We start from the raw sequence: 72,089 nt of genomic DNA on the forward strand, positions 1-72,089 counted from the left end.
TTATCCATCCAGGGCAGTTCTTCTATGCGTATATGTGCATTTACTGATACAAAGTTATTTTCTTATATAGAGTATGATATGAAATGAAAGTATTTATTTTAAAATATAGTTACATATATGTGTTGATACAATTTTACATGATTTCACAGTGAAAGAAAAGGTAAATAATGGTTGTATATTTGGAATACTAAAACTCATATTGCTACACACTGATAATAATTTATTCCCACTTACTTAGAGGTGTCTCACCCTAAGAATTCAAACATTTCAGGAGATCCAGACAGACAGGTAGAGTGAACTCCAAGGTAGAGGAGGTTGTGGTACTGCCCTAACTTCAGGCTAAGTGTTTGAGTTAGGAGATATGCTTTTGTATAATCCTGAGGATATTTTATGGATTTTGGGGATGTACATGTATAATTATGGAGATAGTAAAATTCTGGTTTATAACATTACGTTTTCCGCTGCATAGATAATATGTATTTATGGACACGTATATCTCCGATACCCCCACTTTGGGTCTAGGTTGACTTTGTTGATATTTTGTGGTATCAAAGTTTATTATGTTGAATATATATATAGCAGAATTTTTCGAGTCGTGACATATAATGTTGGAGCATGTTTGACCAAAAAAAGAGAGAAAGAAACAACGTATTTAAAACACAGAAAAATTAATTAAGTAATAAGAATGAAAAATGGATAAAATTTTACGAAATTAAATAATTAATTCTATAAAATAAAAATACCCTATATCCCAATAAACGGATAGTATACATTAATAAGATAGCATATGCTATATATATATATATATATATATATATTATTTATTTATTTTTCCTTATTCACACAACGTATATTTTATGAATTATATTGTACTATCTAAAAATATGTTTATTAAACAAAAACAAAATAATTTTTATTTATTCATAAAATTTAATGCATTTTAAACATAGTGAGTATAAATGATATTTGAAAGTACACAACAATTATAGAAGTCTTGCAATTATTTGATTGTTGTTGTCAAAAATTTACTATCTAATTATATGGAGTGAAATTAAAATAAAAAAATATATAAAATCATTTTTATTATTTTACCTAATGATTGATAACTCCATCGTTCCTTGATAATTTAGGGGCATACGTACTACTTTGAAAAGTTTAAGAAAACATTTGCAATGGATGACATAGTTTATGGGGTATAAGTGCATTTTTTTTTCTATTTTACTTTTTTATTTTCTCTTTCCTTAATAATCAAACATGAAAAATAAAATACTTCATTTTTCTTTCCACTCACTATTTTTCAAGTTCCAAAAGACCATACTCTTCTCCAAAACTACTCTTCTGATATATATATATATATCTAAGAAAATATCTTCATTTTGGTAGATATCCATTAGGAGCAAAAATTTCACTTAACAGATCATTAACAAATATAAACTCAAATCATAACAACTAAACATCCAAGCAATATCCATTCTCCCTCCAAATTCAAGCCCCCAAAATGGTTGTCTCAAGCTTTGACGATCCAAATGTCTCCTAAGAGGCAATTCCAACCATAACTACCATACTTCTATTAATTTCACACTTACTATTATTATTCATAACCACCAAAAATTGAGAAGCAACAGCATGACTAAAGCGTGCGCATTACACAAGTTCGTGTTGCGTATTTCTCAGCTTTCAATGATAATGAATGTGTCATGCAAAATATATGTTTATGTATACGGATATCAAGTCAGGGCAGATCTATTTCATGAGCCCCGTAGAGAAAAATGGGAAAGAAGGAACTCAGAGTGGCATAACAGGAACTCTCCCAAACGTGATTCTGTCAGAAACATGCCCAACCAAATTCAATTTCAATGTCAGTTCCAAGTCATCTCCCTCCCCACCCCCCCCGCTTTTTTTTTTTCTTTCCTAAGAGAAATGAAAAACAACGAGCCACAAAAAGGGAAAAAAAATAAAATAAAATTTGAGGTCACTTTCAATTCTGCAGGTCCCTCTGCAAGCAAAGAAAGACTGATAATAGAATCAGCATGGTAGCACTAGCAGGAAGTCAGTCATCATGGGTGGCAAATGTTTCCCACGGCCACTCTGGAAATCAAGGGGTTTGAATATCACATTCGCAGAACTTCCAGGAACCATCATCTTGCCTTCTCAGGATGTAACATATTTTATAGGAGCTGTAATAATAGTTAAAAAAAAACAAATAAATAAATATTCAAGAATTGAAATTGATCAATGACAAAAAAAAAATAGTTTCTGAATGTGGAAATTAATTATTGAAGGAAAAATTACAGGGAGAAAGTTAGGGAGGGCGCACTCGCAGCAAAATCAAAAAATGTGCAAGTCCTAGACAGGAGGGCCATAATTTGAAGTAGTGAAAATTTAAATTGAAATTCATGATCTGTAAATGCATGAAGTTATTCTTTTTCCCTGCACTATGAAATTAAACCAGATGAATTTTATGTGCACAATTATGAATTAATTGTTAACCATCTTGTGTTTGCCACACGCTTAATATCAAACTAGCAAACACGCACTGAGATTGGTTCTGGGATGGTCTTGAGAATCTTGGCATAGTAAGCTCAAATCAGGGTTTGTTAAGGGGACTCCCGGCCTCCTTTAGCATTTTCCCTAGGCCACTTGAGCATCTGCAATGTCCTTTCCCTTTCCTCGCATCGTTACTTCTTCTTCTCTCCCACCTTGACCATGTGTCGCTACTCTATTGGACCAAGGAATAGGTTGAGACCTAACAGGGCATTGCGTTATTGGAGAGGATGATGAGAACACATGCATATGCCAGTTCCCTATAAATACTCCTAACCTTTCTTCAATGGGGGGTCTTTTAAGACATTGAAGATCTGTGTGTGTGCGTGTGTGCGCGCGCATGTGAAATCTCACAAGCACAAGCTTGTTGGCTCGAGAAGTCCCTCCAACCATTAGAGCCCTTCTCCCACCACCATACACACTTGAGCTTCTTAAAAGCTGCCTGGTTCTCATCTTTTAACCCTCTCTCGTACGTCCATTACATGTATACAATGCAAGCTATAATGGAGGACCCCTCCTTATGTAATCAATATTATATGATCCTGGCCACCAAGCTCTAATGGCTCCAGTTTTTTTCTAAACAAGATTGTGGTTACTTTAAAAATCCTTGACAAGTATGATTTGGCTAATCCAGTAAACACAGGTGAAGCTTTATCCAGATGTATCCATTAATTATGGTGCCTGTGTATATTTTTGCGCTGCTTACCTGTAATATGTTGGGTTCCTATCCTGAGATTCACTAACAAGTTCCGCTGCTTCCTGTAGGAAAGCCTCAATTTCCGCCAATTCAGCACCAGCCTTATCCGATAAAATGTCCGCTCTCAGAACAGACAGTTGAAGCAAAACAAATCTCCAGAAGCAAGACCTTGCTTTCGCTGCATCTGCCAATGCTTCAAACTGCAAACCAAACATGTGTAGCAAAACTTTAGCACTAGCACCATCCAGAAAGCAATTTTGAAAAGTGCGAATATTCCTACATCCCCACTTCACACAGTTTAAAGTAGGTTGATGCCTCGTAAAGGCTACGATTTTCAAAGGAACCATGAAAAGTTCAGGGCCATTGGTTTCTTATTCAAAAACAGAAATCTGAAAATTGCTGTTTTTTTTATAAAAAATTTAAAGTGCCAAACATAAGAATGCAGCATACTTCATAGTTCTCAATTGTTTATTGGTTGCATTCCCTTGTAACACAACATTTTATTATTTACTGAAAAAGCTCTGTTTTTCATGAAAATTCTTGCAGAAAAATTATCAAAAATGCTTGCAAAACATAATTTCTTCATCATTTTAATTTTTTTTCCCCATTTTATAGAACAGAAAGTACTTTCTGAAAATGATAACACCATGCCTCAAGCCTCTCATTTAGATTTTCAGCAATTTTTGACAAGTTTCAAAACTCATATTTTGACCTCTACACAGCACACCGAGCATTTTCACAAAGTTTCTTTTAATTTCAGATCCATGTTATCATTTTTTTTTTTTTTTGGAAGAAGCATGTATCATTTCACTTTGGACTCAAGCTAAAATCAGTGATGGAATAGCTATTATGTAGAAACATAATAGTTTACAAAATAAAATTATGTTGTTCTAGAGGAAATGGATACAACAAAGTTGCTGCGGTTCCAACCAATATGGAATACTATGAAATAACAACTCCCTAGTTTCACCATTGGAATATCAACTCCTATGCTGTTCTATGTTAAAACGAAACCAACTTTTACATAGTCATTTGCCTTAGAATGGCATCGTTTTTTTTTTCCTTTTTTGGTAAACTACTATATTCATACACAAATAGCCATTCCACTTTTATCATATTCCATTCCATGAAGACTAGTCATAATACAAGCCTGCAATATGCTACAAACATGCCAGTCACATTAATGGCATCAGCAGTTAATCTACTGAGGTGGATGCCGGAGGAATATGACAGATTAATTGCTTCTTCATCTACTAAAAAATTTCAAGATTATGAGATGCATAGCCTGACTGAGCGCACATGTACATATAATGATTATATTTATGCGTATCAGACTTACCTCTCAGCACACAAACTTAAAGGCATACAGATGACAAAGCGTGAAATTGTGTCGAAAACAATATTTTACCTGAACAAGCATTGATTCATCAAGAACTTCAGAGAGGCTATGAATTTGATGGCTTGGCCCAAGAGCTTCAGCTTTAATGGATTGCCATAGCTTAACAAGAGCTTCTGCTTCTTCAATAGGCATCGGCCTCCTGTATAATGCTGCCATAGAGGATGTTGGACTAGAAGCACGACAGGAACTTTGCAGATTGCCAGCAGTGAAGCGGTTCCTGAGATGTGCTTTAACTACTGCCAACAGCTTCTTAAGTTGGCCGGGAATACTACTTCCATCAATGCAAGCAGGCCTCAGACTGTGGTCTGCTGAAGAAACTGGCATTGAGGAGGTTAGGGAGCTTGCATACATGTTGGGCTTGGAATCCCATCTAGATACCCTCATCCACCCAATTTTCATGCTCGAAAAATTAAAGGTAGCAAACACAATACACCCCAGTACTGCACCAACGATTATCCTTCCAATCATATCTCTAGAGGCTAACCAGCTTTCCCAAACTCTGTTATGGTGAGCACCAAGATTTCTTTTCAGTTGAACAGCTGATATGCTAATATTGCCTCTACTTGCATCCTTGTCCAGCATCAATGGGTTTTGTAAGTCAGCCAGAGCCAAAGGCTTCACAGCAGCCCCAAGATGCAGAGATGAATTTCTATAGCGAAAAGGTTCTTCAATATCTCTTTGATTAGATGCAAGACTAGCGCACAGTGGTCTGTGAGAAACAGCAGGCATTGTCTGTGGAGCTCTTCTACTTTGCCTCTTCCTAAGATTTTGCTTTTCAACACTGAAAAAGTTAACCTGAAGATACAAATATATGACAGTTTCATGCTGATTTATACAGCTATTATTTATTTTTTGTAATCATTAATAAAAATCTTACCAAAGAAGGAGCAGAATCCTGTGTATCTGGAAACACACCAAGCACAGCATTCTTAAGCCATATTTCCTAGTCAATCCAAGCAGGCAATTTGGCATGAGAAAGTGGAAAACTTCAAAGCCTAAAGTTCGTAGTGAAAATAGAGGTAGGATGAAATGGAAAACAGTTCATTTGGAAACATGACCACATCCCTAAACCCATTGGACTCACCAGCCCAATCATATTAATTTCCCTGATTTTTTTTTTATTTTTTAAAAACATATATCAATTGCCCTGAAGAATTAAAAAACTATAAAACAAAAACAGAAAAGGAAGAAAAGAACAAGATTATGAAAAGGGGAAAAGGAGGGGGAAAATTATAACACAATGGATCAGTAGGATTTTCATTTTTTCAACAGACTGACCAATAGAATTGTTCTTGAATGGGCATCCTAATTTAGTAGCTGATTCAATAAGCCCAATTCATTGTTTAAGAAAGCAAAAAATGGGCAATAAGATCTACCATCTATAGATCTATAGTTAGATACCTTCCTGTATAGTGCACCAGCATTTAAAGAGGTGAGGATGCAAAAAGAACCATAATTCACATTGGGGTACCTCCCCATTTTAAGAATTTGTTATCCTTTGAAATATATTAATAGAGAAAAGAGAATACAGAGAGTGAAGAATGAGGCATCCACCATCGTCAAAGGGAAAAACAAGTACACAGGCTAAAAAGAAAGAACAGTAAAGCTAAAAGTGCAGCTTGGCAATCCTATGCAAGTCCGTAAAAGAATTTTTTCCAAAAACAATCATTTTCTATATTCCAAAGCAGTGGTAAAAACACAATCCTACTCTGCAAATGTTCAGCAGAAATAAGGTACCCCTTGAAATATGAGCTTTATGCTCCTATCAAATTCAACATATTGTTGCAAAGAGAGCACTTCTCCATGGTGCCCCTCTCCTTCTCTTAACCAAAAGTGCACTCCAAAGAAGGTCAAACCCCTATGCAGACACCTCATTTTGTTCCCCTACCTGAATTCACACCTTTTTCAGACCCCTAAATGCAAATTGGCCATAACTGAAGGACTAGATTGCAAAGTGGCACATTCATAACTTACATGGATCCCAAGGGCTTTCTTAAAGCTCGAAATGGGACAATTAATGACCTACCCTCACCATAACTTGCCAAGGCCTTAAATAAGCAAAGGAGGGGAAGAGGAGGCAACAAAGAAAAGGGATCAACTTGTGGGGCCAGCTGGGCAAGCAGAGCCACCAGTGCACTGAAGGCAGTACCTCTAACTTGGCCTCTCATATTCATTTCTCAAGGCTAATTTAATCTACCCCCATTTTTCACCCATGAAGGCATATAAATAAGAACTTTGGGGGCTCCATTGGCAGCATGGAGTATCATTAACAAGGGCTATGAAAGACTAAAATAGAGACAGAGGGAGGGAAACTATGCCATTGCAACATATAGTAGAATAGAGCATTCTTGATAGATGGAAGAACGACTTTGACATTGGAGGTTGATTGTCAAGGAATTCCCAAGAAGAGATCATCCATCTTTAAAATTTGATTTGCATAACTATACCGAAAACAATGTAGGCGTTAAGGTTTCATATACATTGTTGACCAACAACCTAACAACTTAAATCTTTTAGGTGAACTGGTAATTTAACATGGTATCATAGCTGGTTACCAGGCTGTACTGGGTTCTGGTCTTGTTGCCCACATTTATTTTGAGTGGTTAAAAAATTAATGTATTCCCTGTAATGGGTGTTATTTATCATCTATTTGATATGCATTGTTGGCCCACAACCTAATAGTTTAAGCTTTTAGGTAAAGTGGTAATCTAACAGTAGGCATTCTTCCCTAATTCAATTCTTGCACAATTGTAGTCATTCGTATGATAATTAAAACTTCTATTGGTAATGACTAAATGAGGATGTTGTGATGGCATCATTTAAAATATGTGATCAGTTCTTGCATTACTATGTGCTCAAACTATATGATGTTACATGCCCATTTAATGTGCATGTGCATGCAAAAAAGACTGTTTTGATCATTTTTCGAACCACTTCAAATTTGATTTCTGATTCAAAGCAGGATAAGTAGGCATCTGGGTTATTAAATGCCAGGTCTAAATCCATGATCATGGTAATAACAGCTGTTATGCAGCATAACAGCTATAAAGTAACAGAAAATCAAGGTTCCGATACCGTTTCAGACCGCTATAGCAGTGTGGAGAAAATTCATGGCCATAACGGCCATTACACTTCCATAACGGGCCATAACGGGTGTTACACATCCATTATGGGCTGTCACGGACCGTTATGCCCTGTTACGCCAGATGCACATTCTGACAGCCTTTAACTTGAAAATACCTCATTTCTTCCCAAATTTTCTGCCTTCTGCTGCTTTCTCCTAGCTCATCCAGCTTAATAGCGATCTACAGCTGCAAAAACAGAAGTTTGTACTTGAAATTGTCGTCTGAAGGTTGTGTGTTTTATCCATTTGAGGGGAAATTTATTGTTGTTTGGAGGTGATTTGGGTAGATCTGAGTGGGAAATCAAGTTGGAAGCTTGATTTTTGGGTAGATCTAAATGGGAAATCAAGTTGGAAGGTTGGGATTTGGGTCGATCCAAAGTGGGTTTGAAGGCGTGGCTGAAATCCTCCTTTTTTGGCTGCTGCGACCACTGCTGCTGCTCTTCGTCAGTTCGTGCGTTTGTCCAGTTGACTCCAGTGTCCACAGTCAGAATGTATAATTTATTTAACCCAACATCCTCAACCCACTCATCCCCCCCCCCTCCTTTTTTTTTTTTCTTTTTTTTTTTCCTGCTTGTGAAAGCTGAAGCTTAATACCAAAGATTAATTTGATTTATTTTAGATAATTACATTCGTAAGATAATTAATATAAAATTCTAGTTAACTAGTTTTTCAAATTTACTTATTTAACTTAGCTATATATTTTTTATTTTTTAAATATCCTAATTTCTTAATATTTGGTGCTTAATTGCTAATTTACTATGATTGATATTACTTATAGCTTAACCAATTAATTTGTGTAATGGGAAATTTCGTAATGAAAATTGCTATGCTTAGTTATTGTTATTTTGAATATTACAATTTTAAAATTAAATTTGCTAAAAAATACAAAATAATATATATGTAACTATTAAAAACAATAATTACAATGTGTGAAGGCTATTATCTATCTAGTATTAATTTACTTAATGAGCCTAAATTGCCTACTTGTATCATAATATTATATTGAAATTAATAAATCATGTGTGTGTATATGCATATATTCATTTTATGTCTCTATTGTCAATTTCAATTTCATTTTTAAAATTTTTAGTCATTAAAGTAGTGAATAGTAAAAAGAATATGCTTTTTTCATGTAAACAGCACAATGAAATTAATATAAAAATCATGTTACCTATTAAAAAGTGTTTGTAGGTTGAATAAAAGCAGTCAAAATTCATTAAAAATCATGTTTTAAAGGATTCCATCAATATTCTTCAATTTTGACATAGTTGTGCATGCATGAAAAAAAATTCACGACCGCTACGACCGCTTCCCATTACATAACATCCGCTTCTCCTACATCCCGTGACACCCGCGACTGTCACGCGATGTTACCCGCAACGGCGATTTAAAACCATGTCCATGATTAAGAGTCTCTAGAGTGTCTCCTTAACCAGATAGCTCTTTTGGTTATTTTAATTCATTCATTCCCCCATGACTAGCTCAACTTGAGCCTTCTACATAGGTCCAAGCATCGAATCATGGTTCAAACTGTACACGTTCTCACTTATTTTGAGTGATGATTGGCATTTTGCTTTGATATATATTGAGCTAATGTTTCTTATCTTGAATTGCTCATTTTAATTAAGGATTCCCTTTATTGCCAAATTTCCAAAAAGAAGAGCAAAAGGCCAAACTGAGGAGCTTAATGGTTCACTCGCGAGACCCATAAACCTTCTAATTCGTAACCTAATTCTTGTCCCTTGTCTTCCTTAGGATGCATTTCCAAGTTATAGTCATAGAGTGTTTACAGCTTTCTGCTTATTTTTCCAAAAATTAGTAAGATGATGATTCCTTATCTGATAAATGGATTCCTATTGTATAAGGATTATTCATCTAGGGCGGTGGCCTTGCAAGGTCCCTGCCACAAAGATAAGCAGCCAAGGGACAATTACCCATGATAAAGGTTTGCTCCAATCTAAATTGAGGCAGTGATTCTTACAATAAGGTATGAAAGCTCCTACTGTTTAAGGTTGTCAAGACTAGAGATAGTGGCTAAGGCCCATGGCTGGAGATTCCAATTGCCTAGCTTGAATGATTTTCCCTTGAAATAGATAATTTTTATATTAGTTCTTTCAAGAGTTGAAGTCCAAATTGAACACTTGATTTTGGTTTTCAAACACATGAATACAAACATATTATTCCAAACACACTAAATAACTTACTCTAAACCTCCCATGAAAGGCAGCAATGGGAGAACAAATGACTGCCTCACACAACCGGAAAAAAAAAAAAGGGAAAAGCAAACATACATTAGCAGACAGCCTTATTTGGTCTTCTCTTCTGAAGCAGATCATTTTTGTTTATTATTTCAAGTTCTGCAGTCCATATAAAAGCCTTTACTTTGGAATGAATCTCAGGTTTCCAAATCCACAGACATGTAAATGCACAAATACACATATAAATGTAACATATATATACTGTTCAGCACACATTTACTATAATAAACTGCTCTGCAACAAAGAAATATAGACAATTAAACCGACAGTAGTAAGAAGAAACGGACTAAATTATTCTAAGCAAAATAAATAAAATTTCCCACCACAAAAGGTTCTATCTAAAACTATAAGATTGTATATCTGTAACAGTTTCAAATGCATGCCTCACAAAGCAACAAGGACTAAAATTTCAGGCAGACATACCAATATTGGGTTGGTACCAGAAACATCCTTGTTTTCCTTTTCTGGAACAGAATGTTGAGAAGTTGAGTTTGAATTCAATTCGAGCTGTCGCAGCTTTTCAATGGCATCTGCCTCCTCCCCCTGAAAAACCAAGATTTGAATTTCCAAATGTTCTAATGCAGTTATATGAATTCTAAGATCTCAAAAAATAAGAATAAAAAAATAATGTGAAAATTATACCTCTCCAAGAAGGAATAAGCAAAAGGCTTCCTCAAATTTTAGATCAATACCTTCTGATGCTATTAAACATTCACTTATAGTTTTTGCTTTGCTAATCTACAAGAGAATAATAGAACCACCAATAAAAATAAGATAAAATACATGAGAATGACTTCCACATCTCTCTCTCTCTCTCTCTCTCTCACACACACACACACACACACACTATTGCACATGAAATTCTCAGATTTTAGAGTAGAAGCTAGCTATACTACAAAAAGAAAACCTGATAATTAATGCTTAAAGTATTAAAATAAATTTAAATCTATTAAAATAAGAAGATTAGATATTTATTGGAATTTCAACAGTTGTTGAGATATTTTAAAATTGCTCAGAAAAGTAAACAAGTGGCTATGTCCAGGCTGTAGAGAAGAATTACCAAATCTGTCTGCTTTCGCAAAAATCCAAGAGCAATATGAGCTAATAACACCGTGTAGAAACAACTAAAATCAATAACGACCCTTTGATTCTGTGATTCGAGTAATTTTTTATTCTTCCGAGTAACAGCTAAACTATCCCATGGTAAAAGATCAACTATTTCTGTAGCCATGAGCCTATTAAGTGCTTGGCTCAAGAAGCACGGCCAATCCTGGACTTTACATGAAGTTTGGCAATCAAGACCTTGTCTGAGCAATTCATGCAAGGCTGCAATAGCTCCTCTTCTCCGTTCAGCATTCTCTGGTGTGCAAGGCATACCCAATATTTCCAATGTGCAAGCAGGCGCAAGTTCCTCCAGGGATTCTTCTATCTACAAGAAATAATAAGGCAAGTAGAAAATTCTGCATAGATTGTCAAGAACATTTTTATCCACATTACAAGTTTGTTTTTTTTTTTTTTTAGGGGGGGGGGGGGGGGGTGGGGTTTGCAATTTCAGTCAGATAAGAAAGAATTAACCATTTCATCCATCAATATTTTAAAATACAATTTGCTTTTTGACAGGAATGATGGAAGTATGGAACAAACACAGCCATCCCCATTGGCACAGCAAAGCAGTAAATCTCTATGATAGACTAAATCAGCAAAATAACAGAGAGATTCTTGAAAAAATATGGCTAACTCAAAATTGAAAGCAAAATAAATGAACTTTACCTGAGACAACAATGTCATTTTACCAAGAGATACTCTGCTCCTGAGAAGACATTGAGCACGAGCAAGAGCTTCAAATCCTGGGGACACGTCGTTCTTCTCGAAACCAATCTTTGCAATTGCACACTTCAAGAAAGCACCTATGATAAGAAAAGGAAGGATAACAAAGCTTCTACCAAACACTAATTACAAGCTGCTGCCTCTTAGCTGGCTTGTTCCTACCTCTGCCAGTGCCATAGATAGAAGCAAATCATGAACATATGGTTTAACATCTGGATGCTGGAGAGCTTTACGGCCAATCTCTAGGACAAGCTTCAATTCTCCAACCTGAATCAAAGGATTCCAGATCCCATAATATCCATCATCCACAATCAACGGCTTTATTGTAATTCGCAAACTACGACGCTATAATTAGAAGACAAAATTCCAATTTTTGTATCAGGACAAAAAATGAAGATTAACTAGTATTTGAAATAATGAAACTGAAAAAAAATTAAAAAATTAAACAAATAAAAAGAAAAAGAAGCCTCAATCAAAAATGAAAAACAAGAAGCCAAATAAGGCCTACCTAGTAGCTTCACAAGGTTGGTGTACTTTTCAGGTTGAAATACATCTCACCAAGAAAAACGTAACAAACTTTAATATAATACTATTATTGTTTATAAAGAAATAAGTTGGATGCAACAGAGCTGCACCTCTTGAAGGAGGCAAAGGGCACCAGACAACCAAGTCCACGGAATTCGAAGAGAAGCTTTAGGTGGGATTTTTTCCTTCATATTACCAGCGTATTCTGGTTCAAAGAGAAGCTTATCCCGTACATCCATTAGAAGATCCTGCAAAGTAGAAACTAAAATCAAATAAATACAAAAAATATAAAAAAGGGCAGCCTGGTGCACAAAGCTCCCATATATGCGGTGTCCGGGGGAAGGGGCGGACCACAATGGGTCATAGTACGCAGCCTTACCTTGCATTTTTGCAAGAGGCTGTTTCCACACCTCGAACCCGTGACTTCACATAGTGACAACTTTACCATTGCGCCTAGGCTCCCCCTCAAATAAATAGAAAAAGTATAAAATAAAATCATACGTTCATGACAATAACATATGCAAACATTCACAGCATGAATCAAGCAAAGTTACAGCATAATTAAATAACTAGCAGCTACCTGCCGAGATACAACAGCATCCATGGTATAACCTTCTTCGACCTCCGCAGTTTTCAGTTCCATCACAGACCTAACAATCTCATCTTTCTCAGCTTGATCAGGAACACCAACAAGCTGCAAGTTTATTTAGCTAATTAAGGGTTAATAAATGTGTACAAAGAACAAAATAGACAATAAAAAATGAGAAAAGGTTCAAGTTATTGCTAAATATTTCAATAAATAAGAGGAGTCTATAAGACATCAGCAAAACGAACTAACAGTGACTTCTAAAATAAGAGAAAACTTCTCACTTCGTCCATGTGACCACGCTAATAACCTCAGCAAAGCTCTAGTTTAATGGCATAGAAGCCGTATAGCATCACACACAAACTGACAATGCTAAATGAATTTAAACTATGGGGAAAAAAAGTGTTCTCATAAAACCAAACTTCACCCAAATTGATAAAATCTGAATGAGAATTGAGGAAAGCATGCCCGGTCAGAGTATGCTACAGGTTATAGCCTAATAGCCCCATGTTGGTGGATTATTCCAACTATTATGATGTAGGATGAGAAGTTGGTATTTGGATGGATCATTTTGACCCAATTTGGAGGCAATTGTTGAATAACAGGGTCAGTGGATTATTAGGTCCTAAACCCAAATGTGCTTAGTTAATTAGTTGTCTATTACGTGTGCTTAGTTTTCTTGCAGTACAATTATGTATTTTGGGGGCTTGTTTGCAATACTTACGTATTTTAGGAGCATGCTTGCAGTTTCATGTAATTTAAGGGCTATACTTTCTTATAAATAGTGTGTGAAAGCCATGTAGAAGTTGGTTGTTGAATCTGAATTGATAAATGGATGTGGGATTTCCCCTTGTATCTCCTCTCTTCCCTCTTCCTTTTTCTTCTTCTGCCCTTCTCCCCTCCCACATTCTCTCATGGTGGCAGGTCCTTGATGCTGCCCTGCATCATTTGGTATAGAGCCCAAGATTGATCTCTGTTCTTCCACTTCATTCCCTCATTTTCCCCTTTGTATTTTTCAGATTCTTCATTCTCTATACCTCTCCATTTATGATCTTCTGATCCTCTCTCTCTTCTTTTCTATTTCTCTGTTCTTTCTTCCTCAGCCCTTCTTCCATCTTTTTTATCTCTTCTTCATCCTCTGCTTTTCTTTCACTCCTAGATCTCTATAATTCTGACTTCTTTATTATCGTCTACAAAAAGGAAGAAGAAAGCCGAACAGCAGTTTTGTACTTCTTCAAAAATCCTAGTTGTGTCCTCATTTTTTGAACATCCTTTCCCTGGAAGATTTCACAACACCTCCACCACCATAACCCCACAAAATCCCACATCCTGCAACTTCATTACTGTTCACTCACCAGTGAAAGTGTGAAACCCCACGTGCTGGCCAAACATCTCCTAGCTGACAGCCCTTCGAAATCCCTAACTTCTTGCAGCACTTCTCTCATCACACTGCCACCACCTGTGCCCCATTCTCTGATCTCCCTTCACCCCAAATTTCATCACCGGAAAGTTGCTGCCCACAATGTGCATGAGAAAATTAAACGAGCAAGTGCGATAATTTGATATGAAAGGCTAAAAATTTGATTGCCAATATCAAGAATCAGACCAAATTGCTGCCATTTGCTAACACTTGTAAGTTGTTTATAAGGGTTTGTTTTTCTTGAAGATTGTTCTTAAGAAATTGAGAGTGAAGTTAGTGGTTTGCATGAACAGATTGATGATTGTTAGCAAATTGTTTAAGCATCCTTGGTGATATATAATTACAACATGATGACCAATGTTGAAGTGTCTGCAAAGATGGAATTATTGTCCAATAGGGTACGAGACATAGAAATTGCTTCAGAGATTATTAACAATGCTTTGAATAGGTTAACAACCGAAAAGTTGCTGCCTTAGGTAAAAGCCACATGGATTTTCCTACCAAACAGGAAGGTGGAATAGCAGATGCCCCTCACACTTTGAGTAGCGTGAAGGCCAAAATGATCATTTGAGTAAGGGAATTAAACCAAAAGTCTCAGGTTTTAATGGTGATGGCTCTCCTGATGAATTGATTGGCGGTATTCTTTGGAGTGCTGTTTCTAATAGTATGACATGAATGAGGCTAGAAAATCATATTTGACTAAATCGAAATTGAAGGCAGCTGCTCGAATTTGGTAGATCAAACAATAGGAGATCTTTAGAAGCAGAATATTTGGTCAGATTACAGCAAGGGAAGAGATGAAGCAAGTCGTGCAGGAGCAATTTGTACCTCCCAATTACCAACAACGTGTTCACCTCCAACTCTTTGATTTGAAGCAAGATGACAAGATATTGATAGAGTTAAGACTAATACCCCTTGGAAGACTCCTGAAAATTCTGGAACAACTTTTAAAGGCCAACCATCACTCAAATGTTTTAAATGTCAAGGTTTTGGGTATTAAGGTGCACAACATTTACAATTCATGGATGTTATAGAAAAAGAAGATGACCATGATGAGAATCGTGGCACTCAAGTAGTTGAAGTTGAAATAGAAATCCCAAGTGACTTAGATGGTGAAGGCAATGTAAAAAATTTGTTTAGCACTTCAACATAAGCTCTCTTAACACAAAGGTTGAAGAAAAAGATGATTGGAGGTGAACCAACATCTTTCAAAATCAGCATGATTTCCCAAAAGTAGCTTCGTATTATAGATCCTAGTAGTTGTGCAAATGTAGTTTCTGAGGTTAGATTTTAGAAGTTGAACCTCATCTTGATCCATACAAAATTGCTTGGGTGAACAATAACAACTTGAAGGTCCATTATCATTGCTTACTTATCTTCAAGATTCCATTGTGGAAACAATGAATGTGATATCTGGTAGTTTTTGATGAAGCTGCAAGGAAGTTAAATTTGGATGGTGAACCTCATCCTGATCCCTACAAAATTGCTTGGGCGAACAATACCAACTAGAAGGTCCATAAGTGTTGCTTACTTACCTTCAAGATTAGGTCAATTGTGGAGACAGTGCAATGACCCTCTCAAAATTTATCATATCTTTTTGGTGGACAGCGGTCATTTAATAGAAAGGTTAAGCATTATAGATATAAGAATTCTTATTCCCTCTACATCAACAAGAAGTATAAGTTGATGCCATCTCAAGCTCTTCCAATCACCAAGTTGAAGCGTACCTCCGGTTCCTTTCTTATGAAGCGAGATGATCCTATTCATGGTGATGGACTCCTTGGTACTTTCCCCAACTCAACAGAATCGAGCTCTTTTCAAAAGGATGGAATTGATGTAGGTTTTAGGATGAGAAGCAGGTATTTGGATAAATTATTTTGACCCTGTTTGGATGCCTATGTCTAAGAATAGGGTCAATGAATTATTGGGTCCTAAACCCAAATGTGCTTAGTTAATTAGTTGTCTATCATATGTGTTTAGTTTGCTTGTTGTAGGATAATGTATTTCAGGGGCTTGTTTGCAATGTTCGTGTATTTTACGAGTATGCTTGTAGTTTCACGTAATTTAACGGGTATATGTGTGATTTCTTGTGTTATTGTCTTTCTTATTAATAGTGTGTGAAAGCCATGTAGAAGTTGGTTATTGAATTTGAATTGGTAAGGGAACAGGTGATTCCCCCTTGTATCTCCTCTCTTCCCTCTTCCTTTTTTTTTTTTATTCCTTTCTCCTCTCCCACATTCTCTCATGGCTCCAGATCCTTGATGCTGCCCTGCATCACATTATTATTCATAAGAGAGTGAAAAAAGAGTATTTCGCTAAAATGCATGTGTACGCCTTGAATCCAACCCCTCTTGGAAAACCAAATGATGCTACTAGTAAGTTAAATTTTAGGGTATAAGGGCTTCTTTTTTTTGGAGATCTATCAAGATTTATAATTAAAAAAAAATTGAACAAGGCACACTTGGACAAATCAGCTCTGATGATTCCATTCACCCGTAGTTCAAACATAAGTGGTCAGATTAACATAGATTAACTGTGTCCAAATTATAAGCTTGTGGAAGAGCAAATTTAAGGAATTTTGTTACTCTACATCACGCTGTGGATGCCATGAGGATAGACTATAGAGGACAAGTAATTGATCCCATGTTTTTAATTATTTATGGAAGAGAGAAAAACAATTATTTTACATTTTACATTTTTACTAAGCTTACAACAATCACTCTACATTTTTTACTGGATAGAATAGATTCTCCCTTGTTTCTTAAAATTTCAGAAACCAAGTAAAAACAAAGAAAATTGAATATTGCGGTTTTTCTCAATTTCTTCCTGTTATGAAAAAAAAAAAACCTATGAATTCGGGATTGCACAGCGGAATAGAAATGCAGCAAACAATGAAGAACCAAAATATAATTCACAAAGACGCAGTATATCTAAAAGCAATAAGAATCCACACAAATATTTACGTGGTTCGGCAAAGCCTACATCCACGGGAGCAATCGGCAAAGGTTTCACTATGAAATTCTCGAAGTACACAATACAATGGTATTACAATGATCTTCTATCTTTCAATACACTAAGACAAGTGTATTTTGAATTCAGCCCCGCAGCCTAGAACAAAACCGTCAACGATTTTCCTAAAACCGTCGACGAAATAAAAAACCGAGAGTAGATTTATGAGATTTCTGAAATTTCAGTGAAACCATCGATAGTTTCAGAAAACCGTCGACGGATTTCCCCAGAATGCTGATATTAACTATGTCTTTCTCCTTGTGTATGTTAGCCATTCCAAGAAATGAGCCACCAAACATAACAATCTCCACCTTGGAGAATTTCTACCCCTTAGGAGAACTCGAAAAACATAGCCCGATGCTCCACCTTGACCTTAGAACGTTAAGTTGTGTCTGTCTTCCTTCTAGCACTTGGAGACATGAAGTTAGTTCAAGTAATGCTTGAATTTTTCAGTAGTAACCAGTTTTGTCAAAGTATCCGCTGCATTTTCAGATGTATGAACCTTCTCCAATACAAGTTCACCTGAAGTAATCAATTCCCGGACCCTGTGGAACCTCACATCAATATGCTTGGTTCTAGCATGGTACACTTGATTCTTTGCCCAGTAAATGACACTCTAACTGTCACAATGCAGCACAACTCCACCTTACTGTATACTCAACTCTTTGACCAAACCAGTAGACCATAAAGCTTCCTTTGCCGCTTCAGAAATTGCCATATATTCAGATTCAGTTGTGGACAATGTCACCAAAGATTGTATCATGGATCTCCAACATATAGGTCATCCTACAAGGGTAAAGACACAACCCGTTGTAGACCTTCTGTCATCTATATCCCTTACATAATCAGCATCTACAAACCTTACAATTGATGGACTATCCTGTTGCTTGCCGAACATGATGTCAAAACCTGATGTACCCCGTAAGTATCTGAAAATCTATTTTACAGCTTCCCAATACTGTCTACCCGAATTAGAAAGAAACTTATTCATCATACGCACTGCATGTGCTAAGTCTGGCCTTGTTCACATCATGACATACATTAAACTCCCCACGACGCTAGCATAGGGGACGTTTGACATGTCTCGGATATCATCATCCGTACTTGGGCAATCTACAGTAGACAATTTAAAATGACTCGCTGGAGCCTAGAGGTGTACATACCAGTTTTGCATCAACCATGCTAAACCTCTCCAACACCTTCACCACATAACTGCCCTGAGATAACCACAACTTCCCTATAGTTCTATCCCGGCGAATCTCCATCCCAAATATCTTTTTGGCTAGACCAAGATCTTTCATGTCAAACTCTTTATGCAATAGTTCCTTTAACTGATTTACCTTAGTTAAATCTTTAGCAACTATTAACATGTCATCGACATACGACAACAAGAAAATAAAAGAATCATCATCAAGTCTGTTCACATACACGAAACAATCATACTCACATATCTTGTAGCCAATTTTGATCATATAGGAATCAAATCTCTTGTACCATTGCCTTGGAGACAGCTTCAACCCGCAGAGAGATTTCTTCAACTTGCAAACTAAGTTTTCTTTCCCTGGTTCACTGAATCCCTCCGGCTGTACCATATAAATTTGTTCCTCTAAGTTACCATGAAGAAATGTCGTCTTCCATTCATTTGTTCCAAATGCAGATCATAATGAGCTACCAACCCCAACACCATCCTGATAGAAGTATGCCGAACCACAGGTGAAAAAAATTTCATCATAATCTATCACCTTTTTCTATGAGTACTCTTTTGTCACTAACCGTGCCTTGAATTTTTTTCTTTCGTTTTCTGAAATTGGCTCCTTCTTCATATATGCCCATGGGCAACCTATCGCCCTCTTCCCATCTGAAAGCTCCACCAACTCCCAAGTTTGATTCTTATGCAGCGATTTCATTTCTTCAATCATTGCACCTATCTACCTACTTTTCTCCTGGTCGTGCATTGCCTCTTGAAATGTACTTGGATCATTGCAACTGGTAAGAAAAGCATAAGATACTAACTCATCAAATCCATACCTTGGTGGTGGTTTGATAGTGCGTCTGGATCTCTGTATAGGAACATTGTCAACTTGCTGGTTTCTCGAGCTAGAACTCCCTGCAACTAAAGGACCAAGATCATTGTCGTTGTCTTGAACTTCCAACTCTACCTACAAAACATATTCATCTCTGCCCCAGTTTTCTGGCTCCTATTTCTATTCATCATAATCTTGAGTACGCTTCACCATAGTCTTCTCATCGAAAACTACGTTTCTACTGATCGTCTAATCACTACCTTGTTTTCCACTGGATCCCACAGCTTGAACCCCTCCAGACTCTTTTGATATCACAAAAAGATGCAACGTCTAGACTTTGTGTCAAGTTTCGATCTCTCCTCACTAGACATGTGAACATAGGTTGGACAACCAAATACCTTCAATTCGGAATAGTCTACTGCATTTCCCATCCATACCTCTTCTGCCACTTTCCCCTCTGGTAATGCCCTTGGTGGTTTATCAAGATACAAGACATACTAACTGCCTCAGCCCAAAAGTTCTTTGGTAGCCCTACATTAAGCCTAAGACACCGAACCCTTTCAGCTAGAGTTTGGTTCATCCTTTCAGCCACACCATTTTGCTGAGAGTTCCGGTGAACAATGAAGTGTCTCTAAATGCCCTGCTGCTCACAAAACTCCATGAACCTAGATTTAGCGTACTCGGTCCCATTGTCTGACCTTAGACATTTGATTCTCCTCCCCGTCTGGTATTCCACTTTAGCTTTCCACAACTTAAACCTGGCAAACGTATCAGACTTATGTCACATGAAGTACACCTAGACTTTCCGTGAATAATCATCAACAAAACTCACATAATAAACATGTCCACCTCTTGTTGCTACTCTAACCGAGCCCCAAACATCAGAATGTACATAATCAAGAATACCTTCCGTTTTGTAAATCGTTGATTTGAATTTTGCCCTATTTTGTTTCCCAAGAATACAAATCTTGTAAAAATCCAACTTACATGTTTTCATACCTTTCAAGAGTTTCCTCTTGTGTAGTTCCTTCATACCATGTTCCCCTATATGCCTGAGATGCATATGCCACAAGATGGTTTCATCAGATTCAGTATTTACGGCTACAGCTCTACCTACAACAGTAGTTCCCTGCAGCGTGTAAATATTTCCATCTAACTTTTGCCCTTTCATCACTGTCAGATTACCTTTCCATAATTTCATAACCCCATCTTCGGAATTGTAATTGAATCCATTACAATCCAAAGTGTCAAGTGAAATTAGACTCTTCCGTAACTCCGGTATGTGTCTTACATTACTCAAGATTTTCACAGCACCATCAAACATTTTAATTTTAACATTTCCAATGCCAATGATCTTACAAGAAACATTATTACTCATAAGAATTGAACCTGAATTTACCAACCTGTAAGTGCTGAACCATTCCTTCTTTGGAGTCATATGGTAAGAACATGTCGAGTCTAGAATCCATGAGTCCGTAAGGTGATCCGACCCCGATGAAACTGAAAGTACATCACCATCACTGCAAACTGAATTTTTTTCTTGAACCACATTCACTGATTTTAAAGTCCCTTCATGCTTTTCGGCTTTTCCTTTCTTCCAATCCGGGCACTCCGGTTTAACGTGCCTATTTTTACCACACTTATAACACCAGATATCCTTTTTCTTCTTGGATTGAGTACGTGATTTTTGACTTGATCCACTTTTGAATTTTCCTTTCCCACGCTCATAGTTACCTTTCACCACAAGTCCTTCTCCATGTGAGTTTTCATCATAGATTTTTAGCCTTTAATGAAAATTCAACAAGACACTTGTCACCTCTTCTAAATTAAGAGTCTCTTTTCCCTATGTGAGAGTGGTAACCAAATTTTCATAAGTATGACTATGAGTTGATGGCAAGGAATTTAGTAACATCAAAGTCTTATCATCTTCTTCAAACTTAACATCAACACGCATTAAATCACTTATGATTTAATTAAATGCATTGATGTGTTGATTTAAGTTCGAACCTTCAACCATCTTAAGCCAATAAAGACACTACTTAAGAAATAGTTTATTAGAAAGTGATTTGGACATGTACCAGCTTTCAAACTTTTGCCACACAGCCGCTGGAGAATCCTCCTCCATCACATGACAGAGTATTTCGTCGGCCAAACACAAAGGTATTGTGGAAACGACCTTTGCCTCCAATTCTCTCCAATTTAGCTCATCCATATCTTCCGATTGAACACCATACAAAGCCTTCACCATCCCTTACTGCACAAGAAAATCCTTCACTCTCCTCTGCCACAAACTGAAGTTTCCAGTTCCATCAAATTTGACAACATCAAACCTTTCAGAAGAAGTACCTAATGCCACGACAACAACACTCTGATACCAATTGTTGTAAAAAAAACTATGAATTCAGGATTGCACAGCGAAATATAAACGCAACAAACAATGAAGAACCAAAATATAATTCACACACATGCAGTATATCTAAAAGCAATAAGAATGCACACAATTATTTACGTAGTTCGGCAAAGCCTACATCCACGGGAGCAATCGGCAAAAGTTTCACTATGAAATTCTCAAAGTTCACAATACAATGGTATTACAATGATCTTCTATATTTCAATACTCAAACAAGTGTATATATAAAGTTCCCTTTGGAGGTTTCCCCACAAAACCCAACCGACTTAACATTCAAATTCAAATTTTGAATTCACCCCCGCAGCCCAAAACAAAACCGTCAACGGAATAAAATATTGGGAGCAGATTTTTGAGATTTCTGAAATTTTAGTGAAACGGTCAATGGTTTTGAAACCGTCGACGGATTTCCCCAGAATGTTGATATTAACTATGTCCTTCTCCTTGTGTATGTCAATCATTCCAAGAAATGAACCACCAAACACAACACTTCCCATCCAAACAAAATTAAGGCATAGAAATATGATTTTACCATTCTCAGCAAGGCTGAGAGATAAGACTGATCAGGCAACTTAAATAGAACAATAATCACATTGTACGAATTGCCTTTTAAAAAAATCTTATTGCACAAATATTAACTAGATTACCACATACCACGACATGCGCACTTCTAACAACCATTACATCATAAGCTAATTAATTAACACATTAAAAAAAAAAACCTGGTAACAAGTAATAGGAATTTCAATGGCAGAGCAAGCGTTGCCATTCTCAACACTGCAATGCAAATCAGCAACAGGACGGGCTCCTCGTCGGTCCACAGAAGCTATTTCGATGGCTCTCGAATGCGACGCAATTGAAACCCCAGGGTTGCATCTTCTATGGACTGTTTCCGAGAGATGATGAACCCCAACACTGCCCAAACCCCAGGAATTGTGCTCCACATTGTGAGCATAACCCGCGGGAGGAATAATCCGCTGCAAATGAGCAATTATCAATGCCATATACGACAAATAAACTCTAAGCTTCACGTCATTCCCTCCATTCTATCACACGGAAGCTTCGCCACGTTCACCCAACAACGAACATGCAAGAAGCACACAGATCATAGGTTTCGCTACAAACAGAGGATTTCAAATGCTGAAATTAGGGTTTCTAACAGCAAGAGATCGAACCCGAATCGAACATGTATAAAAACTACAAAGCACTCAGCTACTCCTTGGGTGTTTGTAGGGGAATGCCGTGAATCTTCGATAGTTAAGTTTCAGCACCGTTGCTTTTCGTCAGCATAAAAGCAACTAGCCATGATAAATAATTAAATAATATAAAATTATTTTGAGATAATTTTATAAGAATATTTTGAAATTATTATAAGTATTTAAAATAATAAATTTAATATAATTATAAGGATATTTTAAAATAATTGTAGATAGTGAAAGGAGTATTTTGAAATAATCATTGGAAGTTATAAGAGATAGATTTGATATTTTTTAAAGAAGACACTAAAAGGGAGATTTCCTTTATATATTAGAGAAAATAATAAATAATTAAATAATATAAAGTTATTTTGGAATAATTGTAAATAGCTATAAGGGTATTTTGAGATAATTATGAATAGTTGTAGGGATAAATTTGTCATTATAATAAGGATATTTTAAGATAATTGTGGATAGTTAAAAGAGTATTTTGGAATAATCATTGGTAGTTATAAAAATAAATTTGACATTTTTGAAAGAGGACATCAAATAGAGAATCCCCTTATACTGAAGTACTAGTTTTATTTGTTAAAAGCTTTGCCTAAAAGAAAAAAGAGTTATCTTCTATTTCTAAGGGTAAAAAACTTTTACCTCCTCTTAGGTTTGGTAAAAAGATAAAACATTCACTGGCACTTCAAAAAAATTTCATGAATATTTCTTAAATTTCAACAATCTCACAGACTTCCTTTGAAATATTTTAAGGGTGCAAGTGTCTCAAAATAAAACATTGAGGGAGCTTCATGGGACTTTTAAAATAACAAAAAAAGTCTTTGAATTTTTTGAAATCTCAAGGAAGATTCTTGTTTTTTTTTTTTCAAACCTCTGAGGAGATTATGTCTTTTGCCCTACTTTTAATTATAACCCAAATTTTTGAGTTTTTTCCTAAGTTAATATTATTTTATTGGAACTAAATCACATGCATTGAATCCTTTTTTTTTTTTTTTTCAAATTGATGTGTTACTAAAACTCACTAGATGGTGTTTTGTATGACGTATGTGTTGGAGCGTGAGACAATTTGATGACATGGCAACCAAAACTCACTACTTGGTCCATCGATTTTTCAAAAGCCAATTCTCGTTGCTTCATCTAGCGAGTTTTGACCAACTTATCTTCGTCCTCCTCCCCATCAGTAGATGCACACATGAAAGAGAGGCAAAGCAGCAGCAGCAGCGAGAAAAACAATGCAGGTAACCATTGGTGAATAATTTGAACACTATTATTTAAGCAGTACAAATGAGGTATTTTTCTTGACTAATTCCTTCTCAAATCTTAATTTCTTTCCTAATTTCTTGTTGCATTTACAAATTTGAGTTAAAATTCTTGTTAGTTGGAGGTGCTATTTGTATACTTGTGCTTTTGTATTTGGTGATTTGAAGCATATTTGGTGATTTGAAAGTTATATCCATGGAACCCTAAATTTTTTAGGTTAGGACTTTCATTCAATTTCGTGTATATTTCAATGTTTAATTGATGAATTATTTGTGTAAATTTCATTATCCATGTTTTAATTTGTATTCAATTTCATGTATTTTTCAAAAAATTAGCTGTGAGATTACTATCATTTCAGGTTCTCCAAAATTTCTAACTTTAACAAACCACCTTTGTTTTGAAAATGACATTGCACCCTTATATGTTTAAAAATACAAGAGATCTTTAATTAGAGAATTTTCCCATTAGTTGGTATTAATATCTTAATTTATTTGACTAAACATTGTATTTTTCTATTTTATTCACGTTTGATAAATTTGTTATTTTTCACTTGAAATATTGTATTTTATAATTTATTTTTCATATGGCCACTTAACCTAGGTAGAAGCATACAACAGTGAGACGTGCAAGCGCTCATGTCATGCATGACCATTCAAATATCAAATCTTGCAAATATACATGAGCACTTGCACATCTCACTGTTATATGCTTCTACCTAGGTTAAGTGGCATGACATGAGCACTTATATATATTTGCAATATTTGATATTTGAATGGTCATGCATGACATGAGCACTTGCACGTCTCACTATTTAACTTAGGTATTATGCTAGCCTAAGTAGATTTTTACTCGTCTCTACATTAAATTTCTGTATTAGACAAGATAAGGTTGAGTATATGCTAGGCAATGTCTATGTTGGGCTAGAGTATGTTCAACCAAATCAACCAATATAAACATAAAATTATTTCAAACTTCCTTTCCATTAAAAATGTGAAACAATAGTTACAAAATATATGCAACAAGTTATAAAAGTTTTGTTGTGAATGAACTCGAAATTGCACAACAGAAATTAAATGCAGCAATAATGAAGAACAAATATGGAACACACATGCAATATATATGAAAGTAAGAACAACAACGCAAATATTTATGTGGTTCGGCAATGCTTACTTCCATGAGAGCAATCGACAAAGGTTTTCACTATGAGAATGTCAAAGAACACAATACAATACAATTCACAATGATCTTCCACTCTCAGAATATACCTAGAATGGTACATTTACAAACACTTCAGTGGTTTCCTTCTAAACACCCAACCAACTTAACGTTCACATTTAAATTTTGAAATCAACCTCGTTGCCCCAAGTCAAACTGTCGATTGTTTCAGACATAATGTAAATTGTCTAAATTCTAGAGCAAATCGTCGATTGTTTCAGCCAAATAGTTGATTGTTTGCTGCTGCTCCTCAGCCCAAGTGAATTTCAACCATGTGTTCTTCCTTGTTTATGCAGTTCATCAAGTATATGAGTCACAAAAACACAACAATGTCCACCTTGGCGAGTATACGCCCCTTAGAAGAACCCGAAAAAATAGCTCGTTGTTCCACCTTGACCTTGGAACATTAGGTTTGGGTCCGTCTTTCTTCTAGCACTTGGAGACATGAAGTAAGTTCAAGCAATGCTTGAACTTTTTAGAAATAACCGGTATTGTCAAAATGTCCGCTGCGTTTTCAGATGTGTAAACCTTCTCCAATACAAGTTCACCTGAAGTAATCAATTCCCAGACCCTATGGAACCTTACATCAATATATTTGGTTCTAGCATGGTATACTTAATTCTTCGCTATGTAGATAGCGCTTTGACTATCACAACGTAGCATAACTCCACTTTGTTGTATACCCAACTTTTTCACCAAACCAATAAGCCATAAAGCTTCCTTTGTAACTTCGGCAACTACCATGTATTCAGATTCAGCTGTAGACAATGCCACCAAGGATTGTACCATGGACCTTCAACACTATGGTACATGGAAAAGGCCAAGCTTCTTGCTTCTCAATTTGAAAGGGGAGGTGAAGAGGCATGAAAGGGATGAAAAGAGTGATACAGAAACACTGTAAAAGGAGACAAATGTAAATGAATGATGCTATGTATGTTGGTGTATATATGTGCAATGCCTACCTCCCATGAGTTAATTGGTGCACTTACCTAACGTATGGTTTAGATAAGGTCAAAGCAATAGACCACAATGGTACTACGAAGACAGAAGACGTTCCCTTCCAAGACACGGGGGTCCGAGAGCAGTGCCCCCGGTGGGGGGTACAGGGGCAACACCCCTTTGAGACGGTATGGCCTATCCAGTGTGAACGGTGGGCATGGTATGTCAAAGACGGCCACTAATGTCAAATACGACCACTAATGTCAAAGACAGCCACTAATGTCAAAGTCAGCCACTAATGTCAAAGATGACCACTAATGTCAAATTCGACCATGGTAGGTGAGCTACCACCACCTACCATGGTAGGTGAGCCACCCATGTGCTTCTTCCATGGACCAGGGGCTATAAATAAGATCCCCCCCCCCCCCAATCGGAGCACTACACACATCTCAACTACAAGATTGTGTCATCTTTTATTTTTCTATTTGTTGTCCTTTCGCCATTGAAGCTCATTTAGTGAGTGCATGGTTGGATATATTTTTGTAATTTGATTGTTGTAATAAAACTTTGTGTAATCTCTTCAATCGTTTCTTCAAAACAGATCTTGGTGTTGTTATTCTACATGGTATCAGAGCTGAAGGCTACTAAGAAGGAAACAACTATAATTGTTGAGACGTTGGAATGGCGGGAACTTCATCTTCAGCTACTGCATCTCTACCAGCACTTTAGATACATCCACTAGCATTCCAGAAGGAAAGCTAGATGACATGAACTACACTTTGTGGAAGTTCAAGATGAGTTCTATTCTAGATTCATATGAACTACTTGATACAACTCAAGGTATGGATCCATAACTAATTGGCACGCTTGATCCCACCAATCTTAAGGTTATCATCCTTCCATATGTTGCCCTCGTCAAAGCATGGAAGAGTAGGAATGCAAATGCACTTTGTGCTATTGTCACAAGTGTATCCGATTCTGTACATACGTTGATCCAGCATACATCCAAGGCTATAGATTCTTGGAATGGTTTGAAGAATTAATATGAAAATAATTAACTAGACACGCATTCAGAACTTGGAGAATCAACTTGCTGCAGAAAGCTACATGACGGAGAATTGGTAGAAGTATTCATCACCGGAATAAAAAATTTGTGTGATTAGATGGTGGCAGTGGGCATAGCAAAGACCAGTGAGGAGTTAGCTCAAAGATGTATTCGAGTGCTGCCATCAAAATATGACAGTCTGGTAACTGCTCTTAACACACAGATTAGAACTCCTGCACTAACCTTTGAGGAATTCTGTGCTTTACTGCTAAAGGAGGAGATGAAGCTGAGAACTAGAGAAAATGAAAGCAGTAGTGTTTTCACCGTGCAGGTCAAAGGCAAGGACAATAATGTTGAAAAGAAGAAAGGAAAGAACAATAAGAGATTTTCTGGTACATGCTACTACTACAGCAAAAAGGGGTATGCAACCAAGGATTGTAGAAAGCATATCCACGATGAAAATAACGACACGTTGAAGCCTACGTGGAGTGTTAGACAGGTAGCAAATTGTGTTGAACTAGAATTAGATCTTTTCAGGGTTACAGAAGAAATGTGCTCAACTACTCAAATAGTTCTAGGAGATTGCTCATGGGTACTTGATAATGGAGCTTCCCGACACATAACCAGAAAAAAGGACTGGCATGGTTCCCTTAAGTCTCTACATGAACCTATGAATGTGATTGTCGAAAATAATGCAAAGTGTCCAGTAGAGGGCACTTGATCCATTTTCTTAAAAACCATGAATGGCCAAGGTAAAACTCTTTCAGATGTCCTTTATTTTCCTCACATTAAGAGGAATATTTTATTTGTAGTTGCTATTACTAACTGTGACTATGAAGTACGATTTATGAAAAAAAAAAGAGCTGAGATCATTGATAGAAATGGCAACATTGTGGGCGAAGGTATTCGAAAGAATAACCTGTATGAGTTTGTGGCACTTGCCGCAACAACTAGAGATACAACAAGCAGATTTTGGCATGAAAGGTTTGGACACATCTCCTATGCAGTTTTGAAGGAGATGCAGAGAAAGGAAATGGTGGTTGATTTGCTTATAGTAGTTGATGTTGCAGAGCCTTGTGAAGCTTGCATGCTGGGCAAGCAACATCATATGTCATTTCCACAAGAGAGCAACAACAAATCAAAGCTTCCACTAGAGTTGGTACATGCAGATCTCTGTGATAAAATGACTACTCCTGCACTAGGAGGATCTTTCTATTTTATGCTGTCAGTCAACGGATATAGTAGAAAGATATGGGTGTACTTTCTTTGTGATAAGGCTGAAGCTTTTGTAAAATTTGAATTCTGGCATAAACTTTTTGAAAATGAGACAAGTTTGTAGTTTAAGAAACTTTGAACAGATCGAGGAGGCGAGTTCACATTAGGGGAGTTCAAAAATTATTGCAATGCATTTGACATCAAGCGCCAATTGTGGACACCAAAAACTCCACAACATAATGACATTGTGGAATGGTGAAATCGCATTGTGATGGAGATGGCCAGAGCAATGATGAAGGCACAAGACCTTCCAAAATCGTTTTGGGAAGAAGCTGTTAATACAATTGTGTATATCCTCAACCGATGCTTCACTAAAGCTTTAGGGAACAAAACACCTCATGAGACTTACTCTCGTAAGAAACCCTCTGTTTCTCATCTTAGAACATTTGGTTGCAGATGTTTTGTTCATGTCCCAGATGATAGTTGAAGGAAGTTAGATGACAAGAGTCGAAAGTGCATCTTCTTAGGATACAGTACAGAATCAAAGGCATATCGTCTATATGATGTAGAGGAAAAAAAGATCATCACAAGCTGAGTGTGGTATTTGATGAAGGACCACACTTAGTGGGAGATAGAGATCAGCCCACTTTATCATCAACCGATAAAGTAACCCCCATGTGCCTCACTCAGAGTAGTAGATTGAGGTGAATGATGAAGAAATTCAAAACCAGCCTGTTGTACCAATAGCACCTATTCAAAACCACACCCCAGGTGGGTACAATAGCTTTTTGACGAAGGCAATCCAGAACCTATGAATCAAAGTTCACAACCTGATGGACCTGGATGATCGAAGAGAATAGAGGAACAACAACGATCAGCAGAACACTAGGTAAATATGGCCTTAATGGCTAATATAATCAGTACAATTAAGGAACCAAGTAGCCTAGATGAAGCATTGGCTGATCTGAAACGGAGAACGACTAATATGAAAGTATCATGAAAAATGATACTTAGGAGATTGCGGATCGTCCCCCTCATAGGAAGGTAATCAGCACGAAGTGGATATGGAAGGTAAAATATAAAGCTGATGGTACTTTAGAGAAGTACAAAGCACGCCTTGTTGTATAAGGATTTTCTTAGGTGGAAGGTTTTGATGTTAGTGAAATCTTTGCACCAATAGCTCGCATGGAAACAATCCGTCTGGTTTTGGCTACTACTGCACACAAAAGCTAGGTGCTATTTCAAATGGAGGTGAAGTCTGCATTCCTCAATGGTCATCTTAAAGATGAGGTTTATGTGATGCAACCACCTAGATTTGAATTACCAAATTCAGACAACAAAGTGTGCAAGTTGAAGAAAGCCTTGTATGGGCTGAAACAAGCCCCCAGAGCTTGGTAACAAAGGATTGATTCTTTCTTCACCAATTATGGATTTTGTAGAAGTACCTCTGATGCAAATTTATATGTAATGAAGGAGAATGTGATGTATGTAATAATTGTACCATATGTAGATGATCTTGTGCTTACAGTTGACCACAAGGAGAAGATCAACAACATCCGTGAAGGCCTATGCTCAGAATTCGAGATGATAGACTGGGGGCTACTCTACTTCTTCTTAGGCATTGAAGTGTAGTACCATCTAGGAGAAATCTTTATTTCTCAGCAACAATATGCTCAAGAGTTTTTGAAGGCATTTGGGATGGCAGAATGCACTCCAGTGGTTACTCCAATGAAAGTAAACATTAAGCTCTTCGTTGAAGACCCCTCTCCACTTGTTGATACAAAGAGGTACAGAAGCCTAATTGAGAGTTTGGTGTACCTGTGCAACACAAGGCACAATATCGGTTTTGCAGTTGGTATTCTGAGTAGATTTGCAAATAAGCCACGAGAGATTCACTGGAAGGCTGGAATGAGGGTCCTCAAGTATATAAAACGGTACTTATTATGGTATTTTTAGTATTTTAGTATATATATGGTATTACTTATTATGGTATATATTTTTTGTTATTATTATTATTATTATTATTATTATTATTATTATTATTATGTATTGTGGTATTTTTAATATTTTAGTTTATATTATATGTTTATATTTAGTATTATGTATTGTGGTATTCTTAATATTTTAATATATATTATTATGTGTAATATTTTAGTTATTATTATTATTATTATTATATGATTAGTATTTTGTATTTATTATTATGTTTATATTATTATTACGTTTATTATCATGTTTATATTATAGTATTATGTATTTTTGTGTGGGTATATCCCTACAATTATAAAAATGGCAATGGGCATTTCAAGCCTCACCTGTATTAGCTTTGAGGGGGGTTTTTCTAACGACATCTCCTCTTTTAGGGGTCTTATTAGACATTCCTAAATCACACCTTGTTTTGATTATATTCTATTAATTGTGTATATTTTTTAATTTATTTGTTTATTTGAAAAGTGAGTAAATTTAAAGGTCATTAAAATTCAATTTAGGGATAATTTTTAGTTAATTAGCTAGCGTTCGTAGAACGGGTATGTAGGGGTTGCAAATACATTCTCCTAGCATAACCGAACTCTCGATCACAATTTCGGTATATGCAGACCGATACTATTTTTAATTGAGTAGTAATCATGTGTTTTAATCGCACCAAGAAAAATAGGTTAGTGGTGACTTCAAATCCAAATTTTTCCAAAAATAAATCACATTTTTATCACCCTCGCCTCCTCGAGGCACCTCCACTCTCACAAGTCGAGACGTCGCGACAATAATTGCATATGTTATCTAAATTAGATTTAACAATATTCAAGAAACTTATTAAGTTGTACACAAAATGGCAATAGAATATTATCTTATTATATTATTGGCTATCGTAAGTCTAGCCTTTAGAGATAAAAAAGTTGTCCTTATCGTGAAATTATTAGGGTTTCTTATTCAACAGTCTTATTTTTCCATTGATAGTTTTTGTATGGAGATATTTTAAGTGAATCAATAAATCATAATAAACCAAAAACTATTTCAAACACTATAGCAAACGACTGTCAACTTGTTTTGGATGACAATAACTTTATTAAATAAAAATTCATAAATATAGCAAATGAACTCAAGAATATCATCAACCTCCTATCTCAAGGTTGTGAGCTTCTTCTATTAAGAAGCAATTTGATTCTCAAGATCCCTATTCCCCAAACTTCTCCTCATAGCTGTCCACTATGATCGAGTGTTTAGACATTATCTTCTCTTACAATTCCCTTTCCTTGGTGACCAACTCCACCTATTATCACTACAGAAATAACTAAAATATTTGAGCAATTTTGGAAATCTGAGAAAGAAGAGAGGGGGGGTGGGGGGAGAGAGTGAAAGACAGCAACCTTGGGCAATATGTGTGGTAAGTGTGTACATGCTAGAAACATTTTCATATTTAGATAAAACATTTATTTCATATTACGTCTAAAATTTAGGGTTATGTGTTTCTTGTAGGTATTTATTTATTTATTTCTAGAGTGCGCTTCTAAATGATAGGAAGCTCAAACGGTGTTCTCATATGGGTAGGTAAATGATCATAGGAGTGAAGTGGGTAGATTACAATACTCAAAAAATGAGAGCAATTTGAATTGGAAGAAGTGGAAGTTAAGAAAATTATACAATAATATAAACAAAATTTTGCATATTAATGCGAACCAATATACATTGCAGGTTATTGCGAGGTATCCTATGAGGGGGTAGAAGACATAGTTATTTTTAGGTCTGTTACCATTAATGATGATTATGGTATCCACATTGCCTTGGATCCATAGAGTTCATGCCTTAATATATACATGGTCAAATTTTAGAATCTCCTCATCCACATGCATATTGTGGACTATCGCAAATTACAAATGCTCTATATTTGAACAAATTTAGGGGGATGTTGTTTCAGCCATACATTGGAATGATAGATTACGATGTGGATGACCAGTACAGGGGAGCTAATGGAACACAAATGATTGAAAAGGAAAGTGTCCTCCTTAATTCCCATGAGTCCTTTAATTTATTTAATTCTAAACAAAAACAAATTAAATAAAAAATCTAATAAATAATAAAATTAATCATAAACTAGCATAAAAATAAAAGTGAAAGTATGACAAAACTAGTATAGAAATTCAATACATCAAGCTTGTTTTCTAAAATGAGCTTGTTTTTCAAGTCTTAAGATTCCTCTTTCTCCTGCTACCAATTCAATTATGTTAAAAGGGGTTTCTTACGGTCATTTTGCGTTTATTTATTAGCGTTAAATAACATATTCCCAACCGGAATGACCACATTGTCAACTTTCTTGAATGCATCTACAAACATTGAAGGCGTCTCTAATGGTTGTTCTCTTTATTTATTAAGTGTTTCTTTGACAAGTTTTCCTTTCCTTTGATCATTATTGATTCCTATATGTTTAACTCTTGGTCTAAAGTAAGTAAGGACGTTGTCAACTTTCTTGAAGGCATCACCAATGCTTGTTGTCTTAATTTTTTTTTTTTTTTTTTAAGAAAAGAGGGTGGCACATCCATTTATTTACTAATATACTCTTATTTTTGGTGAAAGAATATCGTGGTTATAAGATAAAATAAAAGTGAAATTACAAAAAAACCAACACCAGCAACCAACCAAATTAGGACAACATTAATTTATTAAGTGCTTCTTTCGCATAAGCATTGATAGATATAAATTAGTTGACAAAATCTCTTTATTTTTCAAAAAATATTATGGTGCAATAGCAATATGCGAACCATAGACATGCACACCTGCAACCAATAGTGACAACGAATAGTGGAGTGTTGCATGAGACTTCTTCACAATTGATGAGTTTTGGAGCAAAACTAAGCATAAATTTATATAAATGGATTACGTAGACCCAACACTTTCTACACAAACCTCACGACACATGGTCATTTTTTTAATCTTAATAAATATTATGTACAATTTAATGATTTAATTCACAAAGTTTTTTTTCTAGATACTAAAGTATTATAACAATAGATTGCCAAAATAGTTGAAAACATTAATTCTAGATATTAAAGTATGCTACCGGCAAATTTCCAAAAATAGCCGAAAAATATAAAATTTAGTTTTCATTTTTCTCCAGAACATGTGACAACCAACAATAGAAAATTGGTGAAGTAAACAAGCACCCGTCATAATATGCTTTTTTAATGTCAATGTCCAAAAACAAAGTTGGAAAACAAAAAATTAAAATAATGCTAAACAAACTCCTAATTATTTATCGTTGTTTGTGTTTCTTTTATTTTTTGAAAAACTTAAAAGAACTTGTTTTCTAATGCACTATAATATACAATGTTCATCCTTCTCTCACTTTACTTGATCTACTTTTTCTACCGCTATATTTGGTTTGGGTTAGGTTGAGTGGATCGCGCCCTTAATCTGTTATCTGCCTCACATATTCAGTTTATATGGGATTAAATTCAACCAAATACTTTTGAAACCATTTTTCATAAGCAGTGTGAATTGGGTCAGATCAAATTGGCCAGACCTATAAACACTCCCTACAGCCAACCAATTGGGCTGATGCATGCCTGCCGATTATACAATAAATAAGATTATCTAAATATTGGCCTATATCCATTAGAGACCACCACTTTTTTTCCAAAAAAGAAAAATAAAAAAGAGCAAAGAATTTATAAGATAGAAAGAAATCAGTAACACCTTTTTGCACTTTCTTATGGAGCTCTGTTCTGTGTGCGTGGATACAATCTTCATATACTTGAAAAGAATGATGGATCACGTCTTCCTTTATATTTTCTTTTCCAGTTGTTCTTTCCTTGGAATCAAATATATATTACGGCATTTGCTTGTGTAGTGTCAGTTGACAAATCCATGGAAATGAAGGTGAAGAAACGAATTGAATTGTGTGAATAAGCAAAGGGAACCTAATTAAGCTAATCACGAGCAGCTTTATTCCAGCGACCAGGCTTTGGCAACCCATCAAAGATTATGGCTGCACTGGAAAGCGCTTGCAGGTCTGGTTTCAAGTTCCATTTGGACGTTGGCCAAACAGAAGATGAACTATTGGGATCCTGCTCTTGCAGGCTTGACGTGCTTGATGATTTGCGTACCCCATCATGTCCATTGGCCATTGTAGAAGCTCCCATGTCTGCCAAAATCAAACTTCCCGCCTCAATGTCAGCAACCGATGCTGCTCGGCTGGCCAATTTCGGTCTTAAGGCCAAACCCTTTCCAGTTATTGCTGAAAAACCACTACGCACCCCACCATTCTCTACTTTCAACAGTCTTTCTGGTGTGCCTGCCAGAGAATCAGCTTCGGCTTTCTGCCGTCTACGGATGGACTTCTCGTTGGATCTTTCACCCTCTCCATCTCCAGCTTCTGCAATAGGCAAATTCTCAGCCACTGCACCGTTCTCCAGCAATATACCATTAGTTTTGTTCCCATAATTGTGAGGGCGGGGTAGAAGTGGGTAAGAAATGGGCGAAGGTTTGGGTAGCAATCCATCATCAGAGAAATGTGAAGTCTCCAACCTGTAAACTGCCATCTCTGTGCCTTCAGGCACACCGTTCTTTTTCGGGGTTTCAAGACCATAATAATTCTGCAATGTGCTCATGGCCGGAGAAACCTTCCCTTTGGGTGACTTTGACCTCGACGACTGAAATAAATCAACCACATTGGAGCGGCTTGTGCGAGGTGGCAGTTTTCCAGTGCTGCATCCCCTGACAACATTTTCAGCATGATAAGACTACCACAAATTTGGAAGTAGCTACCATTTCGTACCAATATCACTCCAAGATCCAGCAATCACAATTTGAAAAAGAAAAAACATAAAAGAACCAATCAACATAAAAGAAAATTTATTAGACTACTTTGAATCTAAACGTGACACTTCAACTTCTGCTCTTGTACATATGGTAATAATACTAAAAAATCAGAAGAATTCTAATTATTTATTTTAAATGAGGGTCAAAGAAACTCAAATAAAGAGTTTTGAGTAATGATAATTAAGACATGACAGTCATGGAGATTGGCCTAGTAAACATATGAATGGAAACACTGACAAAGGACCTGGTTTGAATGTTTTATCTGTTTATATAAATGAAGAGGCACACGTTTGCTAATGATGTAAAACACTAAACAGTGGTTTTCAACAAAGACCAGCAGAAAACAAAAAGGAGGCTGATTCATTCTGAGCTGACCTGAGCTTTTGGATGTTCAAATTCCGTTTGATCAAAAAGAACTTGGGCTTTATTGTCTTCTTGAGCTCAAGCTTGATTCGAGGCTGACAAATTTGAACTCTTGCTTAATCGTATATATAGGTCCGATAAACCCATAGAGCGGGAATTTTAATTTGTTCGAGCTCAGGCATGTTAAGCCTAAGAAGCCCAAAATCAAGCTTGAGCTTGGTTCAAGCCTACTATAATTTGAGCTTGAGCCATTCACACTTCATTTGCGAACCTAGTCAAATTGTTCAACCATCCAAATCATGGTCAACAAATATATATATATATATATATATATATATGAATAAACAAATGAATAATGTGAGAATAGTCTATTATTTTCTGTAGATTACATCCTCACTGATTTGCAAGAGGTTCAAATGGTTTTTTGGTGGCTAAAAAAATTGTTTCCTTTCTCTTGGGTTTCATAGTTTTTCAACACAAACCAACAGGGATGAGCTTTTGTGTTCTACAATTTTTCTTTTTCCCAATTCTTATTTTAGAAAAACAAAATCAGTTGTAACTCTAAAAGAATTTGAGTTTTAACATCCTACAAAATCAGTTGTAACTCTAAAAGAATCTAAGTTTTAACATCCTCATGAAATTTATATTCTACAGAAATAATAAATAAAGGAATGATTTATTGCTACAATTATGAAAAATTATCTTGTAAAGGCAAATACAGGTCACAAAAATCCATGCACAGAATCCAGCACCTCCCCTCTTTCCCCTCCCAACCCCCCTCCCAAAAAAAATAAAAGAAAAAAGAAAAAGAAAAAGGAAGAGATGGAATACAGGTATGCTCAGGATTCTAACTCTAAAATCCAGAATCCAGACTACTAGGAAACTTCAATCAGTCAAAGTCTGGTATTGGCTTCTAAAAATCAGAAAAGGAAAATATTAAATAAAACGACATTAGTTCTCAACCATTTATGTGAACTTGATGAGCCTATCTCACTTTAAAAATTGGGGTTTTGTTCACTGAAGACGGGACATGGAGCACTAAACTCCTTAGGTGTACATTGTTGGGTACTATACTCAAGTACAACAACAACAAGCACTAAGTCCCACTATGTGGGGGTTGGCTACATGAATCCTTTTCTGCCAATTCATGCAATCAAGAGTATTTTCTTTGATTAACTTAAGAGCTATTAAATGCTTCCTCACTATCTCATTCCAAGCTATTTTAGTTCTACCCCTTTCTTTTCTAGTACCATGTTCAATGACTAGCTCACACTTCCTCACTGATGCACTATTTGATCTACGTTTCAAACACCCAGGCCATCTAAACCGACCCTCCCTTATCTTCTATTGGTGCTATGCCTAACTTATTGTGAATATGTTCATTTCTTGATTTATCCTTTAATGTCATACCACTTATCCACCTTAGCATGCACATTTCAGCCACTCATCCACACAAACACACATTCAAGCATAGATTAAGAAGTTGGTAAAGCAAACAGAAGAATAAAGGGATGATTTTGGATTAATGCACTTCAAGCATATTTAGCGGGTGTGAAAATTGAGTAAAGATCATCGCACAACAATTTCCAACATAAGCACACCGATGAGGGTAAAAATTATGTAAATTCCATTTTAGAACTCAAAATGACTGTTTCTCGATTTTAGACTGATATTTTTAACATGCCTCAGCTTGACTTCGAAAGATTTGGGATTTCTTCCTTACCTTTCCTCTTTTCTTTTTTGAATGGCAAGATTTAAACCTGAATCTCCCTTATTCCATCCCAACCCTTTACAACTGAGCCAAGCCACAAGGGTGGACTTGTGATTTCATTATTGGAGCTCTTGAACAATAGTATATGAAGAGAGAAAAAGTAAAGGAGAAATAGTTAAACTTGAATGCCTTTAATCAAAAGCATTTACGGGAGACAAGAGTTCGTGGGAGGGCATTCCATCATGACTTTTTTGCACTAAATCATTTTTCTACATCTTCTCAAATCTAATACAACCATTTTTTTTTTCCTTGAAACCACATTGTTTGGATGGCTAGAGTTTCATTAAGATTCGGCCCTTTATTTGGACTATGACTTTGAACATTAACACATGCATGATTCGCTTCAGATAAGACCTTATGAGAGTCTTAACCCTCATATGTACGTGATGTGTTGCCATAGTGCAGTGTTAGCTATTTTGTAGATCTTATGAGTCAAAAGGAATACAAGAATCTTCAATAATCACATAGCTTCTCCTGTTTTGTGGTGGAATGGAGAAGTCCTTTCGGCCTGTCTATGGGTCCCTTCTTACAGGTTCTTTAGGGGCTTGCCGCTGCCTGATCTTGTTAGGATTGGCTGGAAGATTTTATGTAATTATTTCCAGTTGTATTTCATTTTCTTCTTGGGAGGACATCTTGATCTTCTCTCACTGTACTTTTTGGTTCGTTGTTAATATAATTCTTCTCTCTTATTTAGAAAAATAAAACTGCACTTAGTTTAGTAAAACAGAAACCTTATATATAAAACATCTTTGTTTTTTAATTTAAAAAAAAAAAAAAATTTAAAACTAAAAATTTGAATGTCCTTTAAGGCTCCCTTAAGGTAATCAACCATAGAAAAAACTGGCCTTGGGTGAACATACTATTTAACCTTCATGAATGTATGACTTAACTTTTTTGGGAACTGTTATAAGTACATAATGTTGGATGTCTTTTTGTGCTATTTACATTGAATTCAACAGTCAAGCCATTATTCAATGAGCTGCACACACAGCTTAGGATAAGATTAAAATAATATATAATTATGAAAATGAACCTCTAAAAATTAAAAGGAAAAGAGCATGGCCATACCCTAAAGAAACAGAGCCATCAGACAAACTGGGGGATGGCAGATGCCTTCCTGGCAATGGTATCTGCAATGACTTCAACGCAAACATTTGAAGATCTGTGGCCAAGCCATTCATCCTTTTAATGTCAGCCACCTGATATGGTACAAAACAATCTTCATTACATGAAAGAAAGGCCAAACAAATTCCATCACCACACAGCAAGGTATGCATCTACTGTCAGATAGCAGCAGGATGGCTCTCTCCTTTTGTCACATAAAAAATAAAATTGCACACTGCTAACTGGTGTAGTTGTTTGCTTTTCAATTTCATCTAATGATCATAACATACCCAAGATTCATTATAGTTGTAAAAACCAGTGGCAGTCTGCATAATGGTAACGGTCGCAGTTGTTTCAGATGTTAACAACATATGCATGATGCATTAGTGAATTCATTTACTGCACCAGAAAACACTATAAAACTTGTAGAGTCATATGATTTAAGTCCAAAATTTTACATTCTGATGTCTTAAATGATTTTTATCAAATTTTTACCAATCTATGCATACACTGAATATGTTGAATGTTATTATTATATTGGTTTTGTTAAAAAAACACCTTGTATTTGTTATTATTCACTATTTCATGGAGTATGGATGTAATCTATGTTAAGAAGCCATTAAAATGAAATCATTAAAATAGGGAAGTATAAACAACTGAAAGCATGACCATTGAATAATTTATAGCATAATGAGTAAACCTACAATCAAGGGATAAGTATATCCGAGCGAAGACTAGGGCTGACCTGACTTCAAATTTAAGTTTTTGTCTGATTTTTCTACCAATGGAAGGAAGTAGATTTATTTTTTACAAAATTGAAAAATATGGCTTCAATATTTCGACATACAGACAGCTTTTTAACCCTTAATCAATTAATCTTAATTTAGAATTCCATTCTTAGATCTTGACTATTTGATAGAAAATAAGATGGATATAACCTAGAAATTCTGCTATAAAATTTTAATAGGTTGAAATTAAAAAGAACTACTCAAAAAATAGTGTGGAAAAACTGTTTCTTAAAGTAATTTGCAGCCAGTTTGAGGGTATAATGGGTTGCAGGGGAGCATAACCACTTGTAAGAGAGTATAATGGCCATTATAGAGCTTTTGCTAACCTTAGGACAATGTGAATATGAATTGAGGCACTTGTAAGATATAATCTTGTTTTGGTTTCACAAGGCATTCATACTATTTACACAATGGCATTACATAATGGTAATGACCGAACCACATAATAAGCTGGCCATCATTTCCAGCACACAGACATATTCTTTTATGCTTATCTTCAATTAAAAAGCTAGGATAAAGGTAAAACTCTCCTAATTCTGTGTTGACTCACTTAGACACAGCATTTTCAGAAAAACTACAGTTTACAAGGCTAACATGGCACAATTCAATCCATCCATCTAACTGTACATTTTATCGATTGTTCATACAAACCTATAAGCTTTACATTTCCAAGAATTAGGCAAAAACTAACAAATAATTTAGCAAATACAACAGAAATAACTAATCAATCCAAAATGAAAAATTGGAGGCAACCCAAATTCAAAAATTAAAAGAAAAAAAAATGCACAATAGAACAAAACAATCAAGTGTTCTACATTCTTTTGAGAAGGTTAAGGAGATTATTACCTCAACACCGTACTTGATGGCCACACCAGCTAGAGTGTCCATGTTGGAGACTGGATGTTCAATGTAATTAGCACCTCCAGAAGCAGAAGCAGAAGCAGCAGTAGCTGGACCTGTACTGGTAGCCGGAGACATTTGCTCGATTCCCAGGCACAACCACGATCTAACCTTTCATCCCAATAAAATCCCTCACTCTCTTTTCCTAGTTTCCCCCACGGATCGACCAAATCACAGCTTTGGTGCACAGTAACATACAGAACTTCAGAAAATTAACGGGCAATACAGGAGAAGGTAGATCAAAGAGCAACGTGGTAGTTTTGGGGGGGGAATGCATCGAAATACCACTTTAATCGTCCATTTTCTTCTTCAATAAAATAAGAGGAAATGGGTTTCTGCTCCACCAAGCTACCATTCACGCCTATCTATACACACTGAACATGAGAGAGAGAGAGAGAGAGAGAGAGAGTAGAGGCCTAGAGGGGGGGCGTGGTGGAGGAGTGTATAATTGGCAAATTGGGTTTGCTTTTGTGCTACCCTTTTGCGTTTGGAGTTGGAGCTCTAGCCGAGGAGGCGTTTCGTTCCATCACCATCACCGATTCGCAGACGCGGTTTGAAGCGTGGCCTTCGCTGTAGCGCCGTAGCGGTGGAGGTGTACCGACAGTTTGGTCAAATAAGGAGACTTCACAGTAGCGGGCCCACTTCACCATCTATTTGTACCACACTGTTTTTATTATATTTCCATTTGTTCTAGTTCATTTCCATGACATGGTTCGCTTTACTCTGTGGACTCTGTACCATGGTGGCCATGGTGGCGCCCTCACCGTGCCTTGTCAATGCCATGCTGATTCAATTAAGAAAAAAACACTCATGACACACTAGTTGAAATGCACTTTTTTCTTTTAGATAAATTTTTTTATTGCTACTATCATCAAGTAGAGAAATTTCTAGTTATTTTTATGACAACTTGGACATTTTGTTTTTTTATTTTTTTATTTTTTTTTGGATTACGCATTGAGTATCTACGTGTCCGTTTTATAATTCACGTGACTAATCCTGCGCCCCTTGAAGTTGACCCCACAACTCCAAAGTGAGAGTAAATTCAGGTTTGAACACCTGAACTCGTGAGAGGCACTCTCGTAGCCCGCACTACCACCTGAACCATACTCTGGGGGTGGACGTTTTGTTTTATAATACTTTCACTATTTACTACTCAATTTAACCCCTCCTGTGATGACCTAAAAATATATACATGATTAAAGCACAATAATAATAAAATAATAAAAATGGTAATTGAGTTAATATCAATACAGAAGTGTTTTTTTATAGGATCCTTGATTCCATGTTTGATACCTAAGAAAGACCTTATCTAAGCAAGTACTCAGAGACCATTGCGGCCTAATCGCTCCCTGGAGGTCGGCCTGGTCAAAATGGAATTTCAATGGATAAACAAGATAGACACTGTTTGTACACGTAAATAAGTATATATATATATATATATATATATATATATATATATATATAAAATAGTGTTTTGACAGACATAATTTGTAGAAATGCATAATAAGATGATAATAATATATGTATCATATGTGGGGCCCACAAGATTATGTGGGGTCCACATGAGTCCCGAAACCACAAGACATTGTTTATATACGTAAATAAGTACATAAAATAATATTTTGACTGATATAATTTGTACAAATATATGATAAAATAATAATAATATAGGTATCCTATGCGGGGTCCACAAGACTGTGTGGAGCTCACATGAGTCCCGAAGCCGTATGGAGGTTTACACGAGTCTCAAAGCTATGTAGGATGCATAAAATCATATAGGAGTTATTCGAGTTATGTAGGATCCATTTGGGTCTCGAAGTTGTGTGGGGCCCACAAGACCATGTGGGGCCCACATAAGTTTTCAAAATTTAAATTTAATTCTTGTTAAAAAATAAATAATAAAATAAATAAATACTAAAAATAATTTAATAGTAATAACAATGATAATAATAATGATTAAGAAAAATAATAAAATAATTAATTAACTAATTGATTAATTAATTAGGTAAGTAGTTAATTAAAAATTTATTTAATGGGAATGGTGGCAAGCACTCCCACATGGCCTCCATCCCCATCCCATACTCAACCCATACCTTGCCCATTCTTTAATTTAAAAAAAAATTATAATTTCACCCATCTCCTCACACATTTATAAATTCCATTTCTTCCCCAAAATTTTCCTATAAATAGGGAGCTCTCAACCTTCATCTTTCACAACAATTTTCCAAGGAAGAGAAAAATTAGTGAGTGAAAGAAATTATGGTGGAGAGAGAATTTTTAAGTAAGTTCTCAATCACCCACTCTTTCCGATCTCATTTCTTAGAGATAGTTACAGTGTTCATAAGGAAGAAAGTAAGTAAATTTTGATTATGTTAGTTTCTTTTTTATTTTTAATTTCATACCCGAGTTTATTTTGTACGTAAATTTTAATTATGTTACTTAGTTTCACAAAATTTTCATGAGTTTATTTTTACGCATATTTAATTATACCAGTTCTATCTTTAATATACTTGTATCTATTTTTGGGTTAAGAAATGTTCCAATCCCCTCGGGTAAATTTTCAGCATTTCTTTCTATTTAAAAATAAAATTATATATATTTTTAACACAAAAATTGTGTGGCATGAGTTTATTTTTATGTTGCATTTTTTATAAAAATATAAGTAAAGATGAGATTTTCACGATATTATTTTAAATTGCATAAATTATAATAAGATAATTTTAAAACCTCTTATGGCAACGAAAGTTCAAAGTTACAGATGCTCGGTACCGCAGCTTAAAGTTTATACAGATCAGAGTGCACCCACACTGTTTACAGAGTGGTTATTTATGTTAGTGGATTTCTCCTGAGTGCACACCTGGTTCCGGACCAAGACTTAATAAGGAAAATCTCACTTAAAGTTTACGTACGTTGATTTAGTTTGGTTGGCCAGCCAGCTAAGTCCAGTTTTCGGACCGCACAACCCAGTCATAGGGGTAAACATGACTTACGCAAATGGGCCTAAGGGTGGTTTTTATAATATATGTTTATACATATTTAATTACGTGTACAAAATTACTGATGATTTGAAGGAAAAGTGTAAGTTTACGTGAAAAGGATCATTTTGGTGCTTAAATGACGATCTAAGGAAAACGTATAAGGAAAAGTATATGTATGTTTATCATTAAATATTTTTACAGTTTTAAAGTTAAAAGTTTAATTTAACAGTTATAATATATAATTATAAAATTTTACTGTTGTAATTGATGACAAAAGTTTTATACAGAAATTTTTAAATTTATATTTATTCTAAAAGAAATTTTGAAGTTATAGTATTAAATATTATTTTACGAAATTTTTTAAAAAACTCATTTTGGCCACACACTAATAATAATCTTATTTACTTACTGAGCGTCGTCTCACTCCAATCATATTTTTATTTCAGATAACTCTGAAGAGCATGTTGGAAATCAGGCTTAGCAAACATACGGGTGGGGATAGAAAAATAAAGATTTATTTAGAAATATTAGTATGATTTCAGATATTTATGTTTGTGTAATTTTTCTTCTTTTGAAATAAACGATTGTAATATGGATAATTAGCGCTCTGGTTTAATAAAAATTGAGTTTATTTGCTTCCGCTATAAATTAGTAGTAAAAAGTTAATATCCCAGACCCCTCGCGGTCAGGGTGTTACACCCCCCCCCCCCCCCCAAAAACTAGATAAATAATTTAATCATTTGTTGAATATTCAGAAGTAGGGTTATGTATACAATTGGAGTTTCTATTATTCATTATTTTTCTTTTTATTAAATAAGTAAAATGTTTTGAGCCGTAATAATTGTTCATGGTTCTCAAATGCCTCCTTTCATAATTTTGTTATGTTCCCGTGGAAACTTCTACTATCCCTAATACTCTCTTTCCTTCCATTATTTTTTTCATTAATTGCTGAATGATATGCATGTTCTCCATAAGTTTTGGAGTCGGTGATATTAATTACATTAAACCATGTTTAGTTCAATTAATAATTAAGTGAAATTAAAAGTTCATCCTCACATTATTAAGTAAAAATGGTTTTAGTATAAATGCATAAAATTACTACTTTTCCTTAAATTGTTAGATTGATCAATGCCAAACACGCATGTACACAATAAGTAAAATAAGTGTTAATTATAACATTATTACAGGAGGTTAATATCGACAATGCATACTAGAACTAACCATAGAGACACATGGAGGGGTTTTTGCCAATCCTATTTTAGGATGTTATAGAGAGTTTTGACTTGGTGAGTTTGAGTTTAGGTTTGCAAAGTGGGTTTGTAGCTATTAGCCTTTTCTTAAATTGCTTAAGGGTATTCGTGTCATTCATGATATGTGCTTCTTTTCTTTCTTCTAATTCCAATCACATGCCATTGTCGGATTCCCACAAATAATATATCTTTTTCATTAATAGAAATATGACATGTCAATTTAGTACTGGAAGATGATACCTATAATCAAACTGATTCCCGAAATGTCTTTCTAGATATTCCTTAATGTCCCCTTTATAAATACCACTTGATTATTCTTCATTGTTTTTTACTCTTGAACCATCAAGATCTCTCTCTCTCTCTCTCTCTCTCTCTCTCTCTCTCTCTCTCTCTCTCTCTCTCTCCACTTTAGATTCCCTCTAGTTCAAGAAATCCTTATAGTCATTAGAATACTTTCACCTCCTACAATCCACACTTAAGCTTCTCAAGATTGCTCGACTTTCCTTTCTAGGCTCCTTTTAGAACATCCATTACTTGTGCACAACAAAATTCTCTTCCCTTCGCAAGAACCACCTCCACATTTTGGTGACTCCGCTAGGGAGAGCTTGATTGTGCAAAGTTATGAGCAAGAGGTAGGTGCTCAATCAGGGGCTTCTAATATCTAACTCACTTTGGACAATAAGAATGGGGTGATGATTATCTTGTTAAGTGTGAAGAATCCTCTAACTTTTCCCCATGCATGACTTAAACAATAAAAATGTTTCAAACCTCTCAAGAAAAAGTGTTTGGTTTTCTTTAGGAGAACAGTAGAATGCTTAATTAAGTAATTGCTACTATCAGTCAAATGACTCCTACATCCACTTCAGGATCACAACCTTAAGAGATTGCCTTGAAATCTCTTGCTAATTTACTTCCAAGTGGGAACAATGACTTTACTGATCCTCCTAGTTTTAGGGGACATGATAAAGGCATGCCATCGGCTCTAAGAGAACCTTTTACCTAAAACCCTATAATGGTTTCATAGACACCGCCTATCAAGGGAACAATCCCTATTATACCTCCTACAACTACTACACCCCTTCCAAAAGTTCAACATGGAAATATGTCACTCAAAACCTCACTCTTTTTCCTTTAACACCCACCATGTCCAATTTTGTCCCTTACATAACTAAGGAGGATCTAAACAAGATTTTGGAGAAGAATTAGGAGAAGTGTCTTGTCATAGGAATGAACTTTAGTCTCCTTTATACAAATTGAATTATCTTAAAGACTTATCCTAAGGACTACACTTGTCCTAAATTTAAAATGTTGTTGTTCATCCAACTTGAACACGCACAACGGAAGCACACAATCAATCAAAAAACAAGCAACAACCACTAATGCAAATACTCAACGATAAAATATACTCAAAAAACAATCAAACAATAATAAGAATAGCAAAAATACAACTAGAACGCACAAGATTTACATGGTTTGGCAATAGCCTACGTCCATGGGAGTAGCAACCTCGGTTTCACGATGATCAATGTCAAAGCTACAATCTTTGAAGCTTAATCCCATCTAGGGTTACATAATGATGTTTATAGAATAATTTAATTCGTATAGAAGTGTTCTAGTATAACTAAACTACATCTGTATCGATCCCCTGGAGAAAAATCCTCTAAATAAGCCCAATTTAGACCAAACCGTAATATGCGCCGATGGAAATCGTTAACAGTTTGACCAAACCGTCGATGATTTTGTGTTGAGCAAAGGTCCTCCTATGTACTACCTGAAACCTATTCTCATACAATTATCTCTCGCTTCACGTAGTTCTCTCGGGTACATGTGATCCGCTCTGAATATGAGCCACATCCCCAACAATCTCCACCTTGGCGAATATTTACCACCTTGAAAATCTGAAAGCATAACCAGTGCTCCACACAAGCCTGTAGATCAGGACTTGCCTCCCCTCTAACACTTGGAGATGTAAACCAAGTCCAAGCCACGCTTGAACTTGACCATGGTAATAGAAACTTCACCTAGCTAAACACCCAACTCTTTGAACGATCCTTCAAACTGCAATACTACCTTGACATCCTCTACCTTTGTCAAGAACTCTGAACCGGTTGTAACTAGTGCACCCTGAGATTGTACCTCGGACTTCCAACAATTAGGCCTTCCCATAACATACCCCGTTGCAAGCCTCTTATCATCCATCCCTCTATGTAGTCTCCATCTGCGAACCTTATAACTAACGGAACCCTTTGTTGCCCACCGAAGTACCCAACTACACTAGCGTAGGAAACCTTTGACATGACCCGAACATCACCATCTGTCCTCGAGTACTAAGTGGTAGACTATTTACATAAATTTGCCAACGGTGTACTGGTGACAAGTTTAACACTAACCATGTTAAACCTCACCAACACCTGATCCCCAAAATCACCCTAAGATAACTACAATCTCCATGTAGTTTTGTCCATACAACTGTCCTAAGATAACACCAATCTCTCTACAGCTATCATTACAAAGTGACCCAGAGATAATATCAATCTCCCTATAACTTTACTCTTGCGAATATCTAGCCCAAGAAAACTTTTGGCAGCACTCAAAACCTTCATGTCACCTTCCTTTCTCAGTGGAGTCTCCGATTTATTTACCTCAGTCGGAACCTTTCCAGCAATCAAGATGTCACTCTCATAAAACAATAGAATACTTGCCCACTTGCAACCTATCTACCTCTTTTTCCCTAGAAGCACCACCAAGCCCCTCATCTAATTCTTATACAGTACCTCCATCTCCTCCACCATGGCACCTGTCCTCCTACCCTTCTCCTGATCATGCACTGCCTCCTAAAAGGTAGTAGAATCCTCCCTAGTAGTAATGGTTGCATAAGAGATCATATCACACCTGGGCGGTGGCCTAATAGTACCTCTAAGCCCATTGTGATCATGTTGGTCTTCCAAGTTTGAACTCCTTGCATTTCTACCTTGAGTCTGAAACTCCACCTGCATCATAATCTCCTTTTTGCTCTAGTTTATCCTATGATACTACAAGTCTCCTGAGTTAGAACTCCTTGCACTCCTGCCCTAACTCCACCTCTACAACATGGTCATTGCTGCTACTGCAGCTTTCTGGCACATGTTTCTCTTCATCTACCTGAGTACATTGTCTCATGGCTTTAATACCTAAAACCATGTCTCCACTAATCGCCACCCTGTTTGGCATTGAATCACCCAACTTGAACTCATCTTTCTTTTATACCAAAAAGATTCACTATCCAGATATAACACCGAGCCTAAATCCTACCTCACTAGAAATGTGCATGGTTGGACCTCCAAAGTCTACCGCATAACTAGTCCAAGCCTCTCCTACAACTCTCCCATCTAGTGATTCCTTTGGCCACCGATTAACCAAGAAACATGTCATACTCACTGGCTTTACCAAGAAGTCCCTTGCAAGCCCTGCATACACCATGCCTTGCTCACAAAACTCCTTGAACACCAACATACTCAGAACCAACATCTGACTTGAGGAACTCTCTCGCGGTCTGGTACTCCACAACAGCCACAAGTTACACCTAGCAAAAAACTTCAACTTGTGCTGCATGAGATGCTCCCTAACCTTTCATGATAACCTCACAAAATACCCATGTCCAACCCGTGATGTTGCCCTCACCGGTCCCCAAACATCCATACCAACATAGTTAAGAATACTCACTGTTTTGTGTGTGGTTACATTACACAAAATGATATTTCCTGACTCAGAACTCTCAAATGTAGCTCCACCTACAATTGTGTTACCCTGCAGTGCATAGAGATTCCCTGCTATCCTCTGTCTCTTCATTACCAACAATATGCCATTACACACCATCATTGTCCCGCCTTTGAACTTGTAACTATACTTGTCACATTTTAAAGTACCCAATGATATTATGTTCTTCCGTAAATTGGGCACATGTCTTACCCCACACAACATCCTTACCACACCATCATACATTTTGATCAAAATATCCCCCATTCCAATAACTTTGCAAGCTGCACCATTTCCCATCAAAATGGAACCAAGTTCACCAATCTATAAGTGGTGAACCAGGTTTTGTTGGGCATCATGTGAAAAGAACATCCCGAGTCTAGGATCTAAGAACCCATAAGGCATTTTGAACCTGATGAAACAATAAGCATCTCACCATCACTGCTCCCGAGTCCCCTTCTTCAACTACATTCACAGATTTTGATGAACCCCCTTGAGCTTTTTCCTTTCCCTTCTCCCACTCCAAACATTTCGATTTTATGTGCCCTAGTTCCCGCACTTAAAACAGCGAACATCATTTTTCCTCCTAGACTAAGTTTTATTACCACTCGATCCACTTCACGATTTGTCTCTCCCACGATCATGATTACCTTTTGCCACAAGCCCTTCACCATGTGAACCCTCATCGGTGGCCTTCTTCCTTTGACGGAACCCCAACAATGCACTCGTGATGTCCTCCAACTCTAGGATTTATTTCCCCCAAGTCAGCATTGTAACCAGATTCTCGTACGTAGGCAACATAGGTAGGGAATTCAGCAGCATCAATATCTTGTCCTCCTCCTCGAACTTCACATCAACTCGCTAATGGGGATAGATATCGTTAGGGATTTACATTGAAAGACATGCTTTATGTAATCGATTTTAGTATTTATTAATAACTTCAGTTATTCCATTTTAATGAAAATCTTTGTGAGCAATGTTTGTCTGACATTATTTATTTAATGATTATGCATGTGTGATGAAGCTACGTGGCAGAAATCTATATATATATATATATATATATATATACACACGTAAAATCAGATTTTTGGTGAAAATTCAGCTGACTCTCTCTCTCTCTCTCTCTCACACACACACACACACACACACACACACACACACACACTAAATTTTTTATTTCTCTCACTTCTCTCTAAGATTTCGGCTCTATTTCTCCCCTATTTGACAATCAGAAGCTACCACTCTCTACAACTTAGCCAAACAAGAATTTCGATTTGAGAAGTTTGGGAATCATCCCAAAATCAGGGTAAGTAGGTTATTTAATGGTTATTTGGCTTGTAGGTTTTTCTGAACCCATATTTGATTTTAGATGTTGTTTTACTGGTGGTTTGGATGATTAAATATGGGTGTTGTGAATTTAGGGTTTTTAGGGCTTATATTGCAGGCATGTTAGAGAACCTAGTGGGTGTTCTCAGGAATCCAGGTAAATGATAAATAGTTTATAAATTCAGGAAATGTGAATATGGAAATTATTTTGAAAATTTAGTTGATTAATAGGGAAATATGTATGTATATAATTTTAGGATTTGAAATTATGAATGCCATGGGCGTAAGTTAGAAATCAGTAAACGAGCCTAGTTTGTCAGGTAAGGCAAATATGTTATGCTAGAAATTTTAAAAATTTTATCAGTAATATATGTGTTTTAGGGTAAATTCTACAGAGTATAAATTATTTGCATTATTAGAAAATACAGTTTTCAGTACATGGTTTTTTATTTAGTTGTGTGGCTTGAATTAATATCATAATAGTTCATAATTTATATAGTTATTTAGAATATCATGATTTATAGTATTTTTGCACATAAATATGTTTTACCAAATTTTACAGAATTATGAATTACAGTGTATATACAGACAGATATTTTACAGATATATATATATATTTTACAATATTTACAGAATACCATGATTTCCAGAATTTTAAAACCATAACACTCAGATATTATAGTTTATTCAGTTCATATATTACAGATGAGATATTTCCGTTTATTTAGTTCAGCTATTACAGTTATTTTAGTCAGATCTTATAGTATTTTCAGATCAATTTTACAATGTTATGGTTATTTTGGAATCATGATTAAACAGTAAGATAATTATATTTATTAGTATTATATAGTATCAGACCTTGATGAAATATTTCAATAAGATTCAGTCAGCAGAGCACAGTACCGTTGCTATTTCATATCAACGTGCAACCACATATCTCAGATAGTGTGTGGATTTCAGTCAACCATGCCTTGGAGAGATTGCAGACTCCCCAATATTCTAGGTTGAGGTGGCCAGTTTGACGGTAAGGAGATCAGTTACCGTGCCTGGAGGGATTGCAGATTCCCTAGTATTCTGGGTTGAGGAGGTTGGTTTGATGATTGAAAGAATTTCAGTTGACTTATCCTAGTGGGCCAACCAAAGTTAAGTCCCGCCTATGGGCCGTACAACCCTGTCATAAGGGGTTAAACCATGACATACAATTTTTCGGGGTAGTTTTCACAGATACATATATATATATATATATATATATATATATATATATATATATATATATACACATAGATTTACAGAATAATAGCAGATATATTATAATACTAGAAGTATGATTAAATAGAAAGCTTAAATATTATAGATATATTTTTAAGCCATATAGGTGGGTTATACTGATTATTATTTTACATGATATCTTAGTTCAGTTATTTACCAATATATTATGTAAACTCAGTGCCACACACTGGTAATAACATATTTCTTTTTACTGAGAGTTGTCTCATCCCAGTAATTTAACATTTTTCAGGTGATCCAGTTAGACAAGCAGATCAGGCTCGAAGACAAAAAGATCATTTACACTATCATGTGTGTGTGTGTGTGTGTGGGAAAATACAGAATTCTGGTGTTGTTATAATGGTCGTACAGTTTTATGTTTTCCGCTGCATAGGTGTTTTTCAGTAGTCATTACAGTGGTATCAGAGTAAACGATTGTGTGTGTGTGTGTATGTGTGTGAAAATACAGAATTTTGATGTTGTAATAATGGTTGTACAGTTTTATGTTTTTCGCTTCATATGTGTTTTTCAGTAGTCATTACAGGGGTATCAGAGTAAATGATCATCATTCTATTTATATTTTTAAAAAATGGTATGAATTTTGAGGTTGTTATATTTTGGTATGAATTTTGGCGTTGTTACACCTATTCTGTGAGAAGGGTAGAAGATCACCTTTCTATTTTCTCTAGGTTTTTTACTCTTGAGATTACACCAGTCGACCCTTTTTCTCATGATGATGTCTCTCAACTCTTTTCTTTCAAATTTCTCTCTTTCTTCGTGTGTTGGTGTGTCCTTCTCCTTCTGTGAAGACCCCTATTTATAAGGTTGGAGTCTTAGCTAAGATAGGCAATAAATATAACTTTCCTTTCCTAGTGCCTTCCTTTCATTCAATTCTTCGCACGTGCTTTCCTTCTTGTAACAAGAAATCCCAATCTTCGTGCGATTTGGCGGCCTATTCTCTCTTTCTTTATGAGTCCCTGGCCGAAGATATGATGGGATACATTTCAATCTTTGATATTTTCTCCAATTAATTGCAGAATCACTCCAATTTTATTTCCTTTACACCTTGAATTTCTTTCTATTTTTGGATGCAAGTATTTATAAAGATGCCTTGGGATATTCTGGCCGCGCAATTTTTATTCCCCCCCCTGTATTTTTTACACACGCACACACACACACACACACACACACACACACACACACACATATTGGGGTTTGTTACAAGTTAGGTCGGTCAACTACTTATTGAGGCCAATTGACCTGGCACTAGTCGTTAGAGAAAAGATGTAAGAACCTGAACCATGATATATGGAATAAATTAATAAAGAGAAGGGTAAAATGGTGATTGAGTAGGCTTCATCAAAAGTCAGAGCTCATCGACGAAGGCCTTATGATGTTCGGCGATGAAATGCACAGGCTCGTCGACGAGGAGAAGCCGAGAGGTTTCGGGAAATCGGGAATCTCAAGCTTGTCGATGAGGCCACCGTCGCTTCGACGAATTGTCTTTAGTGACTCGTCGACGAAGACACCATATTGTCGATGAGGGCGGCCGAGTCAAAGGGCTATAAATATCCATTTTCATTACTTCTCAGCTAAGAAATCTCAAATCCTCTCTCTATCTCTCTAAGAACTCAACATACTCTCTCTCTCTAGATTTCTTCGTCGTACGTTGCGGGAATCATCAATCCAATGTTACCATGAGGATCAGGGAAGCATTTCTCTACAAGATTTATGGATTAGATCTTCGTTTTGGGCATTTTTGGGTTTTGGCTCAAAATCGAGGTAAGGCTCGATTTTTAATTATGTTTCGATAGTTCTATAGAGAACGGAGTTGTGAGCATATTATATATATTGTGGTTTATAGGTTTTGGGAACTCGGTTCACTGTTTAGGGGCCATAGAGTTCGAAATTTGTCATTTGGGGAAAGGTAAGGGGATTCTATTTATGTCGGTTATTTTTGAAATCAGACTCAGTAGAACTGTGGTTCACGGTTTTGTGTGTGTTTTGGTTACTCATTTGGGAAAATTTAATGGGTAAAATTATGGGTTTTTCATGTTACAAATTTTGGGAAAAAGGGGGCAATGGGTTGAGTCTCTGGTTTTGTTGGAAAACCATAAATATATTGTGATATATATTGTATTATAGGGATGGTCGTGCCTTGACTTGTTTAAACTATATATGTTTGGAAAATCATGATTTTAGATTACCAAATGGGTGTGGTTTGTTTGGTTATATGAGCATGCATGGTTGTGTTTTGTTGAAATGCAATAGGAACTGGGTTCCAAATTGTTCTAGGTACTAAAAGAGTGTCTGACACTATATCTGAGGGCGTGAAATATCGCCTGCCATGTGTAACAAGAGTGTCCGACTCTATATCCCAGGGTGTGAGCCTTACTTGCTGATCACCAAAGGGTGTGGATTCATCAGTTGTACCAGTACGATGCCATGGGAGCCTAGGGCTACGCCATGTGCTGGGGACGTCGTGTAATGCGAGCCAGCTTTGAGCCGAAGGGTGTGACTACACCAGGTTACTTGATCATGTGTGTGTGCGTGTATGCACTGTACTGGAACTATTTTGTGAAAATACTGGAATTGCATTTAACTGTGTATGTTTTGTGTCATGATAACTCTCAAATGCCACACACCGATATAACTTGGATTTGCCTTACTGAGAGGTGTCTCACCTCTACTGTACATACATAATTTTTAGGTCCTTTGAGTAACTGAAACTAGCGTCCTTGTGGTGGGAGCGTAGTGGTCAGTGTACTGCAAAAGGTACTTGGGTAAGTACTGGGACTATATCGGGTTGTCTTTTGTGGTTTTGGTTGACACCCGGATTGTATGTTGTACTATGGATCCTAGTTTCTTTTGTATAGACTCTGGTATGGTACGAAGTATCTATAGAATGAATTTTTTCCGCTGTGCATATTGTTTGTATATGGATGTGTATAGGGTGCCTGGGAACCCCACGGGGTCGGACCCTCATTCATTGTGCTGTGTCATGGATGGTTGTATGATACAGGGACAGGTTAGGTTACAAATTCATCCCTAGGTCCCATTTTCAGGTTCGGGGCATGACAGTTTGATATTAGAGCTAACCAGGTTGTTAAGTCTTGTAGACTTGGTTAGGCATAGCTGTGTATACATACTAAAGTATAGGATGTTGGAAATGGGTAGAGTAGGTCGAGGGTTGTTTTGTTACTAGACAGGGACTCCTCGGCGGTGTTCCATGTTTTTCCATGAATGACGATTTCATTAAAATCATGGCAAACCATTGATGATATTCGTGTTAGTGTGATGGAACATACCTAGACCCGTCACGGGGTAGTTAACATGATTAGTTGTAGATAATTGTGTTAACTGTACGTGTTGTAGGAATACTAATAAGTTCATATCGTTTTTTAGAGTGGAGCCCAAGGATAATAACCTGGGGAGTGGCTCTGAGGAGACGGCAAGCGATGAGTCTCCTTCTGTGCCTCGAGGGTTGATGAGGTAGGTCCTGTGGGAGACTGGGCGGAGTGTGAGGAGATGTGAATGCTCTTCTACTGTTGCGGGGTGCACCATTGAGAGGTTCACACGTTTGCACCCATTGATGTTCTTAGGAGGGCATGATCAGATGATAGCAGAGGACTAGGTTGAGAATATTGAGAGGATTCTGGAGGTCCTCCACTGCACAGATAGGCAGAGAGTCCTCTATACTACCTTCCAACTATCTGGAGAGGCAAGGCGATGGTGGACTGCAGTGAGTCTTCTGGAGAAGCATAGAGTTGGTCCTATAGAGATGACATGGAGTCTTTTTAAGGAGGTGTTATTTGAAAGATACTTCCCAGCTTCCAGAAGCGATGCTAAGGTGGATGAGTTCTTTGCTCTCACTCAGGGAAATATAACGGTGTAGGGGTATGCGGCTCGTATATAGAGCTGTCCCAGTTCGCGCCATGTTTGATCTAGAATGAGTATGATAAGACTTGGAGGTTCGAGAAGGGCCTAAGGAAGGACATCCACAGATTAGTGGGTATGTTACAGATCCGTGAGTTTTCGATCTTGGTGGATAAGGCTACTGTGATCGAGACCGGCATTCGGAAGGATGAGGTGGATCAGGAGCCGAAGACGAGGCCAGCACCTTCTGGTTCTTAGTCTGGATCTTGTCAGGGATCATGGAAGAAGAGGAATAGGGGCTCGGGGTACCCTCAGAATACCGAGCATCAGGGTTCTCAGATAAGCCAATCGGGTGATCGTTGTATCAGGTGCCATAGATGGCATAGTGGTGAGTGCTAGCCGTTTGGGGGTAACTGCTACAATAGTGACCAGTTAGGTCACATGGCACGAGATTATCACACACCAAAGAGGGGTACGCCTTCTTCGAGTTAGAATTGGGGAAGTAATCAGGTATCCTGTGGGACTTATCAGGCGAACACAACTCCGGCAGGGGTGTACTCGCTTACTCCAGCGAATGCTGAGCATGTGGGGAATGTGGTGACAGGTACTATGATGTTGCTTTTAAATAGAGCTGTGGTTTTATTTGATTCGAGTGCAACCCACTCCTTTATATATTTTAATTTTGTGAAACTGTGGGGGGTGGAGACCCAAGTCATGATAGAAGGATTGTCTGGGGTTACACCATCTGGGAGTGTATCATTCTGTAGGAAGATGTTAGGAAACTGCCTAGTGGTAATTTAGGGGAAGTTGCTACCAGCGAATCTTATGGTATACGATATGTCGGGGTTCGACGTCATACTGGGGATGGATTGGTTATTCTCCAGTTATGTTGTGATTGACTGTCGTAGAAGAGTGGTAATATTCAGACCTCCTGGATGCGGGTGGCTCATCTAATTGATTATAAGGTATTATGATCACAAATTGAGTTTCATGTTAAATCATGCTAGTCTAGAATGCCTCCTGCATGGCGGATGCAGCTGATGTGTATTGCATGCTGGTAGTGAGTATAGGTTCTCGTGTGTCTTCAACTTCTTATAAATGCTCTATTTGAACCTATTAACTCATTATATGCTATGCTTATTTGGTAGCCACTCAGGTGGGAATATACATGAAGTTTTAAATCTAAAATTTAAATTATTTTAACTGTTTGGAATCTAATATCTAAACATAAGTCTTTTTTCAATTTTAAACTTCTCAATGCTTTAAGAGTATAAATATTTGATAAAATTAATTGAAAATTACATAAGCTAAATTTTTTAATTTAATATAAACAATATTTTTTTTCATATATTTAATTAATAGTTAAAAATAAAAATAATATTAGTTAGTATTGTATAAAATTAAAATTTAGTGTCTTAATTTTAATATTTAGGTATTGAGATTTTTGTCATTTTTATTTTTTGCAAGGATACAATTGGAAAAAGAGATCTCTAAATTTAAATCAGACGTATTTTTGTCTCTAATTTTATGAGATGAATTTCATGAAAATTCAAAGTTGTCACTAAACACTCTAATATCTAACCAGTTCACTTATTTAGTAAAATAAACCTTCAGCGCATCCTTTCCTCTAACCACGCGGTAATATCCATCATGGCTTGCATCTAGGCTCGAATGGTGGAGAGGTCTGATCTCAGTTCCGTGTTCTCCATAGCGATCCTTTGCATCTTTCGAGCCATCTTCTGCTTATTACACTCGGCCTCTCGATGCTGTCATTCCATCTCTCCACGAGCTGCCCCACTCATGGATGATGATGCTGTTGGGGCGATGTATCCACTTCCAAGACCTTTCACCCAGCCCCCCGCTCGTTGCCCAAGCACCTGCGAAGTGATCTCGAAATCTGTTATATGCAGACTCCCCTCTGAAACAGGTGCATCCCTCAGCTTGACCATTCGTGCCTAATTTCAATCATGAAAATGATAAAAAGGAATAAGTAAGACTACAACTTTGATGTTTTGAATAAAGTAATAAACTAAATCTTTTGCTTCACTTATATGTCGATCCTACGCACCCTCGCACCACTCCCTCGATCGCCGTTGGTGTGTTCTCTGATACAGATCCGGCAGTGGCTCCTCTGTGCCAGTCTCGGGATCATGCTACATTATCATATAAGTCATCATTACTATTATGTCAAGTAATGGTCAGATAATTTTATATATATTAATTACGATGATTTTCAAATAGCCTCGATCCACCGCAATGCGTCGTAGGGAGTTTGCTGCAATTTGAAGCATTTGTTTCACATATGGCCTGTAAGGAAGATGTCATGACGACATATTAGTGACATCATTGTGAAAAATTTGTGATTAGAATACAAACACATCATCTGATAGTGCGGGTCGCGGAAATGGCGACACACCATGTCCCAATCTTCTTGGGATATCTTATCGTATGACCACGCTTCTGCTTCATCTCCCATCGCTTGAAAATGGGTGCGCATTTTTGAGTGATAGTTCGTAAATTTATTACACAATTGGACGTCGACCGCCCTCGTCACATGATCATCCTCGAGGATGTTCACATCAAACTCCTCCTGCATATATAGGTAATACAATTACAATGTTAGATAGATGTTAATTAGCTAGTATACTAAAAGTTAAAAAACATTTAAATTTAAAACAACTATATAGGGTTAGGGAACTTACCAAAATGCACATGTAAAGGACCATGTGCTGCTCTTGAGTCACCTGGGGCCAGCCGAATGCGGTTACTGGAGCATACTATCGGCATATAATGCCGAGCTCCCTCGTCCATGCGGTGCACCAATCGTTTAGCGGGGGGGTGTATCTTGGAGGAATGTTGATCCGAATCCACTGTTCTAGTCCTATCCAGGTGCTTCTTCAGCAACATGTTCTTTGCTGCACCACGGCCTGACCTGACCGTGGACGTAGATGCTGAAAGTAGAGTTAATTTAAAAACAACATTATAATCATACACGTGAATAACTATCATCAATAGTTGACATGTAAATAAATGAATCATATCCATACCAACACTGCTCATGACGGTCAGAAACTCACCCTGCATGTCAATCGTATAAGTGGTATTAATGTTTGGCCGAGGTGCCGATGGCTCACACAATGGTGCCGCTATATCAGTACTGACAGGCTCCGCTGGTCTCGAGGATGTCGGATCATCCTCATGCGATGTAGTAGTGGGCCTGAAAGGAAGTCTCCAACGTCGACCTCCTGGTGCCATATCTGCAAATAATTATACAAGTCAATATAAGAAGAACGAATTTTTAAGTTATTTACATATGTCAGATACATAGTAACAAAAATAGACAAGTACATATATGAAGTACGAATATTAGATGGATGCAGTAGACATGTATTTTTAAATTATTTACACATGTCAGATACATAGTGACAAAAATAACATGCTTACCCCCCTATATGTCCTCAATATCCGTATCACCCTCACTTTCTAAAGTGTCTTCCTCTTCACTACAGAACTCGATCCCTATTTCATCTTCCCCATCAGTTTCCTCATCGTCGATGAAGTGAACGTCTACAGAAGGTTCAATTGTAATGTCAGTAGCTCCTACATGTTCTGCCCTAGCACCATCCCTATGCAATGGTATAGGATCAACGCCTTTTTTGACAACATTTGTTTGAGATTGCGCTACTGCGTGGACAGATGGCTCATCTTCTTGGAATGTAATCTCACCGGCACTCATCTCACTATCTGCCACTTCTGCAATTGCATACAAACTTCCAGGAGGAATCTTTTGGGCCAAAGCCATGGCCAGATTTTACAATTGATAAAACACCAAATAGAAAAATACTTGAACCCTAACTAGTATATTTTATTTTATTTTGTTTTTTGTGGTATTCATTTTGCTGAGCTTTCTAACTTTAATCCTTTAATATGAGTGGGGCTTATATCAGTTTATTTAATTAATGCACAAGCTAAATCTTTGGAACGTCTCAAGATAGTTATAAACCAATAGTTATACTGAGGATAGAGTTCTTGCATCATGGAAGAAGTGTTGACTGAACTGTAATCTATATCCAATTCTTTTAACAAGTGTTGATTAATGAATTTAGTTATGATAGTTATAATCCATGACGGATTAGGCAATAATCAATTGACTAAACTGTAATCTATATCCATTTCTTTTAATAAGTGTTGATTAATGAATTTAGTTCAAATTAAGGGATTTTATCTATTTTGTCAAGTCTATAGAAGATAACGAATGTTATTTATTATCTCTAGTACTATTATAAAGGAGATTGTAGTACTTTGGTTTGGTCTTTAAGATTATGTTTGGTTTATGAAATGCTTATTCCTAAGAATAGATTAGTTTTAGTAAATTAATTATAATTAGTTACATAATAAATTAAATTATTGTAATAAAACAAATAAGAATGTGAAATATTTAATGAGTTTATTATAAGTAGACAATGAACAATTATTCATAAATTTTGTCATGGGTGTCTATTTCTTTCTCATTATATATTGAATAAAGTAATTAGGAGATATATGAGGAATAACTATTTCCTTAATTTTCAAAATCTAAACTATATTCTATCTTATTCTAATGAATAGTTATTCTGTTGAATCAAACCAACCATAAATTTTGAGAAATATCCCCATTAATCCCACGCAAAGTTATATTATTATTTCCATTTACCTCCCTATTTTTTCATATTATGATGATATGAAGCATTTTCTTCAATTGTTCTTCTTACTCTTACTCATTCGACTTACTTGTGAGATTTGTTCCTTGCATTCTTAATGCAATTTATTTATGTATTTTTTTTTCATTATTTTCTGTCTGTTTATTCATTGTGTTGCACTATTTCACTGAATAGTTAGGTCCCATTTGGAGGTGGCAAAACGGATTGCCACCCGATGGATGATCCATTATCCACTCATTTGTAAGTGGGTCAACTCAAACCCAACCTATTTTATGATTCTATCCAAAATGACTTATTGATCCATTTTATCACCCCTAACTGCATCTTTTTTCTACACCCTCAAGGAAGATCATGAAATTTTTGAAATCTTGAAGGGAAGTTCGCATCTATGTGCCTTTTTTTTTTTTTTTAAATCTTTTTTTGGGCTTTTTTTTTTGTACTTGTATTCAGCATAACAGTAAGTTAAGAAGTCACAATGGTGGCCAAATGGGTTTGGCTTGGCATGAAGTGAGCTATTTGTTATTGACGAATCAGGTGCCTCTTATCCCCACCTAATACTTTAGATGAATATCTGTATTGTTTGGACTTATGAACTAGAATAGAAAATAACTTAATGAAAATCACTTCTCTGTTTGGTTACAGAGAAAAGTGAGACTAATTATGCTGTATATTTTATTTTCCTCATGAGATCTTACCTAAGTGAAATGAATTTTCTATTATTAACTACATTGACTAAAACAAGATAAGGGAAGGGAGGTTTAGCTAGTTAGGTCATTTGAAACATAAGCTAGCCTAGTAGAACACTTGTGAGGATGATTGAGTTAGTTATTATTTCTGATATGAAATTGGGTGAGTTGGTGGAGAAAAGCACATGGTAGGCCTAAAATAATTTGAAATGAAGTAGTGAGTAATAATTTATGTCTTTGATTTAGTGGAGAAAAATGTTTTGAATTGGGTGAATTGGTGAAAAAGAATTCATATAACCAATCTCACCTAGTGAAACTTAAGATTTTTTGTGGTTATTATTATGATTTTGACCGTAGCCATCAAATGAAGGAGACTAGAAAATAAGGATTTCATGGGTTCAAGTTTTGATGAGAAAGAATAAAAGTCCCTCAAGGAAAGGAACACCTTGACTGGACAAAAAGCTATTCCTTTTCAAAGTTTCACATCAACGTAACTGACCTTGTTTTAGTCAAAGTAGTTAATAATTAATATTTAAAACAATTAAGAATATATATAGTGCACAGAAGAAATAAATTGAAAGAAAGCATATATAAAAAAAGAAACGTGTTTACAATTATGTGTCTTCGGCTCATTATTTTGCTAATCAACTTATGGTTTCAACTATTTATATTTTCGTTCTCAAGTCATTCACCAAACTCAAAATATCATAATACTGTGCATAGTTCTTGCTTACACATGTAATATTAATAAATATAAAATTAATTTGTCACATACCAACATTTAAACTCCGAGTACATAGATACGTGGAGGAAAGAGATTTCCTATATAATTTTCCAAATAGTAGTTTTATTTTCCTTTCCTTTCGACATCCCTCTCCAACTTATTTCAAAAAAGTTGTCACCCCAATAAGTTGTCAAAATGAAAGTAGGGCATTGGTGATTAGATAACATGAAGGCTGTACGATTGACCACGTGTTCAATGTTCATTGGCAAAAAATCATATTCTCATTTGTTCTGTCTACTGAAAAATAAAATTGGCATATACAGTTGTAGAGCCTTACTCAAGCTTTTCTATACTCTCTTCACAGCTCCATTCCACTCTATAAACCAACCAAACTAACTCATCCAAACAACACTATTTTTAATGACAATGACCCAAATTCAGAGTTTGCAAGACAAGGTATCCTTTTTTTTTTTTAAAATCTAATTATACAACTTTGAAGAAGGTTCCAGAGCATGGGAAACAATTAATAGGTAGTAAGTAAATTGGAAGCCTTGAGGATATAAAATGCGGATTGTTCAAACATTGAAAAATAACAAAATACATTCAAATTTTTTTTCAATATTCAGTAAATTCAATTTTTTTTTAAAAATATTCAATATAAGCTTGAAAGTAAAAAGATAAGGGAAAGAAATACCTGGGCTTTCGGCCGAGAGCAGGGGGAGACTAGGAGAGAGGATTGATCGCCGGAGCAGGATAAGGGGAAGTGGAGGAGCTGGAGGGGACTTGCGGCCGATCGAGAGAAGGGGGAGATTGGGAGAGATGATCGCCGGAGCAGGAGGGGAAGACTAGGAGTTGGCGCGGTGGCTGGCGGTGGAGAGCAGAGGGAGATCAGGTGGGAGCAAGTGGCGGGGAAGGGGAAGAAGTAGGAGGAGTTGGCGCGGTGGCTGACAGCGGAGAGTAGAGGGAGATCAGGTGGGAGCAGGTGGCGGGGAAGGAGAAGAAGCAGGGGAGGAGCTGGCGCGGTGGCTGGCGGTGAAGAGCAGAGGGAGATCAGGTGGGAGCATGAGGCGGGGAAGGGGAAGAAGCAGGAGGAGTTGGCGTGGTGGCTGGCGGCGGAGAGCAGAGGGAGATCAGGTGGGAGCAGGCGGTGGGGAAGGGGAAAAAGCAGGGGGAGGGAAAACATCTCGCCGCAGACAGCAATAAGAGGTTTTTTGGGCATTAGTGACGGTTTCAAAACCGTCACTAATACTCTTCGTTTATTTTTTTTTAAATAACAAAACATTAGTGACGGTCCAAATCCGTCACTAATAACCGACCAATAGTGACGAATATCTAAATTCGTCACTAATACTATAAAGTAAGCATTTCTTATTTTTTTTAAAAAATTGAAATATTAGTAACGGTTGTGAAATTCGTCACTAATAACCAGGGAATAGTGACGAATTTAAACATTCATCACTATTACTGCGAAGTAAATTTTTTTTTGATTTTAAAGGAAGTATTAGTGACGATCAAAAAATCCGTCACTAATAATGGGTAATAGTGACGAATTTCTAAATTCGTCACTAATACTTTGAAGTAAATATATATATATTTTTAAAAAAGTTGAAGTATTAGTGACGGTTACAAAATCTGTCATTAATAGTGGGCCAGTAGTGATGAATTTCTAAATTTGTCACTACTCAGAAGTAAATTTTTTTTTAAAAAAAAAAAATAGTAGTCACTGTTATTTAACCGTCACGAAAATTTACCTTTTAGTGACATATTTAATTCGTCACTAATACAACAAAAATCGTTACTAATATTTTCCCAGGATAAATTCTGCGCCAAAAATATTTTCCCGCGTTTTTTTTGGGTTTTTTGTGACGAACTATTAGTGACGGATTTGATTTTGTCACTAATAGTGCCGTATTAGTAACGGTTTATGAATCCGTCACTAATACCCTACTATTAGTGACGAAATTGAATCCATCACAAATAGATTCGTCGCTAAAAACCAGTTTTTTTGTAGTGTGGATGTTCGGCCAACTCACTTCCCAGGGCACGTACCCCAAGAAACAGCCACACTACATCAAACTGGGAACATCAACTAACTGAATCAACCAGACTTGAATGGAAAGAAAATTTTCCACAATTGTACTAAAAGGTCTTCCCTGGATTCATATCAAATCAAGATAGTATCGCTTTATAATGCAATATTGATGGGTGGAGAGGAATGCTCAGTCACTGGTTGTGACTGAAACTCGGTAAGAATAAATGCAATCACAATGTATTTCAGTCTGGAAAAATACAGAGGAATTTCAAAGAACAACTCTCTCTCTCTCGCTCACTAGTTTTACACTCTCAACACACCATATTACATTGCACACACACAATTTCAAAAAACAACTCTCTCTCTCTCGCTCACTAGTTTTACACTCTCAACACACCATATTACATTGCACACACACATAACTATTTATAGTAGATACAAAACCACAATAATCAACAAATGCAACTGGTAGGTGAGGTTGGTGACCATCGTTCAACAGAAGCCGCTGGTCGGTAGCCGTCGTCAACCATTGCTGCCACCGTCCACCGTCAAGTTTACTCTTTCAACATCCCCCCTTAAACTTGACTCTCCTAACTTTGTCATTCTGAGCATTGTCTTCAGTTTTGCAAAAATATCATGCCTGAGTGGTTTCGTGAAAATATCAGCAATCTGATCATATGTTCTGCAAGATATCAACTCCACTTCTTTATTCTTGACATGCTCCTTGATAAAATGATACGGAGTATCAATATGTTTGCTTCTTTAATGGTAAACTGGATTTTTTGCAAGTGCAATTGTTGATCGATTGTCGATGTAGACTTCTGTGGGGTTATCTTGAAGAAATCCCAAATACTTCAGTACATTCCTAATCCATATACCATGACAAATAGATGAGCAGGCAACAACATACTCAGCTTCACATGATGACAACGTTACGATGGGTTGCTTCTTTGAAGACCATGTAAACGCTGTATCTCCCATGAAAAATGTGAATCCCGTCATGCTTTTTCTTTTATCAAGATGTCCTCCCCAATCACTATCTGAATAGTCGATAAGTTTGCAATCACCTCTTGATGAATAGAACATACCATCAGTGATGGTACCCTTGACATATCAGAGTATTCTTTTTGCTGCATTCAGGTGGGACTGGTCAGGAGTCTCCATGTACCTTCTAACAAGTCCAACTCCATAGAGTACATCTGGTCTGGTGCACGTCAAATACCTCAAGCTTCCGATCAGACTCTTGAAATATGTGGAGTCAACATCTCCTTCCTCATTTTTTCTTAATTCCAATCCAGTTTCAACCAGAGTTGTCACAGGATTGCATTTGTCAAACCCAAACTTCTTTAGTACTTATTTTGCATAGTGGCTCTGGGAGATGAAGATTCCCTTCTCGTTTTGCACAACTTCTATGCCAAGGAAGTGAGCCATCTAGTCAATATTCGTCATTTCGAATTCTTTGACCATGCTCCTCTTGAAAGCAACAAACATCTCTGGATTATTATCGGTGAAGATTAGATCATCAACATATAGGAAAGCAATTAGCATACTTCCATCTGTCTCCATCTTCATGTATAGCGCATGCTCGTAGGGACACTTCTTAAATCCATTCTTCTGGAAGTAGTCACCAATCCTCATGTTCCACACACGAGATGCTTGCTTCAAGCCATAAAGTGCTTTCTTCAACTTGTATACTTTATCTTCTTTTCCTTTCTTCACATATCTAGGTGGTTGATCGATATAGATCTCTTCTTCTAGAAAACCATTCAGAAATGATGATTTCACATTCAGCTGGTAAATCTTCCATCCATTTTATGCTGATAGTGAAATTAGTAATTTGATGGTTTCAAGCCTGGCAACCGGGGCAAAGATTTCTCCATAATCAATCCCTTCTTTCTGCTTGTAGTCTTTGGTGACAAGTCTTGCTTTGTATCTATGAACATCTCCTTGAGCATTCTTGTGACAACTTGCTTAATTTCCTCATTTTTTTTTTCACAATATAAATACCATATCACAAAGCTCAGCAGATCATAATCTACCTAGATCCGTGGGTACCAGGGATATACCAGAACATATAGCAGAAGCCTAAGCAGTAGGAAACATATAATCATATACATCTCATTATACCATACATCACAATACCAGAGTTACTACAACCACTGTATTTATATACACACAGTACACAACCCCAAAAAATATCTTAGGGCCAACCCACAAAGTACATCTGACCCTATCAAAACACTTACCCTTTTGGAAAGGCAGATCAACCGTACTAGATCAGTGGGGCTTTACCCGCTCTCCTATCAGGGGTTCCTGAAATGTTTATAAAATTCGGGGTGAGACACCTCTCAGTAAGGGAAATAAACTAACACTAGTGTGTGGCAACATGAGCATTTCTGTGATATACATATAATCATAAACATAACCAGTAAAACTGTATATGCATCATTTTTGGGAAAACATGTATAATCAAACATGGCAGAACATAATGGTTTCCATAGCATAAGTCATCTCATATGAATAATAATACCAAAAACAAACATCCCTGGAAGGTTAGTTGGCTTTTGTCATGTATTAATCCCATATGACTGGGTTATGTGGCCCGAAGGCGGGACTTGACAATGGTTGGCTGACCACTGCCAAGTCAAGAGTACAGTCTGTAAGTCTGATGGGTTTCCCAAACCTGGTCCGTACACCAGGGGTGCTCACACACTTCTTAAAAACCACATCGACCATCCAATCTCACACCATTCCGTACAACGACGTTAACACAAATATCATGATCATGATGACCATGGACACATAGTAACGGGACTGTGCAAGTGCTAGCCTAGACCAAGTCAACTAGTTTCTGATATCATATAACATATACTGAAATTATGATACATGGATATTTTATATCATTAATTATCAACTCAATCATATCATTTTGCATATATATGTATATTATGAAAATCATCGGCTCGTACGTCGGCATTTCACATTTTACCATAGCTCGGCCCATATGCCGGCAAATCATAACCATAGCACAACCCCTATGTTGGCAAATCATTTCCATAGCTCGGCCTATACGCCGGCAAATCATATCCATAGCACAGTCTGTACGCTGACAAATCATACACCTAACTCGGCCCGTACACTGGAAAATCATACACATAGCTCGGCTCGTACACCGACAAATCATACACATAGCTCAACCCATATGCTAGAAAATATAAAAAAAATCTCAGTTCGTACGCCGATTTTCCATTATAAAAATCCGTATCATTAACACATTATTAGAAAATAGTTTTTCATCATCATTTATACTCATGCCACACTAAACAAGTTTTTTGTATATTTAACATATTATCATTTTTAGCAGTATTTCCAAAATATAAATCATATATAAATATATTTATTTCATTGAAATCATATGTTGTAATAATAAACATATATTCATAAAATACTAGTTTATTTTATCCCCTTACCTAATTCTTGAAAAGCTTCTAAGAAAATCTGTCTTGCACTCGTAGGGTTCCCTACTCAATACCTTGAAAACAACATTCCTCATAACTAAAGTTTAGTATTTCTACGTGTACTACGCTTTCTACAACTTTCACATAGCTAAATACTGAGTAGAAAGTCTTACCCTGGATTTGTGTTGTTTTCCAACTCAGCCCCACCGACGATCCCCTTCGGCAAACTTGTAGAGAACTTTCCCAGGAGCATCGTGGTGGCTTCAGATCGTCAAATCGGCAGAAAATCGGCTCGAGATCTTAGAGAGAAGGGTAGGGAACCGAAGGGTAAGAGAGAGAGAAGTTCTGCGCAGTAAAATGAACTAAAAAATCACATTTAACCCTACTTATATTGCGAGATTCGTCGACGAGCCACGTCACCTCGTCGACAAGTCTTGTAGAAAGTTCATCGACGAACTTAAACCCTCATCGATGAATTTCAGGCCTCTAAAAATCCTCTCTCGGTATCTTGTCGTCGACGAGACGAAACTTTGTCGACGAGATCCTAAAGAACTCTTGTCGACGAAGCCCTTGTGTTCGTCGACGAGGCCTGAAAAATTTTCTTTGGATTATCCCATCTAAAATGTAACGTCGTCGAAGAACACTTGACTGCCTCCTTCTATTCCTATTTCCAATTCCTTTTTTTTTTTTTTATTATTTAAATACCATTATTCTTCGGGTCGTTACAAATCTTCTTGGTCTTGTAGACCCATTTTACACCAATAGTTTTGTGACCCTTTGGGAGATTTGTCAACTCCCAAGTCTTGTTCTTCTTGATGGATTGAATCTCCTCATCCATCGCTTTTCTCCATTTGTCTTCTTCGTTAGCTTCTTTGAAGCTAACCCGGTCGCTGGTCAACAACAGACAGTATAGAGTAATATACTCTTCTATTGGTTTTGTAGTTTCATACAGGTAAGCTTGATTTAGAGCTTCTCTAGGTCTCATGTCTAAGATCTCACGCTCTATTGGTGATGGAGCTTCATTCCTCTCTGGTGAACCATGTGGAGGTGTTTACAGCTCGGGAACTTGTGACTTGATAGCCACTTCTCTTGTCTGTGTAAGTTCTTCTCCTTCAAGTGTTAATTTCACATCTTTGGAACATTCATCTTGCTCCCATTTCCAGGATTCATTTTCTTCAAAAATGACATCCTGACCAGAATGACTTTTTTATAGGATTGTAGAGTCGATATCTCATGGTGCTATCGCCGTATCCAACAATGATACACTTCTCTCCTTTATCATCTAGTTTTTTCCTTCTTGCTTCTGGGATCTTGGCATAGGCTATGGAGCCAAATACCTTAAGATGACTCACACTGGGCGTGTAAGTACTCCAGGCTTCATGTGGTGTCTTTGTATCAAGACTCTTCGTAGGACACCGATTGAGCAGATAGACTGCACATGACACTGCTTCTACCCAAAAACTCTTGCACACATTCTTATCATTTAACATGCTTCTGGTCATGTTAAGGATTGTGAGGTTCTTCCTTTCAGCTACATTGCTTAACAGGGAAATGTAAGTCGATGTGAACTGTTTTTGAAGCCCTTGTTGCCTAAGGTATTTCAAGAAAGCTTTTTCCTTGTACTCTCCTCCTTGGTCAGACTAGAATGACTTGATGCGGTAGCCACTCTATTTCTCCACAAGAGCTTTGAACTCTTTAAACTTGTCGAACACTTTTGACTTCCTTTTCAGGAAGTAGACCCAGGTCTTCTTGCTGTAGTCATTGATGAAGGTGAGGAAGTATTGATTCTGTCCATTTGAAAATGATCTTAGTGGACCTCACACGTCTGTGTATACTAGCTAGAGTGGCATGGTTGATCTCTGGTCAGCTTGCTTTCCAAAATTGTTTCTATGTTGCTTGCTTTGAACACATTTTACACATATCACATTTGGATGGTTAATATTGGGTAAGCCTTTCACCATCTTCTTGCTTCCCAATTGTTTCAAACTTTCAAAATTCAGATGTCCATACCTTAGATGCCATAGCCACTCTTTGTCTCTGATGATAGCACTCAAACACCTTGGCGTATCATGTTGGATGACGAGTGGAAACATTCGATTCTTTTCCATTTGAACTCGAGTAACAAGCTTTTCTCGAGCGTCTATTATCACCATTTGCTTATCACTAAGGCTAATTCAGCAGCCTCTCTCCACGAGCTGTTCGAGACTCAAGATGTTAGTCTTCATATTTAGCACGTAATAGATGTTGGAGATGTAAGCATGATCTTTGGAATTCTGTTTGATCAAAACATCTCCTCTCCCTCGGACTGAGATTTTAGAATTATTGCCAAAAGAGATCTCCCCCTGAACTTTCTCATCAAGTTCAAAGAATAGGTTCTTTCTGTGACGACCTACTTATTTTCCACATTTTTTTAATAAAAAATATAATAAAATCAATATCACAAATCCTTGCTCAGTAGATCATAATCCACCTGGACCCGTGGGTACCAAGGATATATCAGAACACAAAACGGAAGCCTAGGCAGTAGGAAACAAACAATCACATACATCTCATTATACCATACATCACAATACCCGAGTTACTACAATCACTGTATACATATATACATGACACTCAACCCAAAAAGATGTCTTAGGGCCATTCCCACTGAATACATTAGACCCTATCCAAAATACTTACCCATCTGGAAGGACAGATCTACTGTACTAGATCAGTGGGGCTTGACCCGCTCTCCTATCTGGGGCTCTTAAAAAGTTTATAAAATTTAGGGGTGAGACACCTCTCAGTAAGGGAAATAAACTAATACCAGTGTGTGGCAACATGAGTATTTCATGTTATACATATACCATACATAATATATCTAGTAACTGTATGTCAAATCTGGAAAAACATATATATATATCATCAAAACATGGAAAAATACACTGTATTTTCATAAACATATCTCATATCATATAATAATAATAACACAAAAACATTCTTGGTAGGTTAGTTGGCTGTTGTTATGTATTACCCCCATATGACTGGGTTGTGTGGCCCGAAGGCGGGACCTGACTATGGTTGGCTGACCACTGCCAAGTCAAAAGTATAGTCTATAAGTCTGATGGGTTTGCCTGACCTGGTCCGTACACCAGGGGCGCTCACACACTTCTTAAAAACCATATCAACCATCCAATCTCACACCACTCTGTACAGCAGCCTTAACACAGATATCATGATCATGATGACCATGGACACATAGCAACAATACCGTGCAAGTGCTAGCCTAGACCAAGCCAACCAGGTTCTGATATCATATAACATATACTGAAACTGTGATATATGGATATTTCATATAATTAATTATCAACTCAATCATATCATTTTGCATATATACGTATATCATGAAAATCATCGGCCCGTACGCTAGTATTTCACATTTTACCATAACTCGGCCCATATGTCGACAAATCATAACCATAGCACAACCCCTACGCTAGAAAATCATTTCCATAGCTTGGCTCGTACGCCGGAAAATTATATCCATAGCACAGTCCGTACGCTGGCAAATCACATCCATAGCACGACCCGTACGTCGGCAAAATATATCCATAGCTCCGCTCGTATACTAGCAAATCATACACATAGCACGGCCCGTACTCCAGCAAATCATATAAAAATCTCGGTCCATACGCCGATTTTTCATTATAAAAATCTGTATCATAGTCACATTCCCAGAAAACAGTATTTCAAAGTAATTTCTACTCATGCCACACTAACAGGTTTTTCACATATTCAACATATCATCATTTTAACTATATTTTCCCAAATATAAATCATATATAAATATATTTATTTTCCTGAAACCAAATGCTATAACAATATACATATTTTACATAAAATACTAGCTTTGTTTATCCCCTTACCCGATTCCTGAAAAGCCCCTAAGAAAATCTATCTCGCACTCGCAGGGTTCCTTACTCAACACCCCGAAAACAACATTCCCTAGAACTAAAGTTTAGTATTTCTATGAGTATATCACTTTCTACAATTGTCAATTAAACAAATACTGAGTAGAAAGCCTTACCTTGGATTTGGGATGGTTTTCACCTCAGCCCCACCGACGATCCGGTCTGGCAGACTTGCAGAGAACTTTCCCAGGAGCGTCGTGGTGGCTTTAGATCGTCAAACCGGCGAAAATCCAGCCTGAAATCGAAGAGAGAAGGAGAAGGGACCGAAAATCTAGAGAGAGAAGGGGTTTCTTGCTAATGTTCTGCAGAAAAACCCAGTTTTAGCATATTTATACATAAGCCTTTGTCGACGAGCCACGTCATCTCGGCGACGAGGTCAATAGAAAATTCGTCGATGAACTCTCCCATTTGTCGACAAAATTCAGAAACCCCAAAATCATCCCCTTGGTATTTCCTCATCGACGAGTCCAATTATATTTTTGTCAACGAATACCATCCTCGTTGACGAGCTCCTGTTATACCCTCGTCGACGAGTCCACTGTATTCGTCGACGAGGAGCTGAAAAATTCCTCAAGATTTATCCGTTCTAAAATACAATGTCATCGATTGCCTCCTTCTATTTTCGGTTTCCATTTCCCTTTTTTTATTATTTAAATACCATTATTTTTGGGTCATTACATTCTCCCCTCCCTATAAAATTTCATCCTCGAAAATTACTATTCACGTAACTAGTCATCCATTAACAAGAAAAGGGTCTACTTATTTTATTACTTACCCTCACTTATGGCGGAGGAATACCGTGGTTACATTCCGAGTTTTGGGAGATTACACATATACAAAAGAAAAATTTTCCCAAAACTAAAATGCTGCACTAATTAAACCATTACATGTACCTGCAAAAGAAATACAACCTAACCACTTACATTTTACCTATTTAGGCTTCTTGGAATAGATGCAGATACTTCTGTTTCATCTGTTCCTCAGATTCCCAACAAGTCTCTTCAATTGAATGATTCCTCCTCAAAAATTTTACCTGAGGAATCTTCTTGTTACGTAACTCCTATACTTTCCTGTCCAGAATCTGTACTGGTACCTCCTCATACACCAGTGAATCACTAAACTCTAATTCATCATAACTAATGATATGAGAAGGATCTAGGATGTATTTCCTCAACATAGCAATATGGAATACGTCATGGATCCTGGACAACAAAGGTGGCAAAGCTAGCCTGTAAGCTACCGGTCCCACTTTATCTAGAACCTCAAATGGACCGATAAACCTAGGACTAAGTTTACCCTTTTTCCCAAATCGCATAACCCCTTTCATCAGAGCTATCTTCAAGAATACCTGATTACCCACATCAAATTCCATATTCCTGCGGCGATTATCAGCATAACTTTTCTGTCGGCTCTGAACTGTACTAATCATGTCCCTGTAAGCCGATCCTTATCACACATTTGCTGCACAAGCTCTGGCCCCACTACTTGCCGCTCACCCACTTCATCCCAAAATAAAGGAGAACGACATCTCCTACCATATAAAGCTTCAAACGGTGCCATGCCAATGCTAGATTGTTAACTATTATTATACGCGAACTCTACCAGTGGCATGAACTGAGTCCAACTACCCCCAATGTCCAATACGCACGCATGGAGCATATCTTCTAGTA

At 36.7% G+C, this 72,089-nt stretch overlaps 2 protein-coding genes across 5 annotated transcripts; both read right to left on the reverse strand.

The window, feature by feature from the left end:
• Positions 1–1,894: 1,894 nt before the first annotated feature.
• LOC131158241 (plastid division protein CDP1, chloroplastic) lies at positions 1,895–23,109 on the reverse strand. Of its 4 annotated transcripts, none has more exons than XM_058112972.1 (13): positions 22,543–22,574; positions 12,955–13,068; positions 12,754–12,838; positions 12,485–12,622; positions 12,012–12,116; positions 11,793–11,915; positions 11,083–11,451; positions 10,665–10,760; positions 10,446–10,565; positions 5,518–5,583; positions 4,650–5,435; positions 3,251–3,441; positions 1,895–2,177 (listed from the first exon to the last, which is right to left on the reverse strand). In XM_058112972.1, exons 2-13 carry the CDS (start codon positions 12,972–12,974, stop codon positions 2,096–2,098), a joined length of 2,181 nt encoding a protein of 726 aa, XP_057968955.1. In that variant the 5' UTR covers positions 12,975–13,068; positions 22,543–22,574; the 3' UTR covers positions 1,895–2,095. The 4 variants fall into 4 exon arrangements, with proteins under 4 accessions (XP_057968955.1, XP_057968954.1, XP_057968953.1 ...); XM_058112971.1 differs by having other exon boundaries at positions 12,012–12,194; XM_058112970.1 differs by lacking the exon at positions 12,754–12,838 and having other exon boundaries at positions 22,543–23,109.
• An 11,172-nt stretch (positions 23,110–34,281) lies between these two features.
• Positions 34,282–41,036, reverse strand: LOC131158242 (uncharacterized). Its single transcript, XM_058112973.1, has 3 exons — positions 40,385–41,036; positions 38,715–38,845; positions 34,282–35,407 (listed from the first exon to the last, which is right to left on the reverse strand). The coding sequence occupies exons 1-3, from the start codon at positions 40,514–40,516 to the stop codon at positions 34,621–34,623; spliced, it is 1,050 nt and encodes a 349-aa protein (XP_057968956.1). The 5' UTR covers positions 40,517–41,036; the 3' UTR covers positions 34,282–34,620.
• Positions 41,037–72,089: the final 31,053 nt, after the last annotated feature.

Source organism: Malania oleifera, chromosome 6 (genome assembly GCF_029873635.1).
Source record: "Malania oleifera isolate guangnan ecotype guangnan chromosome 6, ASM2987363v1, whole genome shotgun sequence".
NCBI classification, from domain to species: domain Eukaryota; kingdom Viridiplantae; phylum Streptophyta; class Magnoliopsida; order Santalales; family Ximeniaceae; genus Malania; species Malania oleifera.

Coding starts and splice junctions, on each gene's coding strand:
- LOC131158242 (XM_058112973.1), bottom strand. CDS start 40,516: ATGTCTCCGGCTACCAGTACAGGTCCAGCTACTGCTGCTTCTGCTTCT. Junction 38,846..40,384: donor CCATCAAGTACGGTGTTGAG/GTAATAATCTCC, acceptor GTACCATATCAG/GTGGCTGACATTAAAAGGAT. Junction 35,408..38,714: donor GATGGCTCTGTTTCTTTAGG/GTATGGCCATGC, acceptor AAATGTTGTCAG/GGGATGCAGCACTGGAAAAC.
- LOC131158241 (XM_058112969.1), bottom strand. CDS start 22,824: ATGGCATTGATAATTGCTCATTTGCAGCGGATTATTCCTCCCGCGGGT. Junction 13,069..22,542: donor TTCCTATTACTTGTTACCAG/GTTTTTTTTTTT, acceptor ATAAACTTGCAG/CTTGTTGGTGTTCCTGATCA. Junction 10,761..11,082: donor TGCGAAAGCAGACAGATTTG/GTAATTCTTCTC, acceptor ATTCTCTTGTAG/ATTAGCAAAGCAAAAACTAT.